Source organism: Gymnodraco acuticeps, unplaced genomic scaffold (assembly GCF_902827175.1).
Source record: "Gymnodraco acuticeps unplaced genomic scaffold, fGymAcu1.1, whole genome shotgun sequence".
In the NCBI taxonomy this organism is placed as follows: Eukaryota; Metazoa; Chordata; class Actinopteri; order Perciformes; family Bathydraconidae; genus Gymnodraco; species Gymnodraco acuticeps.
The window spans coordinates 528,606-600,694 of record NW_022992037.1 but is presented as its reverse complement, the minus strand read 5'-3'; the positions used below and the strand labels follow the sequence as shown (position 1 = coordinate 600,694).

Below are 72,089 nucleotides of genomic sequence, written 5' to 3'. Positions count from 1 at the left end.
AAGCCATCTCAGCTAATGGAGAAAATGCTAAATCTGCTAGGGGGGGAAGATCCCCGGATTTTATTCACGGAGATTTTGCTGCGTCACTGGCCTCCCCTGGTCCAGACGGCGCTGGCCAACACGCCTGTCACGGAGCCACGTGCCTTGGCTGAGGAAGCGGATCTTTTTTCCTGGCTACACAACAGCCCGGTGCAGAGACGTTAGCTGCGACGCTCAGCGGCCCATCTGCAGTCAAGAAAGCGTGGCGGAGGCCGGACACGGCTGTATCGAGCTGTATCGGGAGAATTATTATTCTTGTGGTACTACTGCCTTATTAGGCCCATATTGAGCAGAGCATATTAAGACCAAAACTCATGTACAACAACTTCCTTACTTGCAACACATAAGGACTAATTAGAGGGTTATTGAGGAAAAACTCTCAATTAATGTCTTATTACTTGTAGAATATGGTCATGTAGAATAAGGCATTAATAAGTGTTTTATAATGACTAATAAAGAGCCTATATACTGCTAATATGCATGTTAATTACAAACTAGTTGATGGTTAATTTGTGTACCTGACTTATCTTTCTTACAGTGCAGACGCTTTTCTGCTAGCTCTTGCCTCTGCTTACTTTTTATGCTGATTTTCCTATTCTTATTCTCTGAAAACTTCGAGCAGCGGCTCCTGGACATTAACTTATCACTGGGACAGTTCATCTTCGTAAATAGACGGAGGGTTTCAGCCATATTTCAACATTTTTACGACGACCCCAGTCTTACAGTAGCGTGGCCTAGCAACAGCTAAAGCCTGGTAGGCTACTGCATGCTATTTAGCTTAAGCTAGTTGGTAGCAAAATGCCTCTGTTCTCTACAGATGACATCCACAAACTTATACAGAAGATGGCTGTGTTGGAAATGAAAATGCAACGGTTGGAAGTTAACGTGGAAGTGAATGGACTATGTCGTGGGAATGATACCACTTTACCAGTGTTGCAAAATAATGGAGAAGGGTATGCTAACTCACAGCTAGTTAGCAGCTACAAGGATTCCAAGGAACAGGAGGGCTGTGTACCGGGTAATAAATCTACAAGTGGTAGTCCTCCCTGGAACTCTCTGGGTGCAAAGCCTAAGAGTAAATAATTTCCATGGGATTTGGGAGGACGAACAACAGGCAGAGCCCAGCGCTCTGAAATCTGTGATGCGACCGGCTGGCCTGCATTGTTATCACCCAGGAAGAGCGCTTCTTCAACCCCTAAACAGCCGTGGACAGCTGCTAAAGGGAGAATTACAAACAATCCTCCTAAACCACCAAGTGTGCCAATCCAGAACACATACGCTCCGCTGACCGAGAGCCGGAAATCTCTTTCTGATGACCTGGATAACCCGTCCTCTTCACACAGCAGGGTAAGGACCAATAGCTACTCCAAAAGTAAAAGGCTAGAGGGAAAGCTAACGACTGGGCCTGAAACTCTGATTGTGGGTGACTCTGCTGTAAGAGATATAAAAGGTCTGTGTAGTAAGAACAACACCAATGTACTCTGTTTTCCCAAGGATGTGGTCTCTGACTTGGCTGAGAAGATCCTGCATATTGGGGCTGAACATCAGAATGTGAAGAATGTGGTACTACATATTGGAACAAATGATGTTGTGAAACAACAGTCATAAGTGCTGAAAAAAGACTTTAAATATCTGTTGGAAACTGTCAGCTCTCTAAATGCAGAGGTGTTCATCAGTGGCCCTCTACCGCCAGTCAGAAGAGGAGTGGAGAGATTCAGCAGATTGTTTGCACTGAACACCCTGGCTTTCAACTGTCTGTACTGACCATTCTGTCCATTTTATTGACAATTTTAACTTTTTCTGGGATCGCAGACATCCTTTCAAGGCATATGGAGTTTGCCTGAACAAGTCAGGAGTGAAATTGTTTATCTCTAACAAATTCAACTGCCTGCGTCATCAATCTGTTCCCTCTGCCAAGGACAAGCGGCAAGAGGAATCAAAACAGGAGAAAGACACAACACATCGCGCAGAAAACCCTGAAGAAGTATCACTGCACCCGCCTGAGGAATGTTCTGATTATGGGAGACCTATGACACAAATGGAGGAGTCTCCACTGCCCGTCACCCTCCCTGTCAATGCCTTTGAGGATACTCTTCATTCATCCCCCAGCTCTCTCTACTCTCCGCTCACCCTTTCACCCTCACCCACCCCCCTGGAGTTCGATGACCGCATGAAGGCGACACGCAGGGTTGGCAGCATGTCCTTTATCCCTGCCCCTCAACGACGCCAACCAAAATCACTGAAGCAGAGATGCGCACCATCTCCCCCGGGTTCATCACCATGCCTACCACAAACATCCAAACCACAACAATACAAGGAAGATGGAAGCAGATTTCCAAACCCCCCTTTCTATAGTGTAGCCCTCACCCTGCCCTCCTATGATGAGAGGAGCAGGGTGGTGGGTCCTCCCTCCTCTTCAAAGCCTGATAGGGATGTGTGTGTACAAAACTGTAAGGATGTGCAGTTTTCCCTCCTTCTGCTTCTCTTTTTGTTTCATGTTTGTTTGTATCTGTCTGTCTTCCTGGCTGGGCGTGGCTGACCTACTTTCAGTTCCCGTCAATTCACCTCCGCAGCTGCTACTCATCTTCCTGATTCATCTACTCACCCACACCTGCTTATATACCCGGCTTCCTCATCCACTATTTACCAGTTCGTCGTCAAAGATACACTGAATCCGTCTACTCCTCTGCCTGCCACGTCCAGCCAACACCACCTCGTCAGCAAACCTCGGATTATCTTCACTACCAGCTCCAGCCTGCTCACTCTATTCTACTCTGATTCCCCGGCTCATCTCACCCGTGTTCCGCTGCAAATCTCCGAACCCCGGCTTCAGCCTGCTCTCTCCGACATCTTCCGGATCTTCAACTACGGACCTCCACTCTCCCCCCCCCCCGTAGTAATTCCCCGATCCGGATTATTAATTCCACGGCAGTATTGTTTGAACTTTGAATTGGAAATTAAATTATTTTTGCTTCCATACTCACGTCTCCTCCCTTCCGTGTTTGTATTGAGGGGTCAGCCTGTAAGCGCTGACCCCTCCAAGAAGGGAAATATTCTTGGCCAACATGAACGGTTAATCCAAGTTTTGGTGGAAAGCAATCTTTCCATGACTGAAAGCATCACAAACCTTACTGCCCAGATCTCAACCCTGACATCTTCCGCTACAATCCCTGCCACCTCAAGTCCTCCTCCTGTATCCACTCCATGCTGGGATTTCCACATCACCGACCCAGAGCCTTTTCATGGAGAGGTGGAGAAATGCATCGGTTTCATTTTTCAATGCAATAAGGTATTTCGTCAGCGTTCCTTGACCTTTCCTTCGGATGTAACCAAGATTAATTATGTTTTGAATTTGCTTCGTGGCAAGGCATTCAACTGGGCTGAAGCACTGAGTTCTGTGGATTATGACACCCTTTCCTTTAGAGTTTTTTCTGAACAGTTGTCCATTGTTTTTGATCACCCTGACTACTCCGGCTCTGCTGCTAATCGTCTGCTAACACTACAACAAGGGAATCGAACCGTGGCGGATTACTCTATCGTGTTCCGCACACTGGCTGCAGAGGCCCGTTGGGACGAGGCGGCTCTAAGGGCAGTTTTTGTTAAAGGGTTGAAGGATCAACTAAAGGATGAGCTGGCTGCACGAGACGAGCCTGCAGACCTCCAAGCCTTAATTACCCTGGTGTCTCGCCTCGACAGCCGGTTGCGGGAGCGCTGTGCGGAGAAAGCGCAACGTTCTCCTTTTGCTTTTCCAAGTAAACCAAGCTACTCACCCAGATTTGCTCCTTCTGTTTCCACACCCTCTGGATTCACCTCTTCACCTCGCGTGCCTCCTTTGGCTAAGGAGGAACCGATGCCGTTGGGACGTACCGGACTATCTCCTGAGGAACGCCTTCGACGTAGAAGCTCGTCAGTAAGTTTGGGAGTCCTGACGAGCTCACTTTCCCCATCTATTGTTGCCCCAACCCTGCGCCGATTTCTCATTCCTGCCAGACTCTGTACAAACTCTCAGACCTTGCCCCTCTCTGCCCTCATTGACTCAGGTGCTGAAGATAGTTTTGTAGACCTAGAACTTGCCAACCAGTTGGGACTTAAGTTGGAATTATTACAGGATCCTATGACTGCTTATGCCTTAAACGGTCAAGGCATCTCTAGAGTAACTCAGCAGTCACAACCTGTTACTCTGATTTTTCAGGAAATCACAGAGAACAAATCCAGCTTAAGGTTATTTCCTCTCCAACTACTCCTTTGGTACTTGGTTACCCTTGGCTTCGCACCCACACTCCTCATATTGATTGGGCTGGAGGAAGGATCATTGAATGGAATCAGAAGTGTCACCTTAACTGTCTACAGTCAGCTGTGCCTCCAGTTCCTGTTAACCTGTTACCTGCTCCATGTGTCTCTCCAGATGTAGATTTATCCGGCGTTCCTAACGTTTACCACAACCTGGGTGAGGTCTTCTGCAAGGATAAGGCTCTCTCTCTCCCTCCTCACCGTCCATATGATTGTCCCATTGTTTTGCTTCCTGGGGCTCCGTTACCCACCAGCAAGCTCTATAATCTGTCCCGGCCTGAGAGAGAGGCCATGGAGAAATATATCAGTGATTCCCTGGCTTCTGGAATAATTCGTCCTTCTTCCTCCCCTCTGGGTGCAGGGTTTTTCTTTGTGGACAAGAAAGATAAATCTCTTCGACCCTGTATTGACTTCCGTGAGTTAAATAACATCACAGTTAAGAATAAGTACCCACTTCCCCTGATCAACTCTGCTTTTGAGCCACTCCAAGGTGCCACCATCTTCTCAAAACTTGATCTCAGAAATGCCTATCACTTGGTTCGTATCCGCCAAGGTGATGAGTGGAAGACTGCCTTTAACACCCCCCTTGGCCACTTTGAGTATCTCGTCATGCCCTTTGGACTCTCCAATGCCCCAGCAGTTTTTCAGTCCCTGGTAAATGATGTCTTGCGTTATTATCTCAACCAGTTTGTCTTTGTGTACATCGACGATATTCTGATCTTCTCCAAGAGCCTGGAGGAACACCAGAGACACGTCAGTCTGGTTCTCCAGAGGCTGCTTGAGAACAAGCTCTACGTCAAGGCAGAAAAGTGTGAGTTTCACCAGGAACAGATCAGTTTCCTTGGATACATCATCCGGCAAGGCAGGTTGGAGGCGGATCCAGGGAAGATTCTCGCAGTCTCAGAGTGGCCAGTCCCCACTTCTCGGAAGGAGTTGCAAAGGTTCCTGGGGTTTGCCAACTTCTATCGCCGGTTCATCAAGGATTATAGCAAGGTTGCTGCTCCACTCTCCAGTCTCACCTCTATCAAGATCAAGTTCTCCTGGACCCCTGAAGCTAACAATGCTTTTCTTAGACTTAAGGCTCTGTTCACTTCAGCCCCCATTCTCATCCAGCCTGACTCAAGCAGACAATTTGTGGTCGAAGTTGACGCCTCTGACATCGGAGTTGGCGCTGTTCTGTCTCAGACTTCCGGGCCAAGCAACAAGCTTCATCCTTGTGCTTTCTTCTCTCGCCGTCTCTCCCCAGCTGAGAGAAACTATGATGTGGGCAACAGGGAGCTGCTGGCAGTTAAGATGGCATTGGATGAGTGGCGGCACTGGCTCGAGGGCAGCGAGCAGCCATTCCTGGTGTGGACTGACCATAAGAACCTTGAGTACATTCAATCAGCCAAACGGCTAAATTCTCGACAAGCCAGGTGGGCTCTCTTCTTTGGACGTTTCAACTTCACTCTCACCTATCGCCCAGGTTCCAGGAATACTAAGCCCGATGCCCTGTCCAGATCATTCACGTCTGGGGGTCCAGTCTCTACATCGGACTCTATTCTTCCCCAGAGATGTGTTGTGGGAGTCGTCACCTGGGAGATCAGTAACGCTATCCAGGAGGCACTGTTGGAACAACCAGACCCTGGTAGTGGTCCGCCTAACCGTCTGTTTGTCCCAAACTCAGTCCGTTCCCAAGTCCTGCAGTGGGTTCACAGCTCCCGTTTCTCCAACCATCCCGGTGCCAACCGCACACTCTCCCTTCTCCAAAGACATTTCTGGTGGCCAACAGTCGACAAGGATACAAGGGAATTCGTCTCAGCCTGTACAATATGTGCCAGGAGTAAGGCCTCTCATCAGAAACCTGCAGGTGTGCTCCAGCCCCTTCCAATCCCTAGTCGACCCTGGTCACATATTGCTCTGGACTTTGTCACCGGTCTGCCCCCCTCTCATGGTAATACGACAATCCTAACTGTTGTTGACCACTTCTCTAAGTGTGCTCATTTTGTTGCTCTACCCAAGCTCCCCTCAGCCCTGGAAACCTCCCAACTTCTCACCCAGCATGTTGTCCGCCTACATGGAATCCCGGCTGACATCGTCTCCGACCGTGGACCTTAGTTTACCTCCCAAGTTTGGAAAACCTTTTGTCGTTCACTTGGTGCGTCGGTCAGTTTAACTTCCGGGTACCACCCCCAGTCTAATTGTCAAACCGAAAGGGACAATCAGGACCTGGAATCTGCCCTCCGCTGTGTTGTAAACCGGAATCAGAAGATCTGGAGCTCTCATCTGCCTTGGGTGGAATATTCTCACAATTCCCTCACGTCATCAGCTACAGGACTCTCTCCTTTCGAAGCCTCTCTAGGGTACCAGCCACCCTTGTTTCCCGAAGAGGAGATTGAGTTGGCTGTTCCATCTGTCCAGCATCATGTTCGTCGGTGCCGTAAGATCTGGAGAGACACTCTATCTGCCCTCCTCCGGACTTCCGCCAAGACCCAGCAATCAGCCAACTGCCGCAGACTTGTTGCTCCCCTTTACGCCCCTGGACAATCGGTTTGGTTGTCCTCCAAGAACATCCCCCTCCTTACCGAGTCCAAGAAGTTGTCTCCCCGGTTTATTGGCCCCTTCCCCATTGAGCGCATAATCAACCCCTCTGCTGTCCGCCTGAAGCTCCCCAGGATCATCAGGATCCATCCAACTTTTCATGTTTCACAAATCAAGCCAGTTCACACCAGTGACTTGTGCCCTCCGGCCGTTCCCCCTCCTCCCCCCCAAGTCATTGATGATCATGCTGCCTATACCGTGCATCGACTCTTGGATGTTAGACGCCGGGGCAGGGGCTTACAGTACTTGGTGGATTGGGAGGGTTACAACCTGAAGGAGCGTTGCTGGGTTCCTCGATCTCAGATAATGGACCCCGTTATGGTGAGGGATTTCCACAGGGCTCATCCCAAAAAGCCTGGTGGTCGCCAGGAGGCTCCCGTTGAGGGGGGGTACTGTAAGGATGTGCAGTTTTCCCTCCTTCTGCTTCTCTTTTTGTTTCATGTTTGTTTGTATCTGTCTGTCTTCCTGGCTGGGCGTGGCTGACCTACTTTCAGTTCCCGTCAATTCACCTCCGCAGCTGCTACTCATCTTCCTGATTCATCTACTCACCCACACCTGCTTATATACCCGGCTTCCTCATCCAGTATTCACCAGTTTGTCGTCAAAGATACACTGAATCCGTCTACTCCTCTGCCTGCCACGTCCAGCCAACACCACCTCGTCAGCAAACCTCGGATTATCTTCACTACCAGCTCCAGCCTGCTCACTCTATTCTACTCTGATTCCCCGGCTCATCTCACCCGTGTTCCGCTGCAAATCTCCGAACCCCGGCTTCAGCCTGCTCTCTCCGACATCTTCCGGATCTTCAACTATGGACCTCCACTCTCCCCACCCCCCCCCCCCCCCCCCCCCATAGTAATTCCCCGATCCGGATTATTAATTCCACGGCAGTATTGTTTGAACTTTGAATTGGAAATTAAATTATTTTTGCTTCCATACTCACGTCTCCTCCCTTCCGTGTTTGTATTGAGGGTTCAGCCTGTAAGCGCTCTTTGAGCGTAACAAAAACGCTGCAAACTGATATCTGCTGGGTCCAGGCTCAAGGGCGTATGGCACTCTCAACTCTTTCCAGGACATGCCGGGACCCTGCCTGCCTGTAGCTTTGCCGATATCTGTGTTGATAGGTAATAGATTAAGAGCGGTGAATCAGCTTAGATACAGGAAGCGCTCAAACGTTTGTGTGAGTTATCTAATTTAGCAGTGATTCCATGTCAGCCACAGCTTGTTACAAAAAACCTGACTGATAGTGTGTTTAACGAACTTAAACTAGCTTTATTAAATGTCAGGTCTTTGGCAGGAAAAACATTTTTAATCAATGATTTTATCACTGAGCACAATCTCGATGTTATGTTTTTAACAGAAACTTGGATTGAACAAAATAACAGTGCAGCTGTTCTTATCGAATCAACCCCTCCCAACTTTAATTTTATGAGTCAGGAAAGAATGCATAGGAAAGAGGGTGGAGTTGCTATTCTGTTCAATGATTCCATTCAATGCAGGAAGACATTGTCAAGGAGAGACTCTGAGGCATGAACTCAATTGCACGACTCAGATAGTGTTCTCAAAAAAATAAAGACTTTACTGGAATTTAGCACAGTAATCAAAACAAGGAAAACAAATATACTCTTTCGAGGAAAACTAGCAAGAGATCAATGAGGTAGATCCGTGGGAAGTCCGTGAGGTAATCAGGAACGTGGGTCATAGTAAGACAACGAACTGACAATGAACAGGAGGAAGCTACCACAATATATACACAGGTAAAGGGGACACAGGTGGAAACAATCAGGGCGGGGAAAACAATCAAGGACGCAGGAGACAGAAGGGGGCGGGGAGCGTGGAGGCCTGAAATGAGAGGGATGATTAATTAAGGGAATAAACATAAAGCACAGGGCAAAGGGACATGACAAAACTAACATAAAGAATAAACTTTCACTATTAGTTTCCTAGACATGACAGTACCCCCCCCTTCTAGGGACGGCTCCTGACGGCCCAGGCTCCTCTGAGTTGAGGCGGTCAAAATCCTCAATGAGGCTTTTGTCTATGACGAAGCGGGAAGGAATCCATATCCGCTCCTCAGGACCATAACCCTTCCAGTCAACCAGTAGCTGTCGCCCTCTACCCCTTTTCCGACTAGCCAATATCTTCTTGACGGTGTAAACCGGACCTCCATCAATCATCCGGGGGGGCGGGGGGGGGGGGGGGGTTTGGCGGTGGGAACCATAGCGCTCTCCTTCAAGGGTTTTAGTTTCCCTACATGGAAGGTGGGATGTACCTTCATGGACCTGGGAAGCCGTAGTCTCACTGAAACCGGGTTGATGACCTTGGTGACGGGAAAAGGACCCACAAACCGGGGAGCCAATTTACGGGAGAGTACGTGGAGGGGAAGTTCTCGTGTAGAAAGCCAGACTTTTTAGCCTGGCTGGTATACAGGAGCTGGTCGGCGTTTTCGGTCTGCTGCTCTTTTCACCAGTTGTGAATTCCTGCAGAGGATCTTCCTAGCCGCAGCCCACACGCGCCGACAACGCCTGACCAGCGCGTGGGCAGACGGGACCGTGACCTCCCTCTCCGTGGCTGGGAACAGTGGCGGCTGGTAGCCATAAACACAGTGAAATGGGGACAGGCCCGTGGCAGAAGTAGGGAGGATGTTGTGCGCATACTCAACCCAGGTGAGGTGCTCGCTCCAGGAGGATGGATTCTGGGACACCAAGCAGCGCAAACAGGTCTCCAGTTCTTGATTTAGGCGCTCTGTCTGGCCGTTAGACTCCGGATGGTATCCTGACGAGAGACTGACCGTGGCACCGATAAGGCGGCAGAACTCCTTCCAGAAGCGTGACACAAACTGGGGGCCCCGGTCGGAGACAATATCCTTTGGGAAACCATGAAGCCGAAACACATTATGCATCATGACCTCAGCCGTTTCCTTCACTGAGGGCATCTTGGGCAAAGCAATGAAATGTGTCATTTTAGAAAAACGGTCCACTACCGTAAGAACTGTGGTTTTACCTCTAGAGAGGGGCAGGCCAGTGACGAAGTCCATGGAGATCTCTGACCAGGGTCTGTTGGGAATAGGGAGTGGTTGTAATAGTCCTATTCGCGCCCTGGAAGAGGTCTTGTTTCGAGCGCAGACAGGGCACGCCTCCACATACTCCTTCACCTCCTTCTCCATGGATGTCCACCAGAAACGTTGTTTTATGATGAACATAGTTCTCTTGACTCCAGGGTGACAGGTGAGCAGCGAAGTGTGAGCCCAGTGGATCACCTGTGGTCGCTCGGCCTCCTGAACGAAAAGCCGGTTAGGCGGGCAACCCCTTGGTGCAGGAGCTCCAGCATTGGCTCGTATTACCTCCTTCTCTACTGACCAAGTCAGCGCTCCTACCACCCGGTTTAATGGGATGATGGGTTCCGGCTCCTTGACTGCAGGCACAGGGTCAAACAGACGGGACAGAGCGTCAGGCTTGACATTCTGAGACCCCGGCCTGAAGGAAAGAACAAAGTCAAAACGGTTGAAAAACAAGGTCCACCTAGCCTGGCGGGAGTTCAGTCTTTTGGCCTTTCTTATATATTCCAAGTTTTTGTGATCGGTCCAAACCACGAAAGGATGCTCGGCTCCCTCCAACCAATGCCTCCACTCTTCCAGCGCCAGCTTCACGGCCAGCAACTCACGGTTTCCCACGTCGTAATTTCTCTCTGCTGGGGAGAGCTTCCTGGACAGGAAAGCGCAGGGGTGAAGTTTGTTGTCCTTCTGTAGTCGCTGGGAGAGAACCGCTCCCACCCCTTCGTTGGAGGCATCCACTTCTACCACAAACTGACGAGTGGTGTCCGGCAAGGTGAGTATGGGAGCAGAGGTGAACATTCCTTTAAGCCGAGAAAAAGCCTCCTCAGCCTGAGGAGACCACAAAAAAGGCACTTGAGGGGACGTGAGGACATGAAGAGGGGCTGTAATAGCACTGAACCTCCGCACAAAACGTCTGTAAAAATTTGCAAAGCCTAAAAACTGCTGCACTTTCTTACGAGAGTCAGGGGTAGGCCAACAAGCTACTGCGCTAACCTTCTCTGGGTCCATCCTAACCTGACCTGGCGAAATGATGAAGCCCAAGAAAGTGACTGTCTCTGCATGGAATTCGCATTTTTCTGCTTTAACAAACAACCTATTCTTGAGCAGCTCTTGTAGAACCTGGCGGACATGTTGTTTGGGTGTCAAGGTCAGGGGAGTAGATCAGAATGTCGTCCAGATATACAAAAACGAAACGGTTCAGAAACTCCCTCAACACGTCGTTGATCATAGCCTGGAACACAGCAGGAGCGTTTGATAATCCAAATGGCATTACACGGTATTCATAGTGGCCTGAAGGGGTGTTGAAACCCGTCTTCCATTCATCACCCTCCCTGATCCTGACTAAATGATAAGCGTTACGCAGGTCTAACTTGGTGAAAACCTTGGCTCCCTGAAGCTGCTCGAAGGCTGACGAGATGAGAGGAAGGGGGTACCGGTTTTTAACCGTAATGTCATTGAGATGCGAGTAGTCAATACAGGGCCTAAGAGACCCATCCTTTTTCCCAACAAAAAAAAACCCCGCTCCTGCTGGTGATGAGGAAGGGCGAATAAGGCCTGTTTTGAGGGAGGCATCAATATAGTCCTTCATGGCCTCTTTCTCAGGTCCTGAAATAGCATATAGTCGACCCTTAGGAATTGTAGACCCCGCAATCAGGTCGATAGCACAGTCATAGGGGCGGTGAGGCGGAAGAGTCAGAGCCTTGGATTTACTGAATACTTCACTTAAATCGTGGTAGCAGGAAGGGACTGAAAGAACATCAGGAAAATATATTTCTGGGATAGTTCCCTGCCTAACCCTCCCAGTGTTACCTCTTCTGTCAATCTCCGCTACCTGCTTAACACAGTGATCTCTGCAATTCTTTCCCCACCCCTCCACCCTCCCAGATTGCCAATCAATGTGAGGGTTATGAAGTTTCAACCAGGGAAACCCCAAAATGAGTGGATGTTGGACTGAATTAAACAAGTGAAATGACATTGTCTCGTGATGGTTATCACCACATCTTATTTCTAAAGGCTCTGTTTGGTGAGTCACTTTAAACAACAGCCGCCCATCGAGAGCACTCGCTTCAAGAGGCTGGGGTAGAGGTTTAGTTTTTATGTCCAATTTTTTAACTAAACCCCAATCCATCAGACTTTCGTCTGCCCCTGAGTCAATGAGTGCACCATGAGTAACCACATTGTCTCTCATTTTTACCTGGATGCGGGTCAGGGTGCGAGGAGGAAAGTCAGAGGAAGAGATCCGGCTCACCAACGTACTCCTCTTTATTGGTGAGCCTCCTCTTTTACCGGACAAGCCGCTTGTGGATGTCCGCGCTGCCCGCAGTAGAAGCACAGACCCTCCTTTAATCGACGCTGACGTTCTGCCATCGAAAGCTTGGCGCGGCCCAACTGCATTGGCTCTTCCACGGAGCCAGGGGGCGCTGTTGTCCGGAACGCAGGTGAGGGGTGACGGGGCCTCCAAGAAGAAGTAGTATCCAGCGGCGAGCGTCTCCTCTGGGGAGGCGGATCAACCGCATCCTTGGATTTATTCTTTCTCCTCTCCGTCAAACGATTGTCTATCCGTATTGCCATGGATATGACAGAGTCCAAGTCAGCGGGCAGATCAAGAGGCGCCAGCTGGTCTTGTAGGGAATCCGAGAGACCGCTGACGAAAGCGTCAAACAATGCAGCGGAGTTCCAGCCGCTATCGGCTGCCATAGTCCGGAACTCGATGGCGTAGTCAGCCACACTCAGCTGATGTTGTTTCAGCTTAATCAGAGCCCGAGCTGCTTCCCTGCCCGGCGTGGTTTGATTGAAGATCTTTCTCATAGTGTCTATGAAATTTTCCAGAGACCCGCAGATGGGAGAGCCTCGGGACCACTCTGCCGTAGCCCACGCTGCTGCTCGGCCGGAGAGATGGGAGATCATGAAAGCCACTTTGGAATTGTCCTTGGGAAAAGCAGCCGGTTGGTGGTGATAGTGTAACTCACACTGCACAATGAACGTCCGGCAGCCCTCCGAGTCTCCGGAGTATTTTTCGGGTGGAGCCAGACGCATGGAAGTACTGTGCGTCTCAGTAGACCGGTTGGGATCGGAACCGGTCGCCGCCGGAACCGGGGGAGTCGTGGGAGGAGAAGCAGCCTGCAGGTGAGTGAGCACACGCTGGACCTCAGCTGCCAGCAGATTCACCTGGGTTGTCACCGATGATTGTAGTTCCCCGTGGCTGTTGGATAGGTGCTGCACTCCGTGCTGTATGGCGGCCATCTGCTCTTCTTGTTGCCCAAGACGTTGGCCCTGAGAGCGGATGGCGTTCTTTAGCTGGTCTGAGTCGGCTGAGTTCATTTTAATGGTCAGTTCGTACTGTCAAGGAGAGACTCTGAGGCATGAACTCAATTGCACGACTCAGATAGTGTTCTCAAAAAAATAAAGACTTTACTGGAATTTAGCACAGTAATCAAAACAAGGAAAACAAATATACTCTTTCGAGGAAAACTAGCAAGAGATCAATGAGGTAGATCCGTGGGAAGTCCGTGAGGTAATCAGGAACGTGGGTCATAGTAAGACAACAAACTGACAATGAACAGGAGGAAGCTACCACAATATATACACAGGTAAAGGGGACACAGGTGGAAACAATCAGGGCGGGGAAAACAATCAAGGACGCAGGAGACAGAAGGGGGCGGGGAGCGTGGAGGCCTGAAATGAGAGGGATGATTAATTAAGGGAATAAACATAAAGCACAGGGCAAAGGGACATGACAAAACTAACATAAAGAATAAACTTTCACTATTAGTTTCCTAGACATGACAGACATCTTATGGGAACTTTGCTTCTTTTGAATATGTGGCCCTTCAGCTGAAATGCTCCTGTCGAGCTCTGTTCCTAAATATCTATAGACCACCCAAATACTGTGCAAGCTTTTTTGATGATTTTACCGAACTGCTGTCTATAGTGTGTATTGACTTTGACCGTCTAGTCATTGTTGGTGATTTTAACATCCATGTTGACAACCCCAGGACAGAGGGGCAAAATAACTGTTTTGTGTTCTTGATAGCTATGGACTGACTCAGCATGTGACGGAGCCCACGCACAATAAGGGGCACACTCTGGACTTAATTATCTCAAAGGGTCTGAATATCTCTAAGGTTGTGGTGACTGATGTTGCACTCTCTGACCATTCCTGTGTTTTCTTTGAGAGCTCTATTTCTGTTCACAAAAATGTTCAAAAAGAGGTAACCACAAAGTGATATTTAACTGAAAATACTAGGGAAATGTTTACTCAGAATTTTTCTTCCACACTTGCCCCTGCTAACATCTCAGTAAATGAGCTAGTTACAGGGGTGGCCAACCAGTCAGAGGTTAAGAGCCACATTTTTTCTATGTTACTGCAAAGAGCCACATCAAACACACAGTCACTGATACCGCTTGTTTCAGTTTTTTGTTTTCTGGAGACAAGATTTCAACCACGTCACTGGTGCATTTTTGTGGCATTGGGATATATATTTTTTAAATCCTCTGGAGCAGAGAGAGGAGCTGTGGATTATTGTTATTGATTAATGCATCAGTGTTTCTTAGGGTCAAAAACACTAAACTCACAACTTCAAATGAAAGCGTTTAGTTTATTTAATAAAAGAGCACATGTTCAATGTGAAAAGTGACAGTAGTTATAGATTATTTGCAATTTGGTGTGATATATTTAAAAAAAATTATATATATTTTTTAAACACCTTGAATTTCAGGGGGGGGCGCGGGGCGCGGGGCTCCGTTGGCGGGGTGCAGCGCCCTTCCAAGACAATGGTAGGGGAAACACTGGATAGTAGTGTTTAATCATAGGTTTTCCCCCACTCAAAAAGTGATTGGTTCACTGCATCGCAGGTATTATTGTGATTGGCTCTTGGGCCACATCAAAATTAGACGCGCTGTCATCCTCTCATACTGACACCACACATACACACGTAGGGAGAGCCGGGACGAAAGTAACACGGGACGAAGGTAACACGGAACGAAAGTAACGGAGCAATTTTATCCGAGCCCAAACAACTTTGACCGGCCAAATTACGTCAGAATTATCAGCATTCAATACTTAACAGACCTACTAAATATCAGGTTTAACTGTCAGGAGTAGTGTTGTCACGATACCAACATTTTGGTTTCGATACCAAGTCAAGAATTGCGATTGCGATTATTTTTCGATACTTTTCTTAAAAAAAGGGAAACAGTCTTAAATGTAATTATTGTGCTTTATTTCACACCAGAACCATAACACAAACTTTTAAACAATGAGAACAATAAATAAAATAAATGACAAGAATTCGTATTAAATAAAATTAATACATTTCTTACAGACAGGCCTCGTGGTGTCCGTAGGCTTGCCCTCACTGTCAGAGATATAGCTAAAATACTTCCACATTTAGCTTCTGGCGTCTTTTTTGTCAACAAGCCGAGGCGCAGCGGCAGTTGCACTCCCACTTGCAGCCATGCTTCTCGTTTTCTCACATGCTCTGGCAGCTAGCGCGTGCACGAGAGCGGGGAGGCACTTGAGCGTGCTTGAGAGGGGCGGGACTGTAGGCACGGCTGCAGAGCAGGGAGTGGAAGCAGAGCGCTGAACACACACAGCTCTTATTTAAACGGCGCTTTCTCACCGGAGTACTTTCCGCCGTCATTCTTAAACGGAGGAATCGTAACGTTTTTAACGGCAGGGTATCGCGGTATACCTTTCAAGTATCGGTACACCGTGCACCACTAGTCAGGAGTCAGTGTCTCTCCCCCAAACTCACACATATACAATTCAATATGAACTGAAGAGCCGCATGAAACTAGGCAAAGAGCCGCATGCGGCTCGAGAGCCGCAGGTTGGCCACCCCTGAGCTAGTAGATACGGTGGCCCTGAAGTGCAAGACACTACAGCATTTCTGAAAACACTACAGCATTTCAGAAAACACAACAGCATTTCAGAAAACACCACAGTATTTCAGAAAACACCACAGCATTTCAAAAAACACCACAGCATTTCAGAAAACACCACAGTATTTCAGAAAACACCACAGCATTTCAGAAAACACCACAGTATTTCAGAAAACACCACAGCATTTCAGAAAACACCACAGTATTTCAGAAAAACACCACAGCATTTCAGAAAAACACCACAGCATTTCACATTGGACGGAAAGGGTATTCCTTTAGGGAGAAAACTTCTTGTTTGTGATTGGACAGAGCCAGCCAGAGTGGCACTCTATATTGGTTGTTTTTGCTGCCAGTCAAGAAATGACGCTTCGTGATTGGTCAACACCCGACAGCGAAATATGTCGCAACACATCAGCCGTTAGCACACACTCAGAGCTCAGAGCTCACAGCTCCTCATATCTGTTCAGAAACTGGACAAAAGTTAAACATGTACAAACCACAGACTCTCTATGTCATGGCGAATACAGTCGCTGCTTTATTTATGTCTGTATGACGTTGTTGTGAGTGTGGACGGAGCAGCTACAGGTTAGTTTAGCCTGATGGATCTGATTCCATTCAGAAAACACGCATTTTAAAAGCTAACGTCATACAGACATAAATAAAGCAGTGACTGTATTCGCCATGACATAGACAGTCTGTGTTTTGTATGTTTAACTTTTGTCCAGTTTCTGAACAGATATGGGGAGCTGTGAGCTCTGAGTGTGTGCTAACAGCTAACAGCTGATGTGTTGGGCCAATCACGAAGCGTCATTTCTTGACTGGCAGCAAAAACAACCAATCACAGCAGTGCTTCTCTGGCTGGCTCTGTCCAATCACAAACAAGAATTGTTCTCCCTAAGGAATACCCTTTCCGTCCAATGTGAAATGCTGTTGTGTTTTGTGAAATGCTGTGGTGTCTTGCACTTCAGGGCCACCGTAAGTAGATCATTTTAATTCAAAAATTAAAAATGTTATAGATGCCATTGCTCCAACTAAGGTAAAGGAAGTGTCTGACAAGAACATATCTCCATGGAGAAAGGCCATGACCGTGAGAGCAGAAAAAAGAGAATGTCGAAAAGCTGAACGCAGGTGGCGAAAAACAAATCTCCAGGTTCACTTTGAAATCTATAAAGAGAGACTTGGCCTTTATAATTTGGAATTGAAAAACGCACGACAGTCTTTCTTCTCTGACATCATTACCAAAAACAAAAACAACGCACCGGCCTTGTTTGCTACCGTCGACAGACTAACTAACCCCCCAGTGTCAGTAGCCTCTGAATTTCTATCCACCAGGGCGTGCAATGATTTTGCCTCCTTTTTCACTGACAAAATTCAGAAAATCAGACAAGCAGTCAGTGCCTCTGCATCAGGAACAGCAAATGTGTTGTCTCTGTGTCCACTTAACATCAATTCAAACACCATGACACAATTCCATCAGATTAATGATAAAAACCTAGAGGACATTATTCAACTTCTGAAATCCTCCTCCTGCTGCCTTGATATTATTCCAACAGGATTTTTCAAAGATGTTTTGCCTTGCATGGCCTCAGATCTACTTCATATAGTAAACAAATCTCTTCACTCAGGTATTTTTCCACAGGCCCTGAAAACTGCAGTCATTAAACCGCTCTTAAAAAAGAATAATCTAGATGCTTCAGTAATGAACAATTACAGGCCCATATCAAACCTCCCATTTCTAGGTAAAATCATTGAAAAAGTTGTTTTTCAACAGTTGAGTAAATTATTGCATTTAAATAACTGTTTTGATGTGTTCCAGTCAGGATTTCGTCCAAACCACAGCACTGAGACTGCTCTTGTAAAGGTCTTCAATGACATCCACTTAAACACAGACAGTGGCAGAACTTCAGTGTTAGTATTATTAGATCTCAGTGCTGCGGTTGACACTGTTGACCACAGCATATTACTAGACCGACTGGAAAACTGGGTGGGACTTTCGGAAACAGTTCTAAATTGGTTTGAATCCTACTTAAAGGACAGAAACAACTTTGTTTCTATAGGTAAATACACATCTGAGTTGACAAATATGACATGTGGGGTTCCTCAAGGCTCCATCTTGGGGCCTCTTCTCTTTAACATCTACATGCTACCACTGGCTCAGATAATGAAAAAAAAACAAAATAAGTTACCATAGCTATGCAGATGACACACAAATGTACGTAACAATTTCACCAGGAGACTATGCTCCAATTCAAATACTGAGTAAGTGCATTGAACAAATCAATGACTGGATGTGTCAGAACTTTCTCCAATTAAACAAAGATAAAACTGAGGTAATGGTTTTTGGAGCCAAGTCAGAACGTATAAAAGTTAGCGCTGAGCTTCAGTCTGCAATGTTCAAAACAACAGATAAAGCCAGAAATCTAGGTGTAGTCATGGACTCTGACCTGAGTTTCAACAGTCACTTTAAAACAGTTACTAAATCAGCCTACTATCACCTAAAGAATATATCTAGGATTAAAAGACTAATGTCACAGCAGGATTTGGAAAAACTTGTCCATGCTTTTATCTTCAGTAGACTGGACTACTGCAATGGTGTCTTCACAGGTCTCACTAAAAAATCTATTAGAAAGCTGCAGCTGATTCAGAACGCCGCTGCTCGAGTCCTCACTAACACTAAGAAAGTGGATCACATCACTCCTGTTCTGAAGTCTTTACACTGGCTTCCTGTGTGTCAAAGAATAGATTTCAAAATACTGCTGCTGGTTTATAAAGCACTGAATGGTTTAGGCCCAAAATACATTTCTGACCTCCTGCTAAATTATGAACCATCCAGATCTCTCAGGTCTTCAGGGACTGGTCAGCGTTCTGTCCCCAGAGTCAGAACTAAACATGGAGAAGAAGCGTTCAGTTATTATGCTCCAAATATCTGGAACAAACTCCCAGAAACCTGCAGGTCCGCTGCAACTCTGACTACTTTTAAATCCAGGCTGAAGACTTTTCTTTTTGTCGCTGCTTTTAATTGAACTATTCATATCTTAGACTGCACTGTAACTTTTATCCATGTATTTTTTCTTTTAATGTTTATTTTATTAGCTTTTCTTTTTAATGATGCCCTTTTCTTAATGTCTTTCATTTTTTGTAAAGCACTTTGAATTGCCTTGTGTTGAAAAGTGCTATATAAATAAACTTGCCTTGCCTTACCTTAATATAAAGTGTTACCCTGGCAATGTAACCTTTTAAATAAATATATAAACATGCAGCTGTGCGCCCAGGCAGTTGTTTCATTTTATTTGTTGTATTTTATCAAATATTTGTGTGGTTTTGACAAGTGTTTGCTTTGTGAGCTAAAATACCTGGTAACGTGTGTAATTTGGCAACCATTTTATTTGATACAAGCTTTATTTAAGTGCTAATAAGTGAAAGACTTTTTTAAACATCTGCAGAAGTAATCTTCATTAAAGAACTGGGGGACTTTACTCATCTTTTCTAACTGTGTGTTTGGCCCACAGAATGGGTGTGTTATGTCTAATCGTTTACAAATGAAGTAAACTGCTCTGGAGTAATCACTGCTCTCTGTTAAACACATGGCTTGAAACAAATCACAGTGTATCTTGAAAGCCTTTTTTTCAATTCAAGTCCTTACCTTGAGCCTCCGACTACATATGGTATCGATAACTTCACTCTACTTGGCTTGGGGGAGATCTACTCTACTTGAAGTCTAACACGCCTTTCCAGCTGTCCTGTGAAATAATTTCTCCTTCGCTACAGATTCTCTGGTTTACTGAACAGTGTTCAGGTCCCTAAGTTTGTGTAAAGGTCAGAGAAGTTAAAACCTTTAAACCTTTTTTTCTTTGCACCATATACTTTCATTTTGTGCTGCTCTTGTTTGAACATTCTCCGGAAAATAGATGCTTAAAAAAAACCTATTATGCGAAATCCACTTTTTCATGTCTTTTATACATGTGTCCCCTCTGTGTAAAGAGATACTGAAAGTTTCAGGAAAAAAGATTCTCTCACTTTTTTTCCTGATCCATTTATATAAAAACCTGTCTGAAAATGAGCTGATCAGATTTTGGCCACTTTATGATGTCATAACGATTTGGCTTGTGTAACCATTAGCCAATCACCCGCCCACCTTATCACCTCACCTACATCTCCTCCTAGAGCACCATTGTGTTCTTTTTAACCAAATCTCTCTCAGAGGGGCGTGGGGAGGGGCTCCTTATTTTCACCTAAAGTAACAGACAGAGAATCAGCACTTTTGAAACAGGCCTGAAACAGAGGGGTTTATGGCATGCTTCAATTATCTGTTTGGTATTTTGAGGCCAAACACTTCAGAGACATGTTTGTATATATCTGAGACATCTAATATATTGAGGAAAAACAGTCAAATAGGGGAACTTTAAAGCCCACTTTTTTAAGTTTCAAGTGAAGTGAAAACAGCATAATTGAAGTCGATGGCTTCAATGCCAGGTGGCGGAGTGACCCCGCCCATGTTCTTGGCCGGAGATTTGGGTGAGCCCCTGAATTCTGCATGGATTGTATGACTATTTATGCCGTTAAATCCATCATGAATAAGAAACACATGGGGCGGAAGTGCTGGCTCGTGTGTTATTCATTACGTTTGTATGAGTGAAATAATCTGCCATGAATCAACCCAAATTGTCTCCCTACACACTCCAGCCCTTAATATCTCAATTGTCATTTGATGCTGAATTTTTCTCTTTACTAAAGCTGTTTTCAACCACATTCTGGCACCCAGACTCACTGTGGCTCAACAAAGCATTTCGCAAATCAATATTTTTATTTCATTTTAACTCCAATCGTTGATCTCTTTAAATACCAGAAGTGAATGATCTCACAGGAAATTGAGTTAAGATGTGTTTTTACTGTATTTTCTTCAGTAAAACAGAAGTTTGTCATTTATTCCTGCATGACAACATGTTCATAGTTTTAACTGCACAACATTTAGATTTCATAGTTCGTCTAGACATTTCAACATGACTTACTAATGCTCAGAAAGGTTACTTTATTGTACATATGAGTAATGATAAAGAAAATACTGTGCAGGACCAATTAAAGAGTGGGTAAGTCATGACCATTTTGATGGTGACACATTATTATACATAGCACCTAACTTTTTTCCCTTTTACCAGAAGAAAACTGAATGCAGAATGGTTTTCCATAAATGATGACCTATACATTTCCCAGGGCAGCTGTATATTCTCAAACTATGCCAATGGTCTGTAAATGCATCCCAAAAACAACTCAAGAGAAAGGATTGGGCTTTGACAAAATACTGTAATTACATCTACATTTCCCAGGCAAAGTTTTGTTTATCTTTTACACAGCTCCATCAGTATGGACCATACAGCTTTCCACTCAACATATTTAAAGAGACATACTACTTTAAAGGACTGTGCCAGTGGTTTTGCATCTTCCAACCCATTTTGTTACAGTTTATACCAATATTTTGTTCAAAACTTGGTGTTTTATAAAGATCCATAAAATTGAGTACAACATGAGGATTTACTTGCTTGCTTGAGATAGATGCTTTAATCCCCGATTAATCCCCATCATCTACGGCCAATTTTAAATGATGTGTGGGCCTTTGTAACAATGTCAGTCGGCTGATTATAATAACTCAATGTCTTCGTATGGATTTTTACTGACACTGTTGTAGCAATGCAATACAATGGAGAAACTTGTATGGCTAGGAAACAGGAACAAATTGACATGTATTCAATATTTCAACAACAGGTTGGAGAACAAACACATAAATGAATCCTGGCATGTCTATTTTTTAATGTCCTTTTAGTAGTGCTTGGGTTATATTGGCAAGATTGACAGTGCACATCGATTTGAATGTCTTCACTGCTTTACCGGAGAACAATATAGCAAGTTTAGCAAGAGTATAAGCAAAACTATGTTGTTCTCTCTGATGTAATAGCTGTCACAAGAAATGTCCAATAAGCAGTTTGAAACCCTTCTCTGTGAAACCCATTGCTGCACAGATTGTAAAGCTCTTTGGATTTGATATGTTGGATTATAGGTGCGTAGACTTGACTACTGCTCACGGTTTTTAGTTTTTAAGATTCAGAGTTTGAAGCGATGTTTAAGGTGCAATTGTCAATGATATCTGGAGAAACAAATATCATAATAGCAGGTTTATGCATCTCTTGGTATGCTCTTTTTATGACAAACTCTCCTCTTTTCCACTTTCTTAATAAAGGAGACTTAGTGCCTGTCTTTTCTCTGTATGACTGTGGCATGGCAATCTCAATGTGTTACTTACTTTGTTATGGTTACCCAGACTCCATTAGTTTACCTCAAACACTTGTCAAATGAATCCATTGCTGCTTCCAGTTAAATCTCTCAATGTATGCAGACTGTGGGCCATTTGTTTTTTGTGAGGTGTGACTCAGATACACGTATGCTGCTCTGAGTCATGTGCACTAGCACTTTTGGTGTGTAATCTGTCAGTTATGCTGCGTGTGATTGTGTGTGTGTGTGTGTGTGTGTGTGTGTGTGTGTGTGTGTGTGAGCCAATTTCACTCTTACAAACCCTTTTTGTTAAATGTTTACAACAGATGACTAATATTGTTATAAGAAATTATGATATCTCTCTGCATTAATGTTTCTCCAAAATATGGAGTTTTCCAAATGTCAATGCCTTTGAAGATCCCCTATTATACTGTGTTTCATCAATATATTAGATGTCTCAGATACATACAAAACATCTCTCTGAAGTGTTTGGGCCATAATCCTCTCTGATTCAGCCCTGTTTCAAAAGTGCTGATTCTCTGTCTGTTACTTTAGATCAGTGTTTCTCAAACTTTTTCATACCAAGGACCACTGAACCAATAAAAAAACACTCGCGGACCACCTAACTCCACAAATATCCAAAAACACATAGTTTTTTACAAATCGCCTGAAAATGGTACAAACAAGTGGCCACATGTGTGATGAAGGTGTTTATCTGGGCTATATCATGCAATCAAAAGTTGAAACTTAAGCTCGCTCCATTGCGGAGATATTCCCGCGAGAGTGCGGAAAACTTACATTTATTTATTTATTTCAAATGTGAAATTTTACCAATATACTCACGGACAACTAGGGGGCGCTAACGGCGGACCACACTTTGAGAAGCACTGCTTTAGATGAAAATAAGGAGCCACTCCCCTCTGATGCCCCTTTCACACCAACGCGTTTTCAGCGTGGAAAGTACCGTTTTTTCCTGTTCACACCGCAGAGGCGCCGCCTCTTAGCTCCGGAATCCGGTTCACTTCCAGCTCCAAAAAAATGTCGGTCTAGAGGCAAGAGCTTCGGAGCTAAGAGGCGGCGTCGCTTACGTCTCTCTTACGTCGAGGCGGGGGGCAGGGGCAGATTCGTCGTTGAAATAGATGCTGAAGACCACAAAGAAGTCTTGCATTTCGCATGTGATGTTTGTAAAGTTCCAAGTAAAGTCGTCCCTTGTAAAGTCGTCCGATGCCTTCCATTTCGTTTCGTAAGAGGATAACCAAAGCGAACAGCGCTTCAATACAATCGGCCATTGTTGTTGTTGTCAATGTGAGGGATTTCCGCGCGGTTTGGATTTTATGAAGCAGGCACGTAAACGGTGACGTCATGACGCAGCAGCGGCAGCTCTGGGCGGTGTGAACAGAGCGGGAGCAGAAAAGGGAAACCGGAGCTGAACCAGAAAAGCTCCCGCTCGGAGCTAGAAAAGGTAAAGCGCTGGTGTGAAAGCCGCATGAGAGATATTTGGTTAAAAAGAACACAATGGTGCTCTAGGAGGAGATTCAGGTGATAAGGTGGGGGGGGTTACGTTGGTTGGTGATTGGCTAATGGTTACACAAGCCAAAAAATCGTTATGACATCATAAAGTGGCCAAAATCTCATCAGATCATTTTCAGACAGGTTTTTATATAAATGGATCAGGAGCGAATCTTTTTTCCTGAATCTTTCAGAATCTCTTTACACAGAGGGGACACGTGTTGATGTATAAAAGACATGAACAAGTGGATTTTGCACAATAGGTGACCTTTAAGTAATAAAGATATGTCTTATCTTAAGCGATTTAAATTGATATATGTATTTATTTTATCTACTCAAACAAAAACGTAATTATGGTTGAGGACATTATCCAGGCTCCTAAAGCTGAACAACCACCATCGACTACATGATTGTGAGTTCACACAACTGGAGTGAAGTTGTGTAACTGCGGAGACTCTCCCACAGTCTTCTGCAGCTGTGGCTAACATGGAGCCATACACCCACATGCCCCACGTGAGTGCTTGGCAGCCAAGTGAAAGAAGAAAGCAAACCATCAGATGGAAGAGGTGAAAAAGGAGACAGAGAGAAAAGCAGAAACAAATGTCTGCTTGTGACACAGCAGAATTTAATGATGTAAAGTAGTTCAATTTGTGTGGTCAAGTGTTCATGTTAAGATAACACAGGTCTTATATGATGCCTTAATATAGCAAAACAAATATTCACTATTGTTCTATGGGTTCTAAGGACTGATTTAGAGTTGTCGTCCCTAAACTAGATAACATTCCAAAATAAAGTGCAGCCAAATCAACTTACAAGGACCATTTGAATCAGTGCTGCTCTGCAGGTAAACATTTTTTTTCTTTCTTGAAGTAGACATACAGATATTTGAAACAAATGTGACTTTCAGTATCAAGAACCCAGGCACTCGTATGAGAAATGAAATAAAGGACAATGTACATGTCAGTGATTTGTTATCCACTGGGCTGTGAAGAATCATTTGAAGCTGTTGGGTTTCTTTAGTGCTGTTTGTGTTTCCGTGTCGAAGATCGCAGATTGATGGTTTTGACCAAAACCCAGTTCCACAACGTTGCATCCACTGCCGCCCTGTCCACCATTCAACCACTGCACAGAAATGGCACATAGAACGGCCAGAGAAGCCAAGTGAAAGCCACCATGTGTGAAACAATCTCTGCTCAGGATTTGATGACGTAGAAAATCCATTACAAAACTCAACATGAAACATGCTCTTTCTGTGCCTCCCTGATCTAATGTTGAGAAGGGACTGTGACACACCAGCTGCATGGCGTCAGAACTGCTCTGCTCACGTATGTACGCTTTTGATTTCTCATCCCACCCAGACCTTTTAAAGCCCTAGTCACCATCTTCATTATTTCATCTTATTACCAGGAGCAAAAAGCATATTATCCCCACGTCATCTACAAAATAGTTTCCAAGTCTTATCACGTGTGTGCAGATAATGAGGAACACATGTTTGGCGCTGGCTAATGTGAATAAGGCTAACAGGGGATAACCCATGCATGTTCAGCTTTGACCCTTTCTTGTACAGCCGTATGGAAAGGTTTATATACCCAAAGGTCCTGACCGTCACTTTGCTGAACACATCCTTTCCTTGTGCCTCTGATAGCTCGGGACCCAAAAACCCGCTAAGTTTTAATAGGAATAGTACCATCCGTCCAAGAGCTGGGAGCTCAGGCTGCAGAGATCCAGCTGTGAATGTGCTCATGGCCATGAGACTTGGCTCTGACTCAGCAGACCCATGAAGAAGTCTCTGGGTGGGACTCCTCTGAGTCACAAGACATTCAATATACATCTACATAGGCCAGTACATTCTGTACTCCTAAATGTGCTTGCATACAGATGCATATGATTATACAGTATTATAAAATGTGCAAAAGTAGATACACATGTTCTCACTACTGCAATATGTCTTGTATGAACAGGCGTACTAACACAATATTACCCAAACCAGAAAAGTGCTATTCATTTAGGATGCCAATACTAATCTTCAGGGCTACTATAGGTTTGCAAAACAGAATGTCTCAATACTACATGTTTGAGGTTAGAGCTAGGTCTATGTATTGAGAAAAGTCTACTTTTAAAATTACTTTGTGGGTTCCTAAATGTTTGGAGTCGAATACTGTATTTTCTGCATTGGACAGTTTAGTTTGAGTTGCTGCAATTCTATCCACCAATTGTTTATGAACACTTTCAAGTTGTGCATTCCAAGCCAAGGCGGAAAAGTAATTCTAAAAGCCAATATGTCAAAATTCACATTGCAAAAAATACTTGGCGAAGTGATCATGGCGCCCATAAAATAAATGTGACACAAGAAACAGAGAACCTGAACTTGAGTGGAGAACAACGGCAACATGATATTGATGAACCCAGTGTGATGGATTTGCATTGGAATTTGCATTATCATTTTTTGTAATCATCTGGAAATGCTGGTGAAATCTACCTTAAATTGGAAGGAAATGTAGTCAAAGTTCTTCAGTCAGGTCTTCGTCTGGACAATAATCCATCATTATGTTCACTCCTGTATGAGGAAGACATTCAGATGGAAGAAAAAAAAACGTATCTATCTAATCATTACTGCTTATGAATCAGTCATATTTGTTCATTATTAGTACTGTATGTGTTTTCCTTTAGGCAGCTGTAAGTAATAGCATTATGTTGCATTTCATCACTCATGTTTAATCAGAATAGAAGACTGAGCGGTTTTTCAAGCAGAGAAGAAATCCAGCAATGAGTGCCATGTAGTTTCTCCAAACCCAAATCAGCACTGTAGTCGCCAAGCTCTTTAAAAAACAATTATGTTGACTGCCCAAATATTTACAGTTTTATAATGTGAGTTAGATATCTGTTGATAGATTGGCTACACATGTCACGAACACTGCCAAAGGCTCTAATCCATTCTTCTTTGTATTTTTTGATCAAGCATGACTGAATGGGAATATTGTAAAAAAAAAGTATTTCTTTTCAAACACATGTTAACACATAATGTGCTCACAAATGATTGGTTGCTGGAGGGTATGGAAGCGCTCGCTTTTAGGCAGCAATCTTGCTGCAAACAGGTAAATTGCCATAATTGGGGTCTACATCGGCTTTGATATTCTCTAAGTATCTTACAGATGCTGCCATAGGTGATTGGAGCTCTAGTTGAAACTCACAGCCTGTGTCTGGAGTTTCTGTGCCCTCACACTGGAGCCAAGTATGTTTATAATTTCACCTTTGTGTACTGGGACCTTTAGCCATGTTATGTAAAAGTTCCTTAGATCTCCAGAGGATTTGGAGGCAGGGGCAGAGAGGTTGTGCCCAGGGTATGTTGGGACTTTAGAATATACAACAGAGGCCCACCATGTATTCTGTTGACATCTCTGCAGGGTTTGAAAGATTGGCAGACGGGGCAGAGAAGAGAAAGAGAGGGACAGATAGAAAGAAAACAGCTTGAGCTGTCCCAGCTGTAATAACTCTAGTGACGGAGAGGTCCAGAACAGCATCTGCAGCGTGTCGCTCCACTCCCAGTCTTGCCATCATCCTAAGACAATCTGGGCGGCTGAGAAAACTTTTAAGAGAGACCACACAGCTTCCTTGTGCTCATGGCTGGTTGTTAATGTACTTAGAGTTACTCTGCTGTTACTCTGCTACAGCATCAGACAAAACTGATACAAATGCTCACACAATATATACAGCAACCATGGAAGTTTTCAAACTGGGAGTCTGGCTATCAACTTAATTGGGCATTTACCTTCTTGTTTACAGATGTTGCAACTAAACATCTTGGCTGCAAATGTTTGTATAGAATGAATGGTAGGGGAAATAAAGTGAAGAGGAGAGCAATATTTATAGAAGGAAAGGAGGAGGAGGGGGTGTGTGTGTGTGTGTGTGTGTGTGTGTGTGTGTGTGTGTGTGTGTGTGTGTGTGTGTGGTGTGTGTGTGTGTGTGTGTGGTGTGTGTGTGTGTGTGTGTGTGTGTGTGTGTGTGTGTGTGTGTGTGTGTGTGTGTGTGTGTGTGTGTGTATGTGTGGCCTAGCATTACTATACTTGTAGGGACCTAAATCTGTTTACACAGTCACGTGTGGGGACTCGCCTCCCTCATGGGGACAAATTGGAGGTCCCCATGAGGGAATCATTAATTTTAGGGTGAAGACTTGGTTAGGTTTAGGGTTAGGGTAAGGGTTAGGGTTATGTGTTGGTTATGGTTAAGGTTAGGATAAGTCTCCAGGAAATGCATGTAAGTCATAGTAATGTCCCCTGAAGTGATGTATGTGTGTGTGTGTGTGTGTGTGTGTGTGTGTGTGTGTGTGTGTGTGTGTGTGTGTGTGTGTGTGTGTGTGTGTGTGTGTGGACGGAGGCCAGAGTTTAGGGTGGTGCATGACAATTTTGAACATATGGAGATTAACTTTGATTTTGTGTTATTGAAGCCTGCCAAAGACACATAAAATGGACATGATTAAATGGGGGTGTACACCAGAATGAGTCAGAGTTATTAAACTGATAACATACCTAGTCATGTGACAATGGATGTGGTGCAAAATAGTTTTAAATGTATATCTTAACTAAAAAAGATCATGCCTAAGTTGTCTAACATTTTCTGCATTGCATTACTAATGGTTTAATTGTAGTTTCACTTTGATTCAATGCACACAATACTCTGGATAATGATCTGCTGGGTAATTGAACTTGTAATTCTGCTGTATGCTTCAGTCTCTCAGGGGGAAGAGAAGGGAGTTTTTCCTAAATAATGTGGCAAAGGGGAGCCAGTATGGAGCTGTGCATGGTGATGGGCTGAGGGGAGGGGGAGTGGTCTCAATCGTGTAAGGCTACAATAAAAGCCACTTGTCAGGACCTCTAAGGAGCCCAAACTTTCCAGTAGCACCACCGGCGGCTGCTGCATAAAGACAGACAAAAGAGGGACAGCTAAATTAATATAAAGCAGAGGAAAAGTTGTAAAAGCTAATATTTGGCTCTCCTAAAATATTTAAGACAACTCAGTGCAGTTTTTTCTATCGAGGTTTATATATTACATGTTTTTACTAGAGAGGGCCTTTTGTGCAAAAGAGAAAATGACGAGTCTGCTGTGCATCACAATTATCTCCCTGACCCTGGCTGGCAGTGCGTTCAGTCTGCCAACAGGCTCTGCATCCCAACTAAAAGGTAAGAAAAGTATTCATATAAAAAAAAGTTTGATATTTAAATATGTGAGTCTATTGTGACTATTGTGAATGCATATGTCTGTATGTGTGCAAGACTCTTACCATGCATAAAGAAAAAAGATAAATGTAAAGGACCTGAAAAACGTGGTACCTCATCTCAGCCTTGTGTAACAACAGGGTCTTTGTAGCAGTAGGTAACAGAGGCGTCTCTGGGGTAACATGCACACACACACATACACACACACACACAAACACACACACACACACACACACACACACACACACACACACACACACACACACACACACACACACACACACACACACACACACACACACACACACACACACACACACACACACACACACACACACACACACACACACACACACACACACACACACACACAGTGTAACTCACCATTGACAAGCTGCAAACAGATGACCACAGGATGAACTGGCTGTAAACTGTAAATAACAGTACCATTCAGGCTCACTGTCCACACTACTGAATGAAAACCACACCACAAATACTACTGTGTGTACTAAAATTAGTCACAGGTTCCTCAGTGGCTAAAACTTGGCTAGTACTACTTGTCCATTTTTGGATATAAATCCTCACTAGAGTGCCAAAACAGTCAGGAAATTCCCACAGTAAAGTCTTGGCTTTCTCTAATTTTTCTTATACTTTTGTCAGTGGTTTGTCCTGCTTGTTCCTGCTACAGACATACAAATGAAACCCTAGAAGGATGTCCGTATCACAGAGCACCTGCACTCCATCATAAGGCTGTCATAATTCAAATTCACACCAGCCTTCAGGATGACACACTGAGATGGTTGCTGCATCAACCTGAATATATATACCGCTGTGGTGAAAGAAAGCTAGGAGCCATGTCATATGAGTGATATTTAATGCACTTTCAGCAGCCCTGCTAGCTGACTCAGTGGATGTCAAATTAAGGGCGTCTCAGCTCTCTCTGTTCCAAGACGGGAGGAAACGGTTTGTCTATGGGGAGAAAAGTTTCACTCACTTAATACAAACATTGGAAATGCTCCCATTAGCAGCAAGTGATGTCACAGGTTTGTGTGTGTGTGTATGTGACTATAGTATACAGTACAAATATTGTACTGTATAGCCAGCGCCAAACATGTGTTCCTCATTGTCTGCATGATATAAACACTTTGGCAAGGCTCAGGCAAACGTAATCATATAGTATAGCTTTTATTGGCCATATGAGCAGTGTAGTTTGTTCACGGGGCGTTGCCTTTTCTTATACCTATACTGACTCACTCTGGCACTGATGCTTGTGGAAATCCACCATGGCAACAGGCAGCCTGACAGGAGCAGAGTTAAGATTAATGTCTCGCAGCCAAACGTAAGGGCCCCATGCTGAACAGCAGCCAAATGACTCTGTCTTTCCCTGTGAGGTAATAGTCTGCTAAGTCTAATGCTCAATGTAGTTGTTGGGTACTGAGGCTTGGCCCCGTTGCTAGGGCTGGGTGGGAAAAAGGAGCTTGGCCGGAAATGGGTTGGGGCGGGGGGCTCAGTTGAAAATGTGTTTAGGCTAGGAGATAGGACGTTGACGGAGCCACGGAGCATTTTTGGTGCTTTTGCATTTGTGTTAGTGTTAGACATTGATGATAGTCTGCTGTACATGTGTGAGGATTGTAAAAGTGTACCCAAAAGAGCCATGCACTCCCACACCCTGTGCATGTCCTGCATGACAGGGAGAAGGAAAGAGTTTATTGGAATAAGTGTGTTGGCCTGCTGTGTTTGTTCCAGCTGTGCTTGTTAATTATTTTTCCATATTGACAAAAGAGGCCAGCAGCAGAACAAAACAAAGCTGTGGGATATCGCAAATCATCCCACATCTATGCTCTGTCAGTGGGTGTGGCACATTGTTGCATACAGATGCAGTGATTCCTCCCTGATTTCCATCCTTTCACAGAGGAGGGATTTGAGCCAAATTAACATTTTGTTCATTCAATAACCTAAAGTGCAAATTATGCTTAGGGTTTTTAACAACATAATTACACTTTTGTTGATTCAGGTCACTGAGTAAACTTGGACCACAGTAATGTTGTTTAAGCAGATGGTTCCAATCCCTTGCTATTACCTCCTTTAACACAGTCAGAGAGAATTGTGCTCGGTCATAAAATGGCAGCGGGTCTTGGCTGCAGCTGCGGGGCTTTTTATTGTCATGACCACGTATTCATTTACTTTGCTGTGTTTTCATCCCAAGCCGCATGCACCCCACAGAGATTTCTGATGGAATCCGTTCAGAATTATTTGACAGCCATTTGTATGTTAAATGTGACAATTTGACACAGCCTTTGACCTCAGAGAGACTTATATAAATAGGATGTGGGTGAGGTGTGACAACGAAAAGAATGGCTTCCTTCTCCTGAAAGGCTAAGTACACACAACAGGCTGCTACTTTATGAGTGCAGTGTGCCCCACATGGTCGGGGCCACATTCTCCCGTGGGACATGTCTGCTGGTAACTGTAGGAGCAGGAAAGAGTGTGGAATCGCTTTGAACATGCCTGTTCCTCTGTCTGCTACTGCTGTCTCGCAGGAACCATTACTGTAGGCAATGGTTCCTGCAAGGTTTCTCCATTTCAAAGAGACATTAAGTGATCTATAAGTTATTAAGGTCTGTAAACAGTAAATAATTTCAAGCTTTTTTCAGCATTATGTTAGCGCTTTGATGTTTAATCAATCCCCTTCTACAGTATCTCACATTACAGGGTTAGAAACTGCATGCAGGGGTTGGTTTTTGTCCATTTACAGAGCAAATACAGCAAAATGAACTCCTTTATGAGCTTCTCTTTAATACCAAGTAATGTTTAAAAATGTGGACATTTGAAGGCATACATGTCTGAAAGCTGCACATCTGGTGAGCTGGTGTTGACGTCACCATCGGCTTCACCTTGGCCAGGGCTTTGATGAGCGGATTAGTCATTCTGGGTCCCACAGGTTTCAAATGCACCTCATGTAACTGCTATCCATGTGGAGAATTTATGAGGCACTGCGAGGCTGTGAGTCATTCCTCACTGACAGAATGGGCAAGGGGACCCTTGTCCAGACTGCTTTTAAAATCTGCTTTCGAAGACATTAGTAATTAGCAGTGGAAAAAAAGGGGGTGCTCATAAAATACCTGGCATCTTGTGAACAGTCAAGAGGTGAATGGGGCTACTGGGTGTGATGATGAGGTAATAGGAGTAGTCTGGCATATGAGAATGTTTGCAGTGTAATGAAAAGAAATTGAAAATAAGTGGAAGAAGAAATGGCAAGAGGTTTGACTGAAGGGTGGATTAGGTATGTCAGCAGTGCTTCTGCTAATTAAATCTTTCTGCAGGAGAGCTCAATACTAATGATCTTAGTACCACTGAATAAAGTCCAGACACACGTGTACTGTGTGCTTAGAGAGGAGGTTTGGGACAGTTTAGGCATGGGGTTGATTAGAAGCAATTTCATTGTTCATATTTGTGTGTGTGTGTGTGTGTGTGTGTGTGTGTGTGTGTGTGTGTGTGTGTGTGTGTGTGTGTGTGTGTGTGTGTGTGTGTGTGTGTGTGTGTGTGTTGTGTGTGTGTGTGTGTGTGTGTGGTTGCTGGGGAGGAGGAATGGTTTGATCAGAGCTAGCAGGCCCATCTGGGAAACATTTCCCTGTTGAGGAGCCAGTGACACAGTATTCAATTCATGGCTTTGGTGTTTCTACTTAACTGAGTCGCCTCAAACACAAATACTGGCATCATCCATCAGAAAAGAGAAACAGACTGGTTTAGACTGAGTTCATCCATTTTGAGTAAGTTGGAAGGAAAAACACTTGAAACAGAGCAATGTTTTTTTGTATGGCAATGGCAGTGAACCAGGATTCCAACAACGGCTTGGTTGCATTAGATAACTAGTTATACCTGCAGACTACTGATAGCCACAAAGCAAGTTCATTTATTCAGGTATATAATTACCATATTCTCTTACAAGTCCTGTGCATGGCAGGATTTGACTCCACTTACCAGGTTGAGTGTTCAAGGCTGTACCTGCAGTGGTGGTGGTCAGGGGTTGTGTACATCCATCCATCTGGTGCTTATTATTGCCTGGCACAGACAGCCATGCTGGCTGGGGTCCTCTTAACTAAGCAAGCCCTGTGAGGTCTAAACATGGAGGTCAGCAAGATTGTGGGAACCCATAGAGAGGAACAAATGACCTGCATAGAGGGGTGAAGGCTGGCCTATAGTCTGGACAGGAGTGCAACAGATATATATGCTTAAAATTATGACAGCTGAATTCTATATATCATTATCTATATTATCTTATCAGATAGAGCGGATGAAAGATAAGAGCTTTATTTTGAAGGTTAATTCTAAGGAACCAAAGATTTATTAGAACCAGGATTGACAAGAATAGGAAGGAGACTGAAGAGGAGGATTGGCTCCAGGGCCTGACGACTGGCTGCTTTCCAATACTGAATCTAATAAAACAAAACAGGCTACACTAAGAGTCTTTGAACGTTTTGTGGGAGAAAGAGTGTATGCTGTGTTTACAATAAGACATACAGTACACACATGCCATAACGTGATGTACAATTATGAACAAAAAGGGTGACCAAAAAGGAGGTAGATATTGGAAAGGTCGTTTTTATTTATTTTTTTATTTATTTGTGGCTGTAATATTTGGAAACAAAGTTTAGAATAGAGCTGTAATCAAATGAATAAATCATATTTTCCAGCATATGTACAAGTATCATAACCCATAACACTACCACTCTAAATCTCAGAGGTTATATAATGTTCTCCTTTTTTCCAGTTAAGGTATTCGCAGACCTCGGTTCCAACGTCACTCTGCCCTGCAGACTCATGTCCCAAGATGCCATGGCCTTTGGTAACAATGGTATGCGAATCAAATGGACCAAGGTGGAAGATGATGAAGCACTGAATAAGGATGTTCTGCTTTCAATGGGATTCCATAAGAAAACCTATGGAGGCTTCGAGAACCGTGTCTTTTTACAGGAGCTCGACAATGAAGATGCCTCCATAGTAATAACTGACTTCTCCAGGGATGACGTAGGAAAGTACCACTGTGAGATCATCAACGGAGTAGAAGACTCCATGCAAGAGGTTTCCTTGGAAGTGTTGGGTGGTCTGATTGACGGTAAATCCTCTTTATCTGTTGAGAAACTAATCTTAGGGATAGGCCTAAGAATGAGTTAATATACCAACTGTGATTACAATAGGAGTTCTTTCAACAGTCATGCACATACATTTCCATATAAAACATGAATCAGAATTAATCATCGTATTTTTGTTTCTTGAGTTATTGAAAACATCCACATTTTCTTTTCTTGTGGTAAAACGAAAAGAAAGAAAACAATCAGCCTCTGATGTTATATCCAAACTGCGGTAATGATTCAGCCAAGATTACATTTTAATAGTGTTCAACAACAGTAAACAGAAACACATTTTCTATGTTTTCCAACCCATGTCCTCAAACAACTGACTGACTGATTGCTTTGGTGTCTAATTATTAGCACATTGTATGCCTTTAGTTTACATAAGACAATCCTTTAATTCATGCAGAGTGATAGAGAAGCCCAATATTATACAAAGTTTGACGTATGAGACAACTGCCTTTCACTTCACATGTACATTTGTATCTTTTCTGCTTTGCTCAGGCGTTGTGTTCCCATATACCCCACTTGTTGCCCGCTACAATCTGAACTTCGACGATGCTGTGCAGGCCTGTCAGAAGCAAAATGCTTCTGTCGCCACCTTTGATCAGCTATTTGATGCCTGGAAGGGCGGCCTGGACTGGTGCAATGCTGGTTGGCTCAGTGATGGCACAGTACAGTACCCCATCAACAACCCCAGAGGGCCTTGTGGAGGTACCAACAACGGGCCAGGCCTGAGAAGCTATGGCCGCCGTGATAAACAGATCAGCCGATTTGACGTGTTCTGCTTTTCTAGTGCTCTCACAGGTAAGTTCTTTTTATTTGTTAACCATTCTCTAATTTTAATACATTTTGTATTCATTGTTCCTACACCAGAAAACACATGACATGTATGGTTCTGTAAAAATGTGGCTATCAATGGCCTAGTTTGGTAGACCAATGTGGGAAGAGTATACTCAACGCTACTTGAAACCGACTAATAGTTATATTTTTTCCTGACCATTCATTTTGCTCTCTCTGCTGCAGGACGTTTCTATTGGCTGGTTCAACCCGACAGGCTGACCTTTGATGAGGCCGTGCAGGCATGCTTAGACGATGGTGCAGAGATCGCCAAGGTGGGCCACATATACTCCGCCTGGAAGCTTGATAGCTACGATCGCTGCGATGCCGGATGGTTGGCTGACGCAAGTGTCCGCTACCCCATTTCCAGGCCCCGCAAGAACTGCAGCCCCGAAGAAGCTGCAGTGCGCCTTCTTGGATTCCCAGACAAGACTCAAAAGTCTTATGGTGTCTACTGTTTCAAGGAGCAGTAAGGCTTTAGCTAGGAAAAGGGAAGTCATAACCACCAAAGAGCAGCAACAACCACAACAAATAAAAACAACAACAAAGCAGATTAGCTTTGGATCTTACCTAGCATGAGCTCAATACCTTTCTGAAGCTGTGATAACCCTCTTTAACTCCTTAAAAACAAATACTGTACATCTTACTTCCATATGCAATGACTGACTAAATATTCTGTAGCCATTAAGTTTTGTTTTTCTCTACTGTGCATTCATTAATTTTAAACAGACTGTTGGGGTAAATGCGACACTGTTATTAATATGAATGATGTGACAGAGACAAACACTTGATTGTTGTGAAACATTATCTCAGTTTGGTTCGTCCTCCACTGAATGATCAGATGTGTGAAGTTCAAGATTAATAGCATTCATGCTCATGTGCAGATGATATTTGCTACTTTGAAAATTATCTTAAGAAAATACCAATGTAATAAGCTATGCATTTATCAAGTATCACATCGATGAAATACCTAAGACTGATTAAAGACTCATGAACAAAACTACCACTATTGAGCGATTTAATTGAGCATTAAACTGGATCATTCTCTTATAAGAGTAAAGCTCTTTTTGCCCTGTAAAGCTCTAGACATATTTTCAACCTGAGAAATGTACTGTTTAACAAGAAAATGAATTTAAATGTCTTGATGGACTGTGATCTATTCTGCATCGATAGCTCCCATTACATCATCTTCGTTACAATTTGAAAGACAGTTGTACTATTGTAACCATGCTTGTTTTAACATTTATTATAAAACATTTTGTGATTTTTAAAGACGGAAAAACTAATCCTCTCACTTGCAGATTATTTTGGGTGAAATTTAGTTTTTAGAAAATAATACAAATCAGCACGATTTCAGCCATAGTGAATGCAGAATACGTACAGATTTTCCTCTGATACCCTGAACACAAGCTTTTATACCCCTGATTGTCTCACATTTGTAGTCCTTCCCTAAGACAAACAGAGCATTTAATATCACAGTAAGTAATACTGACGGCCCCTCTTAGTTAAACGATTCATTAAAAGCCGTGCTGCAGCAACTATGATCTGAACCATTGTCTGGTAATAAACAAATCAACTAGACGACAGCACCCTTTTTAGGTACCGTTACAACAATGATTTGATATTTCGTGTTTTACTTTTTGTAACGCTGGGCACTGACTTATGGTACTTACTGCAGGCTACATGTGAAAAAATGGTGATTACTTGTTTGTAAAAGCAAAACTTGTTTCACATTTGTGCATTTGTAAACACTTGTGCATGAAAAAAGTGAAGGTATTTTTGTATCTTATCGCCATGTAGGCTACCTTTTTACAACAAAACAGTTCGAAATAAAGAATACGACTTTTACATTAAATGTGATTCTTTTTTTATTTCCACTACAACCAAATCAACATGCAGTATGTGAGGACGTAGAGGTTTAAGCAGATTGAAACAGTATTGTTAAAGCTGCCAAATAAGGGGCCATGTATCTGGCATGCACCCATGTCGTTGAGAGGATTTAAGATTAAACTTTTCTCACATTTATTTATTCTTTGGCATTTTTTATTCAGTGCCAGCATGCCCGCCCACCATTAAGTTAGACAAAGGGTATAGTAACACAGTGCTTAAGACTGTTTGTGGGAATGCATGGGAATGGGGTCAGATTAAGGTTTATACAGCAGTGAAATGTAAATGTGTGTGGTGGTAAAAAGTCCATTGAAGCAAGCTTGTTGTTCAGTGGAAGCAGATATCGACAGAAGAAACAGAGAATTTGCGGTAAAGGTTTTACACTTTTTTCAGCATAGAGAAATGTAATTATGAGAAGTAAACTATACTCGTGCACACTTTGTGCCTGTACAGTTTAAGCATAGTGAACTTTTATTGTTCCTTTAGTTTGGTTATGCTAGAAACAGACAGTTCAATTGGCGAGATATTGTGAATTGAGGCTCTTGTGGACCACCTCTGTTTCATTGCTGAGTGATTTTATTTGGTTTGCTTTTGTGGCTTCAACCAATAAATGTTGGCTGACTCCATGAAGTCTGGAAATGCTACATACAAAAAGCTTGTCACTTACAGGAATCCAGAGTAAGTAATGTGACTGGAAAATAGCAGATTATGGAATGAATAATACACAAACATGATCTCCTTCTAAAACTTACCAAGTATGTTGGTTCTTTCAACTTAAGATTTCTTTCAGAAAGCCCAAAAGGCAAGCTTCTCCAATGCCAGCGAATGATAGATACTCTGCAACTAACTAGACACCTGGCAAATGGAAACAAAATCAGGAGCCAGGGTGGGTTTCCTTTCCAAAACAAACCGAGTAAGCCTGTTAAATCCCAGAGAGAAATGGGCTGAGAGGACCAGGTTTTTCCACTGATCACCCATGAGACATCTGCATTTTATGAGGTAAGAGTATGGTTTTACTCATACTGGGGCATCCAGGAGCCGCCTTTAATCACAAGTCAAGTCTGCTCTTAATGACATGAGTTGGCAGTCACAGTAAAAACCACAGCAATCCATACTGACATGAAGATTACATACACCAACTTGATGTTATTACTCTGGTAATGCTGCTTTTTGATATTAGGATATCACTGACAACTTCCAGTCAGTGTAAAGAGGCCAGTGGAAACAGCGGTGCATTTTGTAATGTATTAAAGCAGCTTTTGTTTTCACACCCAGTTGAATTATCTGTTTCCTTTATGCACAGCCATGAATGCATAAAAAGTATATTAAGACCTTTTTTTATTTATATTTAATTATAAAAGTTACATTCCATAGGAGCCACAAACAGCCATGTTATCTACTAAAGGAAAACTGTATTGTAATTGCAAGTCCACAGTTCTGCAGCATCAGCTATTTCAGAACAAGCGTCCTTAATCAAATTCTAACTCCATATGTTAGCTATAATTCACATCCCCACTTCCTTTCCACTCCCCCTGAATGTACTGTCTGTCGACCAAGACGCTTGTAGTGTGTCTGATTTGTTTATGTAGGGGCAAGAAGCGACACTACTTTGAACATTGGTATGATCCTCTGCAAAGCTTGATTGTGATTCACAGAATTCCGTGTTAATTCCATATATTATGTTTATATGGAATTCAATGAAAGGTCTACCCTCGTCTTTGGTATTCTGCAGACAAAATGTCAGGTTTATGGTCTAGTCTTATAGTGCTACCTGCTGGTGAAACAACCACACTACTTACTCAATACAAAATGTATCTTGGTGTATGAGGACATCTGCATTCATTTAACCTCTTTAACTGCCTATTTGAATACTGAACATAGATACTGTTAAAAGGTGGCTTCTCCATAAAACCGCTACAAAACTGAAAAACAAACATATTGCTAACATCGTAAAAATGAACATGCACAACTCTCAAACACTGTACAATGCTTCACAATACATTTCCCAAACATTTCCTTAAAAAGTCCAAATTAAATGTTATTAGTATAGAATATCCATATATTTATTTTTATTTCTTTGGTGATTTAAAGCAGAAAAAACACTTTGAGCTCTTTAAAAAGAATTCACAAACATCCCAGACATTCACATTGTAAAATAAAAAAAATAAAAAACAGTTTAAATAGAAAATGATGTTATGTGCACATTAAAGCACACACACTGACATTCACAGGCAGACAAAACAAATACATTTTTCCCTTTAAAAATGCTGGAGACATTCACAAACATACACATGTAGAAGTGTGTTGTTAATTTTACAGAACATTATTGCAGCCAATGGGAATATAGTCTCTGGTCCACTGCTGGCCTTAAAGATGCATTCACTTCAAACAGCCTGTGATTGTGGCTGGTCTCCTCTTGATCGTACAATAGAAATATATGAAGAGTACAGCTGGGACAGGGAATAGTATCACATGTATCTGTAAGTGTAGAACAAGTAAGGAGTTCAAGAGCAGCTTGAAAATAAATTATATGCATCTGTTCCTAAACAGCCGTTATGTTCAAGTCTTTTTGAGTGTTTCACAAAATACATTCTCTCAAAGGCTGATTTTAATCGATCACAATAACAGAAAAGTTACGTGTCAAGAAGAAAAGCATAACCTAGAAAAACCATCACAGGCTACAGCACAACAGCAACAGATGAGAGCAGGACTATTTGGTGTGTAATTATAAACTGCAATAAAGTTATTGTAACATGCTGTGGCAACTCAGTTTTGCACTGAACACACATGAGCAGAAGATACAGGCTGCTGAGATACATCCATCTTTGATCAGTGGATAAAGGCTTTGTCCGTAAGAACAATCTCTCATATTAAATTGCTTAAAATCACACAAAATAATATTAATAAGTTTAAAAAATGTCTGTATAAAGAAAAGTTTTCATAAAGATTATCCTGACAACACATTGATGACAGCCAATGACGAATGGAGCAAATGAAAGTTGAAGGTCTCCATCACAGACATGGGCCTGTTAATAATCTGGACTCTAAATATTTCCATGGCTCCAATTGTGTTGTGGGAATTTGGATGTCTTGACACAGAATAAACATGGTTAAAATGTGAGGACTTCAATATATTTATATATGCATATGCATGCATGCTCTTTAAAATGAAGTCCAGCTTAAAACAGCACGACAACATAATGGATTGCTTTACATAACATAAGCGCTATATTTTCACAACAGCTTTTTTTCTATGAATGGAACACTTATGGTGATTTTAAATAAAACATTTGGTGTACAAGTCATTAGACAACAGTCATGAATGTATTATTTGATAAGCTGGAAAAATAAAAAACGTCCACTGTTTAAAAAGAATGAGTACACTGTTTTGCTTTTCCAGTAGCCAGCTGAAAGTGTTAAATCCACATTGGCATTGTTATAAAACTGTGCTCCTTGATAAGAAAAGTTATGTATCAACATCTTTTCAAAAGGCACTTCATAAGATTCCATTGTCATCCAAAATGCAACAAAAGCTGCAGGTTATCCGCCTGGTTTCTTTTGATGAGTTTTCTCACGTGCTTTTTCTTGGGGAATCGTTTTCCTCTTTCACACAAGCATCAGCCATGTGTTCTTGTCCTGGGGAAGCTGTGCCACGTTAAATGGCATTACTTTCTGTTCTGCTTATGTTCAGTTCTCTCTCTTCTTCCCCGGTAGCGCTGATGGTGAAAGCGAAAGGCTGCGTCCGGCCAACTTTTAAAGTTATTTACGCTGTAGAGACTCTTGTGTTGATGTTTTTGGAAAACATTCCTCTGATAGCTTGATGCTGTTAGAAAAAAAAGGATGTATTAGTTAAAAAAATACATATTGTAATTGTCAAAATCCTAAACAGTAAGAGACACTAAGAATATTATTTGTTGTACTTACGGTTATTGCAGGCTATTTTAGGGCTATCCCATCGTCCATCTCCACGACAACGGATAGTTGGGACGTGCCTCTGAATAAAGCCTGTTCGACACTGGTATCTCACCAGCGAGTTGATCTCATACCTCTCACGCTTTTTACCAAAGGTACGTGCATTCTCCACCAGAGGGGGCTGGTTACAGGCCACTGAGAATCAGAGGGGATGATAACACTTAAAGTGAGTATTTTTACAGTAACAGAAGACCTTTCAAAAACACATGCATCCAGTAAAGTAAAAGAGGATATGTGCTAACACAAAAGTCATTTTTACCTGTGCCCTTTTTGCAAGTGTAGGTCAGATGGTAGTTGCAAGGAACATCATTCCATTGGCCATCCTCGTGCCATATCATCACAACACAATCCTCACCAGAAGAGAAGAAGCTGTCAGGCTGGTTGGGTCTCCAGTTTTCATATTGCTGAAATAAGAGCAGAGAATTAAGAACTTTGATTGTAAATATAGTCTATTATACCTACACCAAAAATCTTAAAATGGTGTTGCCAACTATGTTCAGCTAATCTAATTGTAAGCTGTGGAATGAGCAGCCATAACAGTGATTTGACAGGTTTCTAAAAGACAGTGTCCATTGCCCTTTACGACGATTCATAATGAACAACAACACACTTACATGTCACTTCATATATGGGAAATGATCGGTATACAGTTAATGCCACAGACCAAAAGGGCTGCATTAGAATGAAAAATCATAAATGCAATGTTATTACGTCACACCTGCATACCTAGCATTACATGTGTAGTCTGCAATAATCCCAACAAACACAGATGCACATTTACAAAGTAATACAGTATACACACAGCTGTAGTGCTGTGGGGCATTCAACCAGGAGTCACTGCTACCTGAGGTCTTTCAGCACATTCAAGGTTCAAACAGCCTCTTCAAAGCTGTGACCCCCATCACCCACCCACGCCGATCATGCCTTGAGGCTCTGCTACTCTGTCATTATGATTAAAAAACACACACTGACTTCCTGCTCAGCTCACTAAAAGTTACAAATGGGTGACCCATCAACTGCACAGCAGGCCTGCATCCTACTCAAAACAATCACACAAACTTTGATCACCCACACAGTACACAACCTGACCATTTCGGTTGATAATAATGAAATATATTTTAATGTTTGCAAAGCAAACATGTTACTGTTATTTATTAGGTATCCATGTTTAATAGTTAGATCAACTGGAGGTGACCACCCACCCAGATCCCCTGGGCTGCTTCCAATGTTTTTGTCTCTCTGCGGCCAAGCACAGGTGCTGTCCATCTGTGTGTCTGCCTGCCTGGTGGCCCTTCCCCCGGGTGGCTGTCTACTGGCTGGACCTTCTGATATGTGTGAGGGTTGAAGGGGGACCCTACCTGTCCACGCCTGCCAAACTCCCCTCTACACAGTCTCACTCACACCCTCAACCCCCCTCAATCTCTCAGCTGAGCAAGGGTCCCCATAGGCAGCCTCTGCTTGTCTTTTTACCCCCAGGCTGCCTCTATGCTTCCCCTATCTCTGTTCCTGGATGATTATCTTTAAAGTGAGGACATCTATCTGTATGACACGGATGCACATAGTAATTAGAAACTTTTCTATTTAGTGAGGGGAATTTTCAGCAGCTGATTACTATCCTAAACATGCTTCCACTTCTGTGCTGTTTTTAAACACTGCATATATGAGCAGCATGCATTTCCAATCTGTGCCATCTCCTCTAAATTAGATTTATCTTCAAGTATTTTTGAAACTATTGGTTTTCTTGTACTGGACTCACACTTATTAAAACAACCTTACGATATGTGCTATAACAAAGCAGCCACCCATCAGGGTGTAACAATGTGAGGCAGGAGAGAACGTCATAAGAAAGTCACCAAAGACCCAAATAATAATAACTCTCCCAAGATGACTGTGTCTATCATTGGCAGCTTTTTTAACCTGTCTCTGTGCCACATTTCTTGAGACAAAAAAAGGTGAGAAAGTATCTTACCACAGGTCTGCCGTCAGTCCAGCGGAAATCACTGTCAAACATCTTATCATTCAGGCCAATCCACTGGTAGTCCTGTCCAAGACCTGCCATAGAAGAAAGAGTGAATTACAGCAGATTGCGTTTCCCTCTGGAAAAATGTCCAGGACTGGTTTCAAACATAGGAAGACAGATATAGGGATAGCATTTTGATTGATGATTGTCCTGCATTGAATGTAAAGCTGAATTGGTGTTTAATGATGAGGGTTTAATAAATATCTTGTTTTGCCCTTGTTGATAGTCTACAAATGTGATTTTTAACTTACGGTTGACATAATGTTGCTCCTCGTGGGAGAGGATGCTGGTGAGATGAGCCCCATGCATGCGACACTCTCTCTCTGCTGTGTCCCAGTTTCTTCTTTGGGGGAAGTACTTGTAGCAGTGGCCCTGGAACTTATGCCAGCCATAGTCACATGTTTCTGTATCTGATGGTAGGGAAAGCAATATGGGATGAGGTACATATTCGCAACAGATTGATAGACATTACAGTACATTTAAAAAATCTAAGAACCCTATTTTACTTTCATCCATGAATCGATTTATCTTAACACCTCCACCACATAATGACATTATCTCATCTACTGCATCCAAACTACCTCTAACACCTGATATACTGAGCCTTCAGGCATGCTGTTATCTCTGACTCTAACCTGGCTGGGAACAACATTATGGATTAGTTATTGCAGCCCTTAACATCATCACTATAAGGAGGTGGAGGCAAAACTAGAAGGAATGTAATTCAGTGCCAATTATCATCAAAAGGTAGATGAGTATGGTTATTTTCAGAGTACTTCACAGGTAAGCAAGACTGCAAAACCAAATCAATAAATCAAGATTCAGAATTACAGACAGAAAAATGAATGGAGCATTAGCTATGCAGTTGCAAAAAGGTCAAATGTATGTCAGACCCAGAAACTCAAAAGGTGATGTGATATGAAATAGGTTTGGGATAAGGTTAAATTGTTTTTAGATGTTCCTATTATTTTACCAAACATTTGAACTTTTCTCTGTCACACCTTGATAGTGTCCTCTTCTTGACCCTACCAATGGTATATTTCCCTCAGATATAAAGTATTATTTTACTCCTTCCACTCCTCCGAGGCACAGAGGCTAAATCTTTTTTTGGGTTGTTTCTTTTTTCCTTTTCTCCCGTTCTCCTGGCAAAACTTTTAAGACAGCAGCTGTGTCTGAGTACAGCGCACGGGTGTGATTCACTGATGAGTTATCCCTACAAAATGTAGGGTATAGATTCTGGTCAAGACTAATCGGATTCAGAATTTAGATGATGCCCTGGGTTCAACCCATTTGATAAGAAAGATGGCCGTAACTGGAAAACTATATAGGGATATAGAAATGTCAGAATACATTTTAAGGAGTGACTCAAAGTCTCGCATACCTAAGGTGTAGTGTACACCACATTTAACCTGGGACTGAGAAATTAATGTCTCAAAAGAGGATCACTCAAAATGTCCTTTAAGCCCCTGTCACACTGTCCCGAAATTGACACCCGATGGACACACGATAAAGGAAATGTTCAAATTCGGCTGTGATCGTAGCAACATCGGGCCATTCGTGAGGGCATCTAAGCCATCGTATGACCGCCGGTGGAGTTTCTCAGGCTCCGGCAGCAACTTCGTGAGCGGCAACTTCATAAGGCACTCGTGAGGGCATCTTGTCAAATCGTGTCATCTTCGTATTATCATCGGTGCCATCGGGCATTCGCCTTCACTCTGATCGGGGCGATTGCCCGATGGCCCCGATGATAACAAGATGCCCTCACGATGGCCTTACGAAGGGCACAATTGACACACGAATTCAACACGAAAATGAACCTTCGCAAGGTCCTTCGGCAATTTTTTGGCATGCCAAAGATTTTGCCACTGCTCACGAAGTTGCTGCCGGAGCCTGAGAAACTCCACCGGCGGTCATACGATGGCTTAAGATGCCCTCACGAATGGCCCGATGTTGCTACGATCATAGCCGAATTTGAACATTTCCTTTATCGTGTTGTTTTATTGCACAACAAAATCATGTAAACATATTATGTAAATAACCCAATTTGTGTTCTGTGAAACTAAAAAGGATATACTATTATATTTTGAAGGACAGTTGACAGGAAGTTGTTGTTGTTATGGAAACAACATTACGGAGAAAACGTAATATTTTCTACATATAACGACGGATAAAGTAAAGAACAAAGTCTGAAGATATCAGTACAGTATCATAGTACTGTAACATAATAGTTTTTGGTACTTTCATTGCAGTTGTATGTCTTAAATGTAATGTAAATGTTGCCTTCGTGTGTGGTTCGGGGCCATCTTCGTGCGAAATTCACAATTCCATATTCGTGTGTCCATCGGGTGTCAATTTCGGGACAGTGTGACAGGGGCTTTACTGTCTGTGTGTCTGTAACATGTGGAAAACTAAAGTTCAACAGTGCCTGAAGTACTTTCAGACACAACTTTCTGATTGCGGTTACGAGATGATTAAAGTGTTTATGATTCAGCTAATGCAGTGGAGAAACAGAAGACAATGCTCTATAGATGTATTGTGAGTGTGTCATTAGTGACTCACAGTCTATATTTTCTGTTTTATTTCCCAGGGCAGCAATCGTGTGTAACAATTGCCTAACAAGTTACCAAATTCAAGACTTATCCATAGGTGACAATTCTTTATCATGTCATTTAAAAATGGTGTAAACTAAATTAAGAGATTTTAGCTGAACAGTTGGACCAATTTAGAACATTAATGACATGAAAAAATGGGTTGATCTGAAATAAAACAAGACGAGAAGAGAATCATTCCAACCAACCACAAACTTACCCTCCTCACAATACAGCCCAGAGTAGCTTGGTAGGCAGACACAAGTAAAGGAGGCCAGCCCATCAACACATGTACCTCCATTGCGGCATGGGTTTGACTGGCACTCATCAATATCTACATAAGAAACAGACATAATGAATAACAAAATATAGTTAAAACAATATTTGGCAGATGCTTCCTGGTTCAAAGTTAAGGCCATGAGAAATTGTGAGAGACATAATTGACAGTTTATTACCTGTTTCACAGCGATAACCACTGTAACCAGGAGTACAGCTACACGTATAGATGCTGCCACTCTTGAAGCAAGATCCTCCATTGAGACAAATGTTTTCTGTACACGAGTCTGTACATGAAAAAGTGTAATAAGAGTTGCATGAAAAGGAAATTATTATGAGCATACACATTTTTGTTGTATTGGAATATAAGCCGTTTAAAGACATGTACCTTGTATTTCGACAGTCTCGCCAACGACAGTGTGCCCCAACTCGAATCCTATGTCAGCTACTGCAGTTGTTTCCTCCCCTGTTAGTGGTGGTTCTCCTTTAATGACTGTTGTGTCATTATGTTGTTCCTCAGAAAAAGAGGACGGAGTGGTGGCTAGAGATGCAACCAAAACTGAATGGCTTTGGGCTTGAGCTGCTGCCGTTGTGAACTCTGTTTGGGTCCTTGTGGGTATTTCAGTGTAAGTAGAGACGTCCATTTTGCTCTCATCTTCTTTCTCAGAGGTACTATCAACACTAGTGGACTCTATCTTTGAGACTGTGGTAGCATTGACCTTGAATACTGTCAGAATGTCATCTAGGGACAGGGACTGTTGCTCCGTATTGATGATCTTTGGTTTCTTTGTAGTAGTCATTTCATCAGACACATTCTCAAAGCTGGAGGATGCACTGTCAGAACTGACGGACCCACTTTCAGCCCTAGTGCTAAGGATAAATGGTGACCTAGTCGTGGCAGATATCATTTCAGAGGTGACGTTCGCAACTTCATTATTATCTATCTTCAACAACATGTTTTCTTCTGAGCTGCTAATGCTTTCTGAACCACTCTCAGAACTAGAGGAGGATGCTGTACTGACGGGAGCTGAAGCAGAAGGCAAGAAAGTGATAGCGGCTGCTGCTTCTACGGGAGACTTCGTAGAAGACCTTTCTTCTGAGCTACTTCCAGAACTGCTTACTGAGTCAGTAGGTTGACTCTCAGATGGTTGAGGAGCAACAGCTGGTGTAGTAAGGAACACTGCTGTGTCTTGGGATGTTTTAGTTTCATTGGATGGTGGAGTTGATTCAACAATGGTAAGGTTTGGATCTTCATAATCTGGGATAGGATAATCTGTATTGACATCATATATATTTTCTAAAGAGGTGGGTTGGTGAACTGTAGCTGGAAATGGTTCTGGCTTTGCACCAGGATTCAAGGATTCAACTGTCCCATCTTCCACTGAAGCAGAAACAGCTTCAGCCACAGAAGACGAGGTAGCGGGCACAGTTGTTGATTCTGTAATCTGGTTTGCTTCATGACTTGTGAACATAGGGCGAGTTGTGGTCAGTGATATATCCTGAGAAGAAAGATCAGTGTGAGGGATGTGTGTTATTGCAATCTCTGATCTGGCCTGTTCAAATGACCTCTGGGGAGTGGTTAGGTGTTGTGCAGGGGAAAACGTTGTGAGAAATTGGACCATGACTTCAGGCTGTGATGGTGATGATTTTGAGGGAACATTTGAAGTAGATTCAAAGGAAATGTGTTCTGTTGGCATTGTGGTGACTACTACTTTAGTCTCTGAACTCATAGAGATTTCTGCTGCATGTGTAACACCAGTAGGTTGATGTGTGCTTGTTAGGTCTGCATCTTGTGTCTCTTCACTTTCAGAAGCTGTTGACCATGATTCAACAGAAGTTAATGTCTTTGGTGACTCTTCAGTGCTGGTCACAGCAGGGTATTGTGTTGCATAAGCGTCAGTGATGAAGGTCTCAGTTGCCTTCGGACCTGAGGTTTGTTCAGATGTAGAGGATTCTAGTTTATCTGTTTGGGTGTTTGCCATCTCAGGTGATAAAGTGCTTGTGGTTATATCCAAATCAATAGTACTGGAAACAGAGGAAACAGCTGGAGTGACAGAATCAGAACCTTCTTCTTCTGTTAAAATGCTCATAGTTGTTGCTGTTGAAACAGGGATTTCCTCACTCTCCGATGATGTACTTGCAAAACTTGACACTGCAGTTGACTTTTGATAGGCGGGTGGGGAAGTTGCAGTCTCTCCTCTCTTTCCTGTCACCGTTTTGGGCAATGTTGTTGATGACTTTTCGAAAGACACTCGATCAGTGACATCAGAAATGGAAGAAACCAATGGAGTCTCGGTGCTAAAAAGTGAGGACACAGTTGAGGATGGCATCTCTTTTGTTGGCATTGAAAGTGAAGAAGCTGTTGCTTCTAGAGTTTGTTCACTTGAACTCACTGCAGATGTTTCCACTGAGCTTGAGTCTGCAGAGGAAGGCTCTGTCCCTTTAGAATAAACAGTTTGATCAGTAAGATGGGAAGTTATTGAGTCGTCAACAGATGTTTTACTATCTTCAACTGTGCTACCTCTAGCATCAGTTGAAACTTCTTTGGTCATAGGTGCTTGGCTCTGTGCTTCAGCTGTTTTATCTTTCAGTGATGAGGGTGTAATTGCAGTCTGGGAAATCACATCACTAGGTTCAAAGTGCTGGCTTGACTCCTCACTTGGCATCATTGGGCTGGTTGTGGCCAACACAGTTTTCTCAGAGGAGATTTCAATGTGTGGATGATGAGTGAACATGATCTCAGAGCGGGCCTGTTGGAAGGACACCTCAGATTGTGTCGTATCTGGTTCAGGTACATAAGTAGTAACAAACTGAACCATTACATCAGGCTTTGGAGTGCTTGAAAGAGAAGATAATGTCAATGTGGAAGTTGATTCTTCTGTAGATTTAGAGGTAATGTGGTCCCTTGTGCTCTCTTCATGTGCTGGGGTTGATAATGCAACATTGGTAGGGGTTGAAACTGTTTCTGATGTTGATGCTTTCACTAACTCTGTGGTTATCTCACTCATTTGAGTTGTATACTCTAAGGTCATTGTGGTGGGTTTCTCTGTGCTGAAATAATGGGAGAGTGGAGGGGCCACAGTATTTTCAGTCTTGATTGTCAAAGTCTTAGATGATGCAGTTGTGGTTTCTGAAAGGTAATCTCCAGAGCCTACAACATCAATGTTATTTGGGATTAAAAATGTATCTGTGCTGTAGTGAGGAGGTGATGTCATTTTGGAAAGCAATTGGTCCATTGTACTGTGCAGAAGAGTATATTTTTGTGTTGCAGGTTTTGTGACCGTGTAATCATCAGAGCTATCCTTCCCAGTAACATCAGGAGATGATGTGACAGTTGGCTTCTCAGTGCTATAAAGACTGGAAGCAGTATGTGATACTGCAATTGCTATCTGCTCCATGGCAGGTTCAGTTGAGGTCACGGAAAATGTTACTGGTTCTACCTTCAATGTTGAAGTTGTTAGTGTAGCAGAAGTTGGATACATTGAAGTGTCTGCATCAGTTACATCTTTCAAAACAGTGACAGATGGTTTCTCTGTACTATAAAGAGAAGAGGGAGCACTTGCTGGTGACTTTGCAAACTCTCCTGTGGCAGTGCCAGGTGAGGTTGGTGAGATGTGTTCTGCCTTATCTGTTGTTATTATGCCCTCAGTGAACATACTTTGATTTTGTTGATCTGGAATCACCTCATTTGTATGTCCTTGTTCAGGCGCAACAGTTGATTTTTCAGTGCTGAACAGTAAAGAGACTGTAGATGTTGTTGTTTTCTCAGATGCTGTCCATTCACTAGAGTCATCACCTGAAGATTCTTTATCAAAAGCTTTACTCGTTGTTTTCAGTGTGCCAGGTTCAGTGGACACTGATGTAAGTTGTGTGGCAGCAACTGAAGGTACAACAGTTTGCGTGGAAATTGTCAAACTTAATGTTTCACCTGTTGGGCCATGACTTGTGGCAGGAACGGCTGTGGGTAAGGATGTCATGTTATTTTCTTTTTCCACTGTGCTGAACATATACTCCTCACTTGACACCGGTGTGATTGAGCTTGAGTCTGTTGTTTCAGTTAAAGTTTGAGAAGGCACAAATGATGAAGCAGCAATCTCAGTGATAGACTCAGTAACATTATCAGCAGTGTCATCGCCTGAAAAGTCCTTCTCCACCAGCTCTGGAACTGGTTTTGATTGTGTCTCAATAGGAAATACAGTATAAGGTGTAGTTAAATGGGTTACTTGAGAGACTGAATTTGCAGACAGAGTGTTAGCTGGAGTGGCCTGTGGTGCAGATGTAACCACCTCTTCACTAGATGTCTCCACCTCTTCACTAGATGTCTCCATACTAGATACACCTTCCACAATTGTTGGTTTTGGAGTGGGTGTTGAATATTCTGAAGACGATAAGGCTAATGCCAATTCAGTGATTGAGGTTGCATGTAAAGTTACTGGTGTAGGAGTGAAGAAGGTGGCATCAGTCCCTGAACCTTCTGATTGTTCTGTTACTTCCGACATTTGAGACATTGTAATTTGTGTGACACCTCCAGCTTCCTCTGTCTGAATAGTTAGGTAAAAGGAAGAAGAGGGAACTATGGAGATAGTGTCTGCATCAATGATATTATCATCTTTGGTAATAAGTTCGGGAGTGGGGCTTCCTTCCCTCATACTGTCTGTAGCTGTAGAGAAAAGCTCATCTTCATCTTTTGCATCCTCTGTGAATATGATGGTTGTGCTGGTTGATGGTTTAGACACATGCAGGACCATGGTAGGTGTTTGTTCAGTTAGGTCAGTGTTGGCTATGCTGCTACTGGGAGTAATGATGACAACCTGTTGGTCTGTGATGCTTTGATATATAATGGAGGGAATAGGGGTGGACATCATTGTGCCTACAGTTTGCTTATGTTCAGTGCTTGAGCTTTCTGTGGTGAAGTCAATTGCAGAGTGATCACTAACTGAAGCTTCTTTTGTATGGGGGGAGACAGTTGTATAGGATGACTGCGTTATGTGCTCAGCTAGAGTAAATTCCTCCTGGCCAATGCTTGAGACAGAAGGCACTGTCGATTCAGAAGTGATGGGTCTTTCTGTATCTGGAGCAATGTCCCCCGACTGTGAGGAAACCTGCTCATCAGTGGTTGCTGTGACAGACAAAAGGGTTTCAGTTTCACCTGTGGCTTCTCCAAATGTGAAGGCTGAACTTGGTGTTGATGTAGCTGTTGCAGATAAAGATGTGTTACCCAACTGGGCAGATGTTACAGCATATACTGTTATGTTTGGTTTCTCAGTGCTGTAGAGAGAAGATGATACTGTTTGAGCAGATGTTGAAACATATGGTCCACTTTCATGCAATGATGTTGTTGTTTTAGGTTTCTCTGTGCTGAATAGGGAAGAAGCTGTACTCGTTATCTCTATATCTTTAATATCCAATAAAGCAGTTGTTTGGTCATTTGAGCTCTCCTCAGGAAAAACAACAGCACTAGATGATAACATGATTCCTTTTGTAGCTGCAACAGTTGTGGACAGGGGATGACTTGTGACTGGTTCAAATGTAGTTGGTCCATCAGAAAGATCATCACCTGAACTCTCATCCTCCAATGTAGAGTTATCTGTGAAGACCCCACTGCCCTGTTCAGTAATAAAATGCTCACTGCTTGTCAGGTGTGGTGATTGAGTTGATGTCATCAATTCCTTGGTAAACTGTGTATTGGATTGAGTTGAGGATGCAACACTTAACATGTCAGGGGTGCTCTCTTTGTCATCTAATTCAGTCTCATCTGTGGCTTCAGTAAATTCGTTCTGGGGTTTTATGGTAGTCTCAACAGATATCCCTGCACCAGATCCATCTGTACTAGATTCCAAATCATCCTCATCGGTATAGCTACCAGAGCTCTCCATGTCAATAAATGTGGAGGTTTCCTTTAAGGTATGCACAGTGACACTAGGGATCGCCATGGGTTGAGAGGTTCCTAAGGTAAAAGGACTTGTTGGGACCGTTGTAAAATCTCCTGCACTTGAACTTTTTCCTTCCATAAAAGTGGAGGCAATTGATGGCTCAGAGGTCATTATTGTGTGTTGATCAAAGGCTGTTGTTGTTGGAGTTTTATCTGTGGATTCAGATGTGTCTTCTCCTGAGCCCTCTAGTTCAGCAAAATCACCACTTTCTAACTCAGAGTCTGATACAGAAGTAGCCTCAATTGTGGTAGAAAAGTGGGTAACATCTGTAGATTCTTCTTTCATCAACGGTGAAGTAGTTTGGGATGATGATTCAACAATAGGTTGTGATGTGGTCTGAGTCTCAGCTATTTCAATTGTATCTGTGGCTGTAGAAAATGGGATTTTGCTTTTAGATTCAATGGATGCAGTTGGTGGTACTGGTGTTGGTTTCTCAGTACTGTAGAGAGAAGAAGCTTTGGTTACTTGAGATTTTAAAACGTCAATGGTTTTAGTACCATCAGAGGAGGTTGCAACCGAAGAATCTGTCACAGCTGAGATCCGACCCGACATATCAGTGAACTGGTCACCAGAGCCCTCTGCATGCATTGTGCTCGCTGAAACCACTTTAGGTTTTTCAGTACTGTGAAGAGATGAAGTAATATCTGTCATTGTCTTTGAGACTGCCACACTTGCAACAGTTGTGATCATAGGTTTCGCTGTGCTGAACAAAGAGGATGATGAAATATCAGTTGGAGGAGACGTAATAGTAGATTCAGAGGTATGAATTTGTTCAGGTTCAAGTAATCCTGTGGTTACTGTTGGTCTTTCTGTGCTGAACATGGAAGAAAAAGTGCTTTTTATACCAGCAACAGTGGTGGTTTGATAAATCAACTCACTCTCATCAATTACAGGAATGGATGGGCTTGTGAAGCTAGGAGATGCAGTAACTGTTTCCCGTGAGCTGCCAATAACTATAGCTGAGTGACTAATTGGATTCACTTTTTGGTCAGTAGTTGACACAACAGACAGAATGGATGATTCATCTGTTAGAATTTCAGTTGTGTGCCCATTTGAGCTGTCTTCTTCTGAAAAACTAATTGTAGAACTTGTCTCCAAATCTTCAATGATCTGGATTGCTGAAGTTTTACTTGTTTCAGTTTCACGTGATGCTGTGATTGGTGGCAAATCTGTGCTAGACATTGATAAGACAGCAGTTACTGTGGTGAAGGGCGCTTTAGTGAAAGTGTCAGTGTTGTCTGTTTTTGAGAGAGTATGACTTGTCTCTGGTGTAGCTGATGTTTTACTTGTTAGACTTGTCGTAACAGTATCTTGAGTTTTAGCTGACCCTGATGTTGGTTTCTCAGTACTGTATAATGATGAAGCTCTGGTAATAGCTGTTTTCAAAGTGTCACTTGTTTCAGTTTCATGCGATGCTGTCACTGATGGTGACTTTGTACTCGACAATGAAGAGAAAGCAGTTGCTCTGATGGTTGACTCTTGGGAAAAATCATCAGTGTTGTCTCCAGAACCCTCTGTTCCTGTGGGAATGAGCAATGATGATGTTTCCGGTTTAAGGGTTGATCCAATTGAGGTAAGAACTGAATCCGCCTTTATAGTTTCACTGCTAATGTCTTGATCCTTACTGTCTGAAACAGCGGATGATGTAACCGGAGATATTGCCGTTGGTGCCTCAGTGCTAAACAGAGAGGATTTAGACGTGACAGAGGAAGACTGCGTCAACATGTCTTGGGTTTGGTCACCTGAGCCATCTTCATCTGTTTTTGAGAGAGTAGAACTTGTCTCTGGTGTAGCTGATAATCTTTCTGTTTGACTTGTGACAGTCACCGATGGAGTTTCAGTGTTTAACATTGAGGACAGAGTGGTTGCCAGAAGTAAGGACTCTGCGGTGAAATCAACACTGCTGTCTACAGACTTTTCAGCTTGAGTGGTAGGTTGAAGTGCCAATGATGCAGTTCCAGGGCCCATGGTTGGTCCACTGAATGAAGGAATGGACTCCACCATTGTAGATATACTGCTGATAGAATCATCATTCATTTCCGTAACAGAGGATATAACAGATGCCCAACTTGGAGACATTGTCATTGAGCTTGTGAGTGTCTCATCAGAGGATGAAGAAATGGATGGTTCTCCTGTAAATGATGGCAGTTTTGTGAAATTTATGACGGAAGAGATATCAGTGTAGATTTCAGATGTTTGGTCACCTGAGCCATCTTCAGCTGCTTGAGTGATCATGGAACTTTGTTCCGTCTTATCAGTTATTGCAGAGACTGAGGACTTCTCTGTCTGAGCTGTTCTAGCACTGGCTTGTTCCCAGATGGAAAGAACAGTTGATTTCTCAGTGCTAAACAACGAAGAAGATGTAGGAACCATCGTGTCTTTGCTGGACATTTTAGTAGTTTGCTCTACTGAGCTCTCTTCCTCTAATGTTGGGAAAGTAGAACTTGTCTCTGGTGTAGCTGACGTTTTACTTGTTAGACTTGTCGTAACAGTATCTTGAGTTTTAGCTGACCCTGATGTTGGTTTCTCAGTACTGTATAATGATGAAGCTCTGGTAATAGCTGTTTTCAAAGTGTCACTTGTTTCAGTTTCTTGTGATGCTGTCACTGATGGTGACTTTGTACTCGACAATGAAGAGAAAGTAGTTGCTCTGATGGTTGACTCTTGGGTAAAATCATCAGTGATGTCCCCAGAACCCTCTGTTCCTGTGGGAATAAGCAATGATGATGTTTCAGGTTTAAGGGTTGATTCAATTGAGGTAAGAACTGAATCCGCCTTTATAGTTTCACTGCTAATGTCTTGATCCTTACTGTCTGAAACAGCAGATGATGTAACCGGAGATGTTGCAGTTGGTGCCTCAGTGCTAAACAGAGAGGATTTAGACGTGACAGAGGAAGACTGCGTCAACATGTCTTGGGTTTGGTCACCTGAGCCATCTTCATCTGTTTTTGAGAGAGTAGAACTTGTCTCTGGTGTAGCTGATAATCTTTCTGTTTGACTTGTGACAGTCATTGATGGAGTTTCAGTGTTTAACATTGAGGACAGAGTGGTTGCCAGAAGTAAGGACTCTGCGGTGAAATCAACACTGCTGTCTACAGACTTTTCAGCTTGAGAGGTAGGTTGAAGTGCCAATGATGCAGTTCCAGGGCCCATGGTTGGTCCACTGAATGAAGGAATGGACTCCACCATTGTAGATATACTGCTGATAGAATCATCATCCATTTCCGTAACAGAGGATTTAACAGATGCCCAATTTGGAGACATTGTCATTGAGCTTGTGAATGTCTCATCAGAGGATGGAGAAATGGATGGTTCTCCTGTAAATGATGGCAGTTTTGTGAAATGTATGACGGAAGAGATATCAGTGTACATTTCAGATGTTTGGTCACCTGAGCCATCTTCAGCTGCTTGAGTGATCATGGAACTTTGTTCCGTCTTATCAGTTATTGCAGAGACTGAGGACTTCTCTGTCTGAGCTGTTGTAGCACTGGCTTGTCCCCCAATGGAAAGAAGAGTTGATTTCTCAGTGCTAAACAACGAAGAAGATGTAGGAACCGTAGTGTCTTTGCTGGACATTTTAGTAGTTTGCTCTACTGAGCTCTCTTCCTCTAATGTTGGGAAAGTAGAACTTGTCTCTGGTGTAGCTGATGTTTTACTTGTTAGACTTGTCGTAACAGTATCTTGAGTTTTAGCTGACCCCGATGTTGGTTTCTCAGTACTGTATAATGATGAAGCTCTGGTAATAGCTGTTTTCAAAGTGTCACTTGTTTCAGTTTCTTGTGATGCTGTCACTGATGGTGACTTTGTACTCGACAATGAAGAGAAAGCAGTTGCTCTGATGGTTGACTCTTGGGCAAAATCATCAGTGTTGTCTCCAGAACCCTCTGTTCCTGTGGGAATGAGCAATGATGATCTTTCCGGTTTAAGGGTTGATCCAATTGAGGTAAGAACTGAATCCGCCTTTATAGTTTCACTGCTAATGTCTTTATCCTTACTGTCTGAAACAGCAGATGATGTAACCGGAGATGTAGCAGTTGGTGCCTCAGTGCTAAACAGAGAGGATTTAGATGTGACAGTGGAAAACTGCATGAAAATGTCTTGGGTTTGGTCACCTGAGCCATCTTCATCTGTTTTGGGGAAAGTAGAACTTGTCTCTGGTGTAGCTGATGTTTTACTTGTTACAGTTGTCGTAACAGTATCTTGAGTTTTAGCTGACCCTGATGTTGGTTTCTCAGTACTGTATAATGATGAAGCTCTGGTAATAGCTGTTTTCAAAGTGTCACTTGTTTCAGTTTCTTGTGATGCTGTCACTGATGGTGACTTTGTACTCGACAATGAAGAGAAAGCAGTTGCTCTGATGGTTGACTCTTGGGCAAAATCATCAGTGTTGTCTCCAGAACCCTCTGTTCCTGTGGGAATGAGCAATGATGATCTTTCCGGTTTAAGGGTTGATCCAATTGAGGTAAGAACTGAATCCGCCTTTATAGTTTCACTGCTAATGTCTTTATCCTTACTGTCTGAAACAGCAGATGATGTAACCGGAGATGTTGCCGTTGGTGCCTCAGTGCTAAACAGAGAGGCTTTAGACGTGACAGAGGAAGACTGCGTCAACATGTCTTGGGTTTGGTCACCTGAACCATCTTCATCTTTTTTTGAGAGAGGAGAACTTGTCTCTGGTCTAGCTGATGTTTGACTTGTGACAGTCACCGATGGATTTTCAGTGTTTAACATTGAGGACAGAGTGGTTGCCAGAAGTAAGGACTCTGCGGTGAAATCAACACTGCTGTCTACAGACTTTTCAGCTTGAGTTGTAGGTTGAAGTGCCAATGATGCAGTTCCAGGGCCCATGGTTGGTCCACTGAATGAAGGAATGGACTCCACCATTGTAGATATACTGCTGATAGAATCATCATTCATTTCCGTAACAGAGGATATAACAGATACCCAACTTGGAGACATTGTCATTGAGCTTGTGAGTGTCTCATCAGAGGATGGAGAAATGGATGGTTCTCCTGTAAATGATAGCAGTTTTGTGAAATTTATGACGGAGGAGATATCAGTGTACATTTCAGATGTTTGGTCACCTGAGCCATCTTCAGCTGCTTGAGTGACCATGGCACTTTGTTCGGTCTTATCAGTTATTGCAGAGACTGAGGACTTCTCTGTCTGAGCTGTTGTAGCACTGGCTTGTTCCCCAATGGAAAGAACAGTTGATTTCTCAGTGCTAAACAACGAAGAAGATGTAGGAACCGTAGTGTCTTTGCTGGACATTTTAGTAGTTTGCTCGACTGAGCTCTCTTCCTCTAATGTTGGGAAACTAGGACTTGTCTCTGGTGTAGCTGATGTTTTACTTGTTAGACTTGTCGTAACAGTATCTTGAGTTGTAGCTGATCCCGATGTTGGTTTCTCAGTACTGTATAATGATGAAGCTCTGGTAATAGCTGTTTTCAAAGTGTCACTTGTTCCAGTTTCATGCGATGCTGTCACTGATGGTGACTTTGTACTCGACAATGAAGAGAAAGCAGTTGCTCTGATGGTTGACTCTTGGACAAAATCCTCAGTGTTGTCCCCAGAACCCTCTGTTCCTGTGGGAATGAGCAATGATGATGTTTCCGGTTTAAGGGTTGATCCAATTGAGGTAAGAACTGAATCCGCCTTTATAGTTTCACTGCTAATGTCTTTATCCTTAATGTCTGAAACAGCAGATGATGTAACCGGAGATGTTGCAGTTGGTGCCTCAGTGCTAAACAGAGAGGATTTAGATGTGACAGTGGAAGACTGCATGAAAATGTCTTGGGTTTGGTCACCTGAGCCATCTTCATCTGTTGTTGGGAAAGTAGAACTTGTCTCTGGTGTAGCTGATGTTTTAATTGTTAGACTTGTCGTAACAGTATCTTGAGTTTTAGCTGACCCCGATGTTGGTTTCTCAGTACTGTATAATGATGAAGCTCTGGTAATAGCTGTTTTCAAAGTGTCACTTGTTCCAGTTTCATGTGATGCTGTCACTGATGGTGACTTTGTACTCGACAATGAAGAGAAAGTAGTTGCTCTGATGGTTGACTCTTGGGCAAAATCATCAGTGTTGTCCCCAGAACCCTCTGTTCCTGTGGGAATGAGCAATGATGATGTTTCCGGTTTAAGGGTTGATCCAATTGAGATAAGAACTGAATCCGCCTTTATAGTTTCACTGCTAATGTCTTGATCCTTACTGTCTGAAACAGCAGATGATGTAACCGGAGATGTTGCAGTTGGTGTCTCAGTGCTAAACAGAGAGGATTTAGACGTGACAGAGGAAGACTGCGTCAACATGTCTTGGGTTTGGTCACCTGAGCCATCTTCATCTGTTTTTGAGAGAATAGAACTTGTCTCTGGTCTAGCTGATGTTTGACTTGTGACAGTCACCGATGGAGTTTCAGTGTTTAACATTGAGGACAGAGTGGTTGCCAGAAGTAAGGACTCTGCGATTAAATCTACACTGCTGTCTACAGACTTTTCAGCTTGAGTGGTAGGTTGAAGTGCCAATGATGCAGTTCCAGGGCCCATGGTTGGTCCACTGAATGAAGGAATGGACTCCACCATTGTAGATATACTGCTGATAGAATCATCATCCATTTCCGTAACAGAGGATTTAACAGATACCCAACTTGGAGACATTGTCATTGAGCTTGTGAATGTCTCATCAGAGGATGGAGAAATGGATGGTTCTCCTGTAAATGATGGCAGTTTTGTGAAATTTATGACGGAGGAGATATCAGTGTACATTTCAGATGTTTGGTCACCTGAGCCATCTTCAGCTGCTTGAGTGACTATGGCACTTTGTTCGGTGTTATCAGTTATTGCAGAGACTGAGGACTTCTCTGTCTGAGCTGTTGTAGCACTGGCTTGTTCCACAATGGAAAGAACAGTTGATCTCTCAGTGCTAAACAGCGAAGAAGATGTAGGAACCATAGTGTCTTTGCTGGACATTTTATTAGTTTGCTCTACTGAGCTCTCTTCCTCTAATGTTGGGAAACTAGGACTTGTCTCTGGTGTAGCTGATGTTTTAATTGTTAGACTTGTCGTAACAGTATCTTGAGTTTTAGCTGACCCTGATGTTGGTTTCTCAGTACTGTATAATGATGAAGCTCTGGTAATAGCTGTTTTCAAAGTGTCACTTGTTCCAGTTTCATGTGATGCTGTCACTGATGGTGACTTTGTACTCGACAATGAAGAGAAAGCAGTTGCTCTGATGGTTGACTCTTGGGCAAAATCATCAGTGTTGTCTCCAGAACCCTCTGTTCCTGTGGGAATGAGCAATGATGATGTTTCCGGTTTAAGGGTTGATCCAATTGAGGTAAGAACTGAATCTGCCTTTATAGTTTCACTGCTAATGTCTTTATCCTTACTGTCTGAAACAGCAGATGATGTAACCGGAGATGTTGCCGTTGGTGCCTCAGTGCTAAACAGACTGGATTTAGACGTGACAGAGGACGACTGCGTGAAAATGTCTTGGGTTTGGTCACCTGAGCCATCTTCATCTTTTTTTGAGAGAGGAGAACTTGTCTCTGGTCTAGCTGATGTTTTACTTGTGAGACTTGTGACAGTCACCGATGGAGTTTCAGTGTTTAACATTGAGGACAGAGTGGTTGCCAGAAGTAAGGACTCTGCGGTGAAATCAACACTGCTGTCTACAGACTTTTCAGCTTGAGAGGTAGGTTGAAGTGCCAATGATGCAGTTCCAGGGCCCATGGTTGGTCCACTGAATGAAGGAATGGACTCCACCATTGTAGATATACTGCTGATAGAATCATCCTCCATTTCCGTAACAGAGGATATAACAGATGCCCAACTTGGAGACATTGTCATTGAGCTTGTGAGTGTCTCATCAGAGGATGGAGAAATGGATGGTTCTCCTGTAAATGATGGCAGTTTTGTAAAATGTATGACGGAAGAGATATCAGTGTACATTTCAGATGTTTGGTCACCTGAGCCATCTTCAGCTGCTTGAGTGACCATGGCACTTTGTTCGGTGTTATCAGTTATTGCAGAGACTGAGGACTTCTGTGTCTGAGCTGTTGTAGCACTGGCTTGTTCCCCAATGGAAAGAACAGTTGATTTATCAGTGCTAAACAACGAAGAAGATGTAGGAACCGTAGTGTCTTTGCTGGACATTTTAGTAGTTTGCTCTACTGAGCTCTCTTCCTCTAATGTTGGGAAACTAGGACTTGTCTCTGGTGTAGCTGATGTTTTACTTGTTAGACTTGTCGTAACAGTATCTTGAGTTTTAGCTGACCCTGATGTTGGTTTCTCAGTACTGTATAATGATGAAGCTCTGGTAATAGCTGTTTTCAAAGTGTCACTTGTTCCAGTTTCATGTGATGCTGTCACTGATGGTGACTTTGTAATCGACAATGAAGAGAAAGCAGTTGCTCTGATGGTTGACTCTTGGGCAAAATCATCAGTGTTGTCCCCAGAACCCTCTGTTCCTGTGGGAATGAGCAATGATGATGTTTCAGGTTTAAGGGTTGATCCAATTGAGGTAAGAACTGAATCAGCCTTTATAGTTTCACTGCTAATGTCTTTATCCTTAATGTCTGAAACAGCAGATGATGTAACCGGAGATGTTGCAGTTGGTGCCTCAGTGCTAAACAGAGAGGATTTAGACGTGACAGTGGAAGACTGCGTCAACATGTCTTGGGTTTGGTCACCTGAGCCATCTTCATCTGTTTTGGGGAAACTAGGACTTGTCTCTGGTGTAGCTGATGTTTTACTTGTTACACTTGTCGTAACAGTATCTTGAGTTTTAGCTGACCCTGATGTTGGTTTCTCAGTACTGTATAATGATGAAGCTCTGGTAATAGCTGTTTTCAAAGTGTCACTTTTTTCAGTTTCTTGTGATGCTGTCACTGATGGTGACTTTGTAGTCGACAATGAAGAGAAAGCAGTTGCTCTGATGGTTGACTCTTGGGCAAAATCATCAGTGTTGTCTCCAGAACCCTCTGTTCCTGTGGGAATGAGCAATGATGATGTTTCCGGTTTAAGGGTTGATCCAATTGAGGTAGGAATTGAGTCCAGCGTTGTAGATATACTGCTGATAGAATCATCATCCATTTCCGTAACAGAGGATTTAACAGATGCCCAACTTGGAGACATTGTCATTGAGCTTGTGAGTGTCTCATCAGAGGATGGAAAAATTGATGGTTCTCCTGTAAATGATGGCAGTTTTGTGAAATGTATGACGGAAGAGATATCAGTGTACATTTCAGATGTTTCGTCACCTGAGCCATCTTCAGCTGCTTGAGTGACTATGGCACTTTGTTCGGTGTTATCAGTTATTGCAGAGACTGAGGACTTCTCTGTCTGAGCTGTTGTAGCACTGGCTTGTTCCACAATGGAAAGAACAGTTGATCTCTCAGTGCTAAACAACGAAGAAGATGTAGGAACCATCGTGTCTTTGCTGGACATTTTAGTAGTTTGCTCTACTGAGCTCTCTTCCTCTAATGTTGGGAAACTAGGACTTGTCTCTGGTGTAGCTGATGTTTTATTTGTTAGACTTGTCGTAACAGTATCTTGAGTTTTAGCTGGCCCTGATGTTGGTTTCTCAGTACTGTATAATGATGAAGCTCTGGTAATAGCTGTTTTCAAAGTGTCACTTGTTCCAGTTTCATGTGATGCTGTCACTGATGGTGACTTTGTACTCGACAATGAAGAGAAAGCAGTTGCTCTGATGGTTGACTCTTTGGCAAAATCATCAGTGTTGTCTCCAGAACCCTCTGTTCCTGTGGGAATGAGCAATGATGATGTTTCCGGTTTAAGGGTTGATCCAATTGAGGTAAGAACTGAATCCGCCTTTATAGTTTCACTGCTAATGTCTTTATCCTTACTGTCTGAAACAGCAGATGATGTAACCGGAGATCTTGCGGTTGGTGTCTCAGTGCTAAACAGAGAGGATTTAGACGTGACAGTGGAAGACTGCGTCAACATGTCTTGGGTTTGGTCACCTGAACCATCTTCATCTGTTTTGGGGAAAGTAGGACTTGTCTCTGGTGTAGCTGATGTTTTACTTGTTACACTTGTCGTAACAGTATCTTGAGTTTTAGCTGGCCCTGATGTTGGTTTCTCAGTACTGTATAATGATGAAGCTCTGGTAATAGCTGTTTTCAAAGTGTCACTTGTTTCAGTTTCATGTGATGCTGTCACTGATGGTGACTTTGTACTCGACAATGAAGAGAAAGTAGTTGCTCTGATGGTTGACTCTTGGGCAAAATCATCAGTGTTGTCCCCAGAACCCTCTGTTCCTGTGGGAATAAGCAATGATGATGTTTCCGGTTTAAGGGTTGATCCAATTGAGATAAGAACTGAATCCGCCTTTATAGTTTCACTGCTAATGTCTTGATCCTTACTGTCTGAAACAGCAGATGATGTAACCGGAGATGTTGCAGTTGGTGTCTCAGTGCTAAACAGAGAGGATTTAGACGTGACAGAGGAAGACTGCGTCAACATGTCTTGGGTTTGGTCACCTGAACCATCTTCATCTGTTTTTGAGAGAATAGAACTTGTCTCTGGTCTAGCTGATAATCTTTCTGTTTGACTTGTGACAGTCATTGATGGAGTTTCAGTGTTTAACATTGAGGACAGAGTGGTTGCCAGAAGTAAGGACTCTGCGATTAAATCTACACTGCTGTCTACAGACTTTTCAGCTTGAGTGGTAGGTTGAAGTGCCAATGATGCAGTTCCAGGGCCCATGGTTGGTCCACTGAATGAAGGAATGGACTCCCCCATTGTAGATATACTGCTGATAGAATCATCATCCATTTTCGTAACAGAGGATTTAACAGATACCCAACTTGGAGACATTGTCATTGAGCTTGTGAGTGTCTCATCAGAGGATGGAGAAATGGATGGTTCTCCTGTAAATGATGGCAGTTTTGTGAAATTTATGACGGAGGAGATATCAGTGTACATTTCAGATGTTTGGTCACCTGAGCCATCTTCAGCTGCTTGAGTGACCATGGCACTTTGTTCGGTGTTATCAGTTATTGCAGAGACTGAGGACTTCTCTGTCTGAGCTGTTGTAGCACTGGCTTGTTCCACAATGGAAAGAACAGTTGATCTCTCAGTGCTAAACAGCGAAGAAGATGTAGGAACCATAGTGTCTTTGCTGGACATTTTATTAGTTTGCTCTACTGAGCTCTCTTCCTCTAATGTTGGGAAACTAGGACTTGTCTCTGGTGTAGCTGATGTTTTAATTGTTAGACTTGTCGTAACAGTATCTTGAGTTTTAGCTGACCCTGATGTTGGTTTCTCAGTACTGTATAATGATGAAGCTCTGGTAATAGCTGTTTTCAAAGTGTCACTTGTTCCAGTTTCATGTGATGCTGTCACTGATGGTGACTTTGTACTCGACAATGAAGAGAAAGTAGTTGCTCTGATGGTTGACTCTTGGGCAAAATCATCAGTGTTGTCCCCAGAACCCTCGGTTCCTGTGGGAATGAGCAATGATGATGTTTCCGGTTTAAGGGTTGATCCAATTGAGGTAAGAACTGAATCCGCCTTTATAGTTTCACTGCTAATGTCTTTATCCTTACTGTCTGAAACAGCAGATGATGTAACCGGAGATGTTGCCGTTGGTGCCTCAGTGCTAAACAGACTGGATTTAGACGTGACAGAGGAAGACTGCGTGAAAATGTCTTGGGTTTGGTCACCTGAGCCATCTTCATCTGTTGTTGGGAAAGTAGAACTTGTCTCTGGTCTAGCTGATGTTTTACTTGTGAGACTTGTGACAGTCACCGATGGAGTTTCAGTGTTTAACATTGAGGACAGAGTGGTTGCCAGAAGTAAGGACTCTGCGGTGAAATCAACACTGCTGTCTACAGACTTTTCAGCTTGAGAGGTAGGTTGAAGTGCCAATGATGCAGTTCCAGGGCCCATGGTTGGTCCACTGAATGAAGGAATGGACTCCACCATTGTAGATATACTGCTGATAGAATCATCATCCATTTCCGTAACAGAGGATTTAACAGATGCCCAACTTGGAGACATTGTCATTGAGCTTGTGAGTGTCTCATCAGAGGATGGAGAAATGGATGGTTCTCCTGTAAATGATGGCAGTTTTGTAAAATGTATGACGGAAGAGATATCAGTGTACATTTCAGATGTTTGGTCACCTGAGCCATCTTCAGCTGCTTGAGTGACCATGGCACTTTGTTCGGTGTTATCAGTTATTGCAGAGACTGAGGACTTCTGTGTCTGAGCTGTTGTAGCACTGGCTTGTTCCCCAATGGAAAGAACAGTTGATTTATCAGTGCTAAACAACGAAGAATATGTAGGAACCGTAGTGTCTTTGCTTGACATTTTAGTAGTTTGCTCTACTGAGCTCTCTTCCTCTAATGTTGTGAAAGTAGGACTTGTCTCTGGTGTAGCTGATGTTTTAATTGTTAGACTTGTCGTAACAGTATCTTGAGTTTTAGCTGACCCTGATGTTGGTTTCTCAGTACTGTATAATGATGAAGCTCTGGTAATAGCTGTTTTCAAAGTGTCACTTGTTCCAGTTGCATGTGATGCTGTCACTGATGGTGACTTTGTACTCGACAATGAAGAGAAAGTAGTTGCTCTGATGGTTGACTCTTGGGCAAAATCATCAGTGATGTCTCCAGAACCCTCTCTTCCTGTGGGAATGAGCAATGATGATGTTTCCGGTTTAAGGGTTGATCCAATTGAGGTAAGAACTGAATCTGCCTTTATAGTTTCACTGCTAATGTCTTTATCCTCAATGCTTGAGGCAGATGATGTAGCCAGATAAGTTACATCAACTTGTTCCATAGTTGATGCACTTTGTGTTGAGTAATGTCTGAAATATTCGGTGAATGACGCCATTGTTGTCTTAATCATTTCAATAGCACTGTATAAAGGAAACGCAGTGGTTGCAATGGATCGATGTGAGGAAGGAGTTGTTGTATCATCCTGTTTCAACTCTTCATGCATAGTTGTGGGTGTTGAAGTTGAAGGAACATTTGTTTTATCTGGGCCTATTGATTTCACTGTTTGTGATGTTACTTGACTCTCCCATGGAGCTTGATCTGTTGTATTTATAGCACTTGATGTTGCAGTCTCTGCAGTAGTAGGCAACATTGGGCCAGTTGTGAAACTATTTAAGGTTTGAACCATTAAACCCTCTACCTTTGGTATAGACATATCAGCAGTCACCAATTCTGGTGTTATCTCAGTCTTCTCTGTCTGTTTAGTAACGGTTGAACTACTAGAAACTAAAGGGGCTGTTGTGCTTAGGTATTGATCCTCCATGTCTGAAACAGCAGATGAGGTAACATGAGATGTTGCTTTTGATTCTTCAGTGCTGTATAGTGTTGATTTAGCTGTGACAGAGAAGGTCTGAGTGAACTCTTCTTGGGTTTGGTCACCTGAACTTTCTTCATCGGTTGTTGCAAAAGTAGAACTCGTCTCTAGTGTTATTGATGCTTTCTGTGTCTCACTTGTGGTCACAGTCTCCTGTGTTCCAGTTGACACTGAGGTTGTTTTCTCAGTACTATACAGTGATGATTTTTTAGTGACAGCTGTCTTTGAAGTATCAATTGTTTCAGTTTCTTGCGATGCTATCACTGATGTTGACTGTGTATTCGAGAATGAAGAAACAGCAGATATTGTAACAGGAGATGTTACTGTTTGTACCTCAGTGCTGTATGGAGTTGATTTAGCTGTGACAGAGGAAGTCTGAGGGAACATGTCTTGGGTTTGGTCTCCTGAGCTTTCTTCATCTGTTGTTGGGAAACTAGGACTTGTCTCTGGTGTAGCTGATGTTTTACTTGTTAGACTTGTCGTAACAGTATCTTGAGTTTTAGCTGACCCTGATGTTGGTTTCTCAGTACTGTATAATGATGAAGCTCTAGTAATAGCTGTTTTCAAAGTGTCACTTGTTCCAGTTTCATGTGATGCTGTCACTGATGGTGACTTTGTACTCAACAATGAAGAGAAAGTAGTTGCTCTGATGGTTGACTTTTCTGTGAAGTATTCAGTGCTGTCTCCAGAACTCTCTGTATCTGTGGTAATGAGAAACGATGATGTTTCAGGTTTCATTGTTGATCCAGTGGATGTAAGAATATACTCTGCCTTTGTAGTTTCACCATTAATGTCTTTCTTATCAATGTCTGAAACAGCAGAAGATGTAAGAACAGATCTTGCAGTTGGTGCCTCAGTGCTGTAGAGAGACGATTTAGCTGTAACAGAGAAGGTACTAGTGAACATGTCTTGGGTTTGGTCACCTGAGCTTTCTTCATCTGTTGTTGGGAAAGTAGAAATTGTCTCTGGAGTAGCTGATGTTTTACTTGTTAGACTTGTCGTAACAGTATCTTGAGTTTTAGCTGACCCTGATGTTGGTTTCTCAGTACTGTATAATGATGAAGCTCTGGTAATAGCTGTTTTCAAAGTGTCACTTGTTCCAGTTTCATGTGATGCTGTCACTGATGGTGACTTTGTACTCGACAATGAAGAGAAAGTAGTTGCTCTGATGGTTGACTCTTGGGCAAAATCATCAGTGATGTCTCCAGAACTCTCTGTTCCTGTGGGAATGAGCAATGATGATGTTTCAGGTTTAAGGGTTGATCCAATTGAGGTAGGAATTGAGTCCAGCGTTGTAGTTTCACCACTTATCTCTCCTTCCTCAATGCCTGAAACAGCAGATATTGTAACAGGAGATGTTACTGTTGGTACCTCAGTGCTGTATGGAGTTGATTTAGCTGTGACAGAGGAAGTCTGAGGGGACATGTCTTGGGTTTGGTCTCCTGAGCTTTCTTCATCTGTTTTCGTAGAACTTGTCTCTGGTGTAGCTGATATTTTTTCAGTTGGACTTGTTACAGTATCCTGTGTTTCTGAAGATGGTGTCTCAGTACTGAATAGTGATGAAACTTTAGTGACAGCTGTTTTTGAAGTAACAATTGTGTCAGTTTCTTGCCATGCTGTCACTGATGGGGACTCTGTGCTCAACAATGAAGAAACAGTAGTTGCTGTGATGATTGACTTTTCTGTGAAGTCTTCAGTGCTGTCTCCAGAACTCTCTGTATCTGTGGTAATGAGAAACGATGATGTTTCAGGTTTCATTGTTGATCCAGTGGATGTAAGAATATACTCTGCCTTTGTAGTTTCACCATTAATGTCTTTCTTATCAATGTCTGAAACAGCAGAAGATGTAAGAACAGATCTTGCAGTTGGTGCCTCAGTGCTGTAGAGAGACGATTTAGCTGTGATAGAGAAGGTACTGGTGAACATGTCTTGGGTTTGGTCACCTGAGCTTTCTTCATCTGTTTTGGGGAAAGTAGGACTTGTCTCTGGAGTAGCTGATGTTTTACTTGTTAGACTTGTCGTAACAGTATCTTGAGTTTTAGCTGACCCTGATGTTGGTTTCTCAGTACTGTATAATGATGAAGCTCTGGTAATAGCTGTTTTCAAAGTGTCACTTGTTCCAGTTTCATGTGATGCTGTCACTGATGGTGACTTTGTACTCAACAATGAAGAGAAAGTAGTTGCTCTGATGGTTGACTCTTGGGCAAAATCATCAGTGTTGTCCCCAGAACCCTCTGTTCCTGTGGGAATGAGCAATGATGATGTTTCCGGTTTAAGGGTTGATCCAATTGAGGTAGGAATTGAGTCCAGCGTTGTAGTTTCACCACTTATCTCTCCTTCCTCAATGCCTGAAACAGCAGATATTGTAACAGGAGATTTTACTGTTGGTACCTCAGTGCTGTATGGAGTTGATTTAGCTGTGACAGAGGAAGTCTGAGGGGACATGTCTTGGGTTTCGTCTCCTGAGCTTTCTTCATCTGTTGTCGTAGAACTTGTCTCTGGTGTAGCTGATATTTTTTCAGTTGGACTTGTTACAGTATCCTGTGTTTCTGAAGATGGTGTCTCAGTACTGAATAGTGATGAAACTTTAGTGACAGCTGTTTTTGAAGTAACAATTGTGTCAGTTTCTTGCCATGCTGTCTCTGATGGGGACTCTGTGCTCAACAATGAAGAAACAGTAGTTGCTGTGATGATTGACTTTTCTGTGAAGTCTTCAGTGCTGTCTCCAGAACTCTCTGTATCTGTGGTAATGAGAAACGATGATGTTTCAGGTTTCATTGTTGATCCAGTGGATGTAAGAATATACTCTGCCTTTGTAGTTTCACCATTAATGTCTTTCTTATCAATGTCTGAAACAGCAGAAGATGTAAGAACAGATCTTGCAGTTGGTGCCTCTGTGCTGTAGAGAGACGATTTAGCTGTGATAGAGAAGGTACTAGTGAACATCTCTTGGGTTTGGTCACCTGAGCTTTCTTCATCTGTTGTTGGGAAAGTAGAAATTGTCTCTGGAGTAGCTGATGTTTTACTTGTTAGACTTGTCGTAACAGTATCTTGAGTTTTAGCTGACCCCGATGTTGGTTTCTCAGTACTGTATAATGATGAAGCTCTGGTAATAGCAGTTTTCAAAGTGTCACTTGTTCCAGTTTCATGTGATGCTGTCACTGATGGTGACTTTGTACTCAACAATGAAGAGAAAGTAGTTGCTCTGATGGTTGACTCTTGGGCAAAATCATTAGTGATGTCCCCAGAACTCTCTGTTCCTGTGGGAATGAGCAATGATGATGTTTCAGGTTTAAGGGTTGATCTAATTGAGGTAAGAATTGAGTCCAGCGTTGTAGTTTCACCACTTATCTCTCCTTCCTCAATGCCTGAAACAGCAGATATTGTAACAGGAGATTTTACTGTTGGTACCTCAGTGCTGTATGGAGTTGATTTAGCTGTGACAGAGGAAGTCTGAGGGGACATGTCTTGGGTTTGGTCTCCTGAGCTTTCTTCATCTGTTTTCGTAGAACTTGTCTCTGGTGAAGCTGATATTTTTTCAGTTGGACTTGTTACAGTATCCTGTGTTTCTGAAGATGGTGTCTCAGTACTGAATAGTGATGAAACTTTAGTGACAGCTGTTTTTGAAGTAACAATTGTGTCAGTTTCTTGCAATGCTGTCACTGATGGGGACTCTGTGCTCAACAATGAAGAAACAGTAGTTGTTGTGATGATTGACTTTTCTGTGAAGTCTTCAGTGCTGTCTCCAGAACTCTCTGTATCTGTGGTAATTAGGAATGATGATGTTTCAGGTTTCATTGTTGATCCAGTGGATGTAAGAATATACTCTGCCTTTGTAGTTTCACCATTAATGTCTTTCTTATCAATGTCTGAAACAGCAGAAGATGTAAGAACAGATCTTGCAGTTGGTGCCTCAGTGCTGTAGAGAGACGATTTAGCTGTGACAGAGAAGGTACTGGTGAACATGTCTTGGGTTTGGTCACCTGAGCTTTCTTCATCTGTTGTTGGGAAAGTAGAAATTGTCTCTGGAGTAGCTGATGTTTTACTTGTTAGACTTGTCGTAACAGTATCTTGAGTTTTAGCTGACCCCGATGTTGGTTTCTCAGTACTGTATAATGATGAAGCTCTGGTAATAGCTGTTTTCAAAGTGTCACTTGTTCCAGTTTCATGTGATGCTGTCACTGATGGTGACTTTGTACTCGACAATGAAGAGAAAGTAGTTGCTCTGATGGTTGAGTCTTGGGCAAAATCATCAGTGATGTCTCCAGAACTCTCTGTTCCTGTGGGAATGAGCAATGATGATGTTTCAGGTTTAAGGGTTGATCCAATTGAGGTAGGAATTGAGTCCAGCGTTGTAGTTTCACCACTTATCTCTCCTTCCTCAATGCCTGAAACAGCAGATATTGTAACAGGAGATTTTACTGTTGGTACCTCAGTGCTGTATGGAGTTGATTTAGCTGTGACAGAGGAAGTCTGAGGGGACATGTCTTGGGTTTCGTCTCCTGAGCTTTCTTCATCTGTTGTCGTAGAACTTGTCTCTGGTGTAGCTGATATTCTTTCAGTTTGACTTGTTACAGTTTCCTGTGTTTCTGAAGTTGGTGTCTCAGTACTGAATAGTGATGAAACTTTAGTGACAGCTGTATTTGAAGTATCGATTTTGTCAGTTTCTTGCAATGCTGTCACTGATGGTGACTCTGTGCTCAACAATGAAGAAACAGTAGTTGCTGTGATGATTGACTTTTCTGTGAAGTCTTCAGTGCTGTCTCCAGAACTCTCTGTATCTGTGGTAATTAGGAATGATGATGTTTCAGGTTTCATGGTTGATCCTTTTAATGTTGGAATTGACACCATTTCAGTTTCACTACTTGTGTCTCTATTCTCAATGCTTGAATAAGCAGATATTGTAACAGGAGATGTTGCTGTTGTTGCCTCAGTCCTGTATAAAGTAGATTTGTCTGTGACAGAGGAGGTCTGAGTGAACATATCTTGAGTTTGGTCCTGCAAGTGTTTTTCATCTGTTGTTGTTGAACTTGTCGCTGGGGTACCTGACATGTTCCCTGTTTGACCTGTTACAAACTTCTCTGTTTCCATTGACACTGATATTGGTGTCTCAGTACTTAATAGTGATGAAGTAACAGCTGTCTTTGAAGTATCAATAGCTGTAGTTCCTTGCAATGCAGTCACTGATGTTGATTCTGTACTCGAAAATGAAGAAGCAATAGTTGCTGTTATGACTGACCCTTCGGTAAAGTCATCTGTGCTGTCTCCAGAAATCTCTGTACCTGTTGTAATCAGGACTGATGCCGTTTCTGGTGTCACAGTTGATCCACTCAATTGAATTGACTCCGCCATAGTAGTTTCACTACTAATGTCTTTATCTTCAATGCTTGTTATAGCAGACAATGTAACAGGAGATGTTGCAGCTAGTGCCTCAGTGCTGGAGACAGGGGATGTAGCTGTGACAGAGGAGTCCTGAGTGAACATCTCTTGGGTTTGGTCACCTGAGCTTTCTTCATCTGTTGTTGGTAAATTCGAACTTGCCTCTTGTTTTATTGAGGCCTTCTCAGTCTGCCTTGTGTTAACAGTCTCCTGTTTTTGAGTTGACACTGATGTTCGTCGCTCAGTACTGTATAATGATGAAGTGGAAGTTACATCTTTTTTTGAAGTATCAGTTGTTTCAGTTACTGTTTTGGTTTCTGTTTGAATAAAGGGTGATGTCCTTGTGCTTAACATTGAAGAGACTGTGGAGGCTACAGTGACATCCGAAGTGTGCTCTACCGAACTTAGTGTATCTGTTGGAGTTAAGAGTGACATTGTTTCAGGTTTGATGGTGTCTCCACTGGAGGAGGGCATTGATTCTACCATTGATAATTCAGTGCTATTATCTTCCTTCTCAATGTCTGAAACAGTAGAAGATATAACAGAGGCCAAACTTGGATGCGTTGTTTCTGCGCTCATTACTGTCATATCAGAATCAGAAAAAACTGATGGTTCTTCTGAAGGTGACATTGTTTTTGACTCAAAGGTTTCTACAGTTTTTGTTGTTTTAGGTGACATTTCTGCCTTTGGTGTCCCAGTGCTGTATAGAGATGATGTTTCTGAAACAAAAGATGTATGAGTAGACATATCTGGGATTGTGTCACCCGACCCATTGGCATCTGTTGTAGTGAATACAGAACTTTCTATGATTTTGTCAGTCATTGTAGTGTCTCTTAACGTTTCTGTCTGACTTGTGACCTGTGCTGATGGTGTCTCAGTGCTAAACAAAGTGACCAACTCTTCACTTGATCTTTCAGTTGTCTGTGTGCCTAACCTTTCTTCTTGTGTTAAATGTGGTAATGAAATTGTTTCTGTTGTACCAGTAGGAGCAAATGTGCTTGGTTGTAGTGATGCTCCTGTTTCTTGTGTCCCTTCATACATTTCTATTGGTTTTTCAGTGCTGTACACAGAAGATGTAGTTGTTTGACCTCCAGAGCCAACCTCTGCTTTTAAAGTGTGTAGTGGGATGGTAACTTTGTCAGTGATGCTACTAACTGTGGGTTCCTGTGAACTGGATAGTTTTTCAGTTTGTTTCCCAGTCACTATGCCACCAGTGATTAATGCAGAAGAGGGAGTTTGTGTCCCATTGGTGTCATGAGAAACAGTAGTCCTTAATATGACCTCTGACGGTTTTACAGTTATTTCTGTAATGTCACTCTTTGAAGCATCAGGCGATATTGTCTGGCCCTCTAAAGTCACCTCATCTGTGGGTGTGAAAATAGAGCTAATTTCTGAAGTGACTGATTTCCTTTCGGTGGTTTTGATTTCTGACATTTCTTGTGATACTGATGTTGGTATCTCAGTGGTTAAAGCAGAAGATGCCGTTGTTGAAGTATGAGCTGTCTCATATTGTGTGGTTCCTGATACTGATTTCTCTACTGCTGCACTTGCTCCACTTGATGTCATACCAGAGGTTTGGTCATCTGTAATCTGTTGAGCAGTGCTGGGATGTGATGAACCTGTTTCCCTAATGCCACTTATTGGGGTCACTGTTAGAGTTTGTGTCTGTTTTATGTCCACAGTTACGCTTGAGATTTTGGCTGTAGAGGCCGCAGTTGAAAGAGACTGATTTGGTTTAACAGTGCTAATGACTGGAGAAATAGAAGTCGCCACAGGTGATGAAGTGTGCTCATCCGTCACACTAGTCACTGTTTCCCCAAGTAATTCAGTCATTGGTGATGCACTTTGTGTTGAGTAATCGAAATATCCAGTGAAAGATACCATTGTTGTCTTGATC

General features: G+C 42.8%; 2 protein-coding genes across 2 annotated transcripts; one reads left to right on the top strand and one right to left on the bottom strand.

Moving 5' to 3' along the window:
• Positions 1-28,504: 28,504 nt before the first annotated feature.
• On the top strand, positions 28,505-36,660 carry LOC117536726 (hyaluronan and proteoglycan link protein 1-like). Its single transcript, XM_034201716.1, has 4 exons — positions 28,505-28,797; positions 33,605-33,949; positions 34,470-34,772; positions 34,992-36,660. The coding sequence occupies exons 1-4, from the start codon at positions 28,668-28,670 to the stop codon at positions 35,276-35,278; spliced, it is 1,065 nt and encodes a 354-aa protein (XP_034057607.1). The 5' UTR covers positions 28,505-28,667; the 3' UTR covers positions 35,279-36,660.
• A 2,070-nt stretch (positions 36,661-38,730) lies between these two features.
• LOC117536724 (mucin-17-like) lies at positions 38,731-68,532 on the bottom strand. The gene is made up of 9 exons (XM_034201714.1): positions 62,944-68,532; positions 45,937-60,465; positions 45,728-45,835; positions 45,493-45,606; positions 42,936-43,094; positions 42,634-42,716; positions 40,924-41,068; positions 40,617-40,799; positions 38,731-40,515 (listed from the first exon to the last, which is right to left on the bottom strand). Exons 1-9 carry the CDS (start codon positions 68,276-68,278, stop codon positions 40,358-40,360), a joined length of 20,814 nt encoding a protein of 6,937 aa, XP_034057605.1. The 5' UTR covers positions 68,279-68,532; the 3' UTR covers positions 38,731-40,357.
• Positions 68,533-72,089: the final 3,557 nt, after the last annotated feature.

Bases quoted from the DNA above. Each gene is read 5' to 3' on its own strand.
- LOC117536726 (XM_034201716.1), top strand. From the start codon at position 28,668: ATGTTTTTACTAGAGAGGGCCTTTTGTGCAAAAGAGAAAATGACGAGT. The intron at 28,798-33,604 runs GTAAGAAAAGTA...CCTTTTTTCCAG, and splicing joins CTCTGCATCCCAACTAAAAG to TTAAGGTATTCGCAGACCTC. The intron at 33,950-34,469 runs GTAAATCCTCTT...TGCTTTGCTCAG, and splicing joins GTTGGGTGGTCTGATTGACG to GCGTTGTGTTCCCATATACC.
- LOC117536724 (XM_034201714.1), bottom strand. From the start codon at position 68,278: ATGTCCCCTCAGACTTCCTCTGTCACAGCTAAATCAACTCCATACAGC. The intron at 60,466-62,943 runs GAACCGAGGGTT...TCATTCCCACAG, and splicing joins ATCATTGCTCATTCCCACAG to GAACAGAGGGTTCTGGAGAC. The intron at 43,095-45,492 runs GTAAGTTTGTGG...CCCTACCATCAG, and splicing joins TGGGCTGTATTGTGAGGAGG to ATACAGAAACATGTGACTAT.